The 54,971-nt window shown below is 54.7% G+C and overlaps 2 protein-coding genes and 1 long non-coding RNA gene across 4 annotated transcripts; 2 read left to right on the forward strand and 1 right to left on the reverse strand.

The window, feature by feature from the left end:
* Nucleotides 1–8,517: 8,517 nt before the first annotated feature.
* On the forward strand, nt 8,518–23,292 carry RTN4RL2 (reticulon 4 receptor like 2). Its single transcript, XM_070428033.1, has 3 exons — nt 8,518–8,848; nt 13,652–14,133; nt 21,945–23,292. Exons 1-3 carry the CDS (start codon nt 8,818–8,820, stop codon nt 22,692–22,694), a joined length of 1,263 nt encoding a protein of 420 aa, XP_070284134.1. The 5' UTR covers nt 8,518–8,817; the 3' UTR covers nt 22,695–23,292.
* Nucleotides 23,293–28,834: 5,542 nt separating this feature from the next.
* Nucleotides 28,835–53,400, reverse strand: SLC43A1 (solute carrier family 43 member 1). Of its 2 annotated transcripts, none has more exons than XM_070428029.1 (15): nt 53,238–53,400; nt 51,773–51,939; nt 43,352–43,529; nt 43,188–43,243; nt 42,982–43,058; nt 40,292–40,384; nt 38,513–38,646; nt 37,451–37,617; nt 36,251–36,397; nt 36,123–36,158; nt 35,761–35,899; nt 33,735–33,876; nt 33,385–33,458; nt 31,651–31,774; nt 28,835–30,472 (listed from the first exon to the last, which is right to left on the reverse strand). In XM_070428029.1, the coding sequence occupies exons 2-15, from the start codon at nt 51,924–51,926 to the stop codon at nt 30,326–30,328; spliced, it is 1,668 nt and encodes a 555-aa protein (XP_070284130.1). In that variant the 5' UTR covers nt 51,927–51,939; nt 53,238–53,400; the 3' UTR covers nt 28,835–30,325. The 2 variants fall into 2 exon arrangements, with proteins under 2 accessions (XP_070284130.1, XP_070284129.1); XM_070428028.1 differs by lacking the exon at nt 53,238–53,400 and adding an exon at nt 52,945–53,004.
* On the forward strand, nt 52,892–54,178 carry LOC139018955 (uncharacterized). Its single transcript, XR_011472962.1, has 3 exons — nt 52,892–52,989; nt 53,269–53,496; nt 54,110–54,178. It is a non-coding gene; the product is annotated as an uncharacterized lncRNA (long non-coding RNA).
* The last annotated feature ends 793 nt before the right edge of the window (nt 54,179–54,971 follow it).

The raw sequence follows: 54,971 nt of genomic DNA on the forward strand, positions 1-54,971 counted from the left end.
TTACATACTATCACATTATTCTGCCTTTTGCTTAGTTACTAGTAACTCAGTATCGTTGAGATTATTCCATATAAGAACATACAGGACCTTCTTCATTCTTTCTGATGGCTGTGTATGTGGATGGGCTGAAATTCAAGTAACCAATCCCCTACTGACGATATTTAGGTTGTGTGTGCTACATCATACGCTACTACAAACAAGGCTGCATGACCACCAATCTACACATGCCTTTGTGCACAAGAGTAATCGCAGGATAATTCCCTAAAAAGTGAAGTGCGGGGTCAGTGAGCATGTGCATTTTAAAATTAATAGCTGTTGTCAAATTGTCTTTAAAGGGGTCATACCACCCACCTGGCGTGGCTCAGTGGTTGAGCATCAAGCTATGAACCAGGTGGTTATAGTTTGATTCCTAGTCAGGGCATATGCCTGGGTTATGGGCTCGATTCCCGGGGGGGGGGGGGCAGTGCAGGAGGCAGCAATCAATTATTCTCTTTCATCATTGATGTTTTTCTCTCTCACTCTCTCCTTTCCTCTCTGAAATCATAAAAATATATGTAAAAATAATAAAATAAGTGCCTCTTTTCCCCACACCCTGGAGAAGCAAGAAATTCATAGGCCCACTTTGGGAGGAGGGCATGTCAGCCTGTTTTAGAGCCCTGATCTTTAACAAGACCAAGGGAGGACTACAGTGGTAAGAGAAGAACACTGAGGTCCATCAGCTCTGTGACTTACCCACTGTGTGACTCCCGCAAATGCCTCAATCTCTATGGGCCTTGGTTTCCTAACATGTAAAGTGGAAATTAAAAATCATATCCAGTTCATAGGGTCATTACAAGGAGTCAATAATAAAGCTTCAGTTATGCCTATAGATAAGAGTACTGCATTGTGTACTCAAAAATCCGTTAAAAGGTAAATGTCATGTAAAGTGTCCTTACAACAGTAAAATAAAAAGAATTGTTTAATGTATATTCTTTGGCCCAGAGATGGGCCAATGGATGGGGGGAAAGCCAATAAAGGTAATGTATATGTAAAGCTTCTAAGATAGTGCCTGGCACACAGTAGGAACTTAATAAATAGGAAATAATTATTGTGGTGGGCAACCTTATGAATATGAGTGTCCTCTTTGTCTGCTAATGGCTTTGATCTGGATTTGGCTCAGAAGCCTTGGGGAGGCACTGCACCTGGGGACAGGAAGGACACGGGACTGAATGTACCCAGCTGGGAGGGGCTGGGAGAGCCCAGGGAGGGCTTCTAGCTGGGATGGGTTCAGGCCTCAGGAATGCCCAGGGGGTGTAAGACTGGAACCGAAGGTTGGGGCATAAAATGGTTCAAATTTTCCAAAAAGGAGTGTACAAGATGATCTTAGGTGATTTTTTATACTATTAATGTTTTTGTATTTTATCGTACTTTGGTAAACATAACACATTTAAGAGAGAATTCCAAGGCAATTCTTGCTCAAGATGATGCTAGAGAAGGTATTCAAATGTTTAAAGACGGCATTGATTTCAAGTTAAAGATTAAGTAAATCATAGCACATGGTGTGTGAGCCAAAGTTATCCCCGCAAATTGTGATGGTGACACATTAATAACTGAAGTTCATTGAACAATGACACACAAAGCCATGGAAATCAGCACAAGTTCTGGAGTCAGACGGCCTGCGGTTGAAGCCCAGCTCGGCCACTTACCGTGAACAGTTAGGCAGGTGGGCTAACCCAGAGGGATCTCAGATTCCTGATCTGCATGTAAAACGAATGTAATATTAGTTTTTACTCACAGGGTTGTCATGAAGAGCCAATGAAATCACATACATGACTCACCTCACTGCCTGGAAGGTAATGAACACTTAACAAATGCAATCATGGTAATTATTACAGTGACCGTAGGCTAAAGAGTTTTGACTGTATTCTACAAGCAGTGGAAGGGATTTTGTTTTTATAGTACTCATTCTGTCATGAAAATGACACTTTAACAACATGAACAAGGAAGATTCTTAAACAAAAAGGAGAATCAGTTGTTATTCTCCCAACTTTAAATAATTTTCATTTTTTGCATATTCTCCCCCAGACTTTGTCAACACAAGTACTTACTGTTCATGGTTGTAACCACAGTGTTCGTGCAAATTTTGGGTTCTGCTTTTTCTCAACAAATGTGCTGTTACACACAGTTTCCATGCTTCAGCATATTCCTCATAATGTCATTTTTGTGTCTGCATTTTTGCATTGGTTAGATTAGCCATCGTTTTCTTAACCGTCTCGCTGCCTGGAGAAGGGCAGCAGGGTCACCCCCGTGGCCCATCTGGAGCTTTTTCATGTTGACTTTCCTTAAGATAATTCCTGAAAGTTAAATTAATAGGACAAAAGGTAATATTTTCAAGGCTCTTATTACACTTTCCTAGATTCATTTTTTGTTGTTGGTGTTAAATCCTCACTCAAGGATAGAGGGAAAGACAGAGCGAAATACCGATGTGAGAGAAACACGTCAATTGGTTGCAGCTGATGCTCTATCCACTGAGCGAAACCGTGTAGGGCCACTTTCCTAGATTCTTTTCCAGAGTTTCGGGGGGGGGGGGGGGGGGGAGTGTCCAGTAAGTCAGCAACATTTGCCAGGTGCCTACTCTGGGCCAAGGCTGGGCCAGGTGCATGAAAAATCAAAGAGACTATCGACCCTGTACTCAGTGAAGTCACAATCTAGGGAGAAAAGGAGGCTCTCTTCTTTTGGAAGGGAACTCAAGCACATACAATGGGACCCAACTTTCTAACCCAGTGGTCGGCAAACTCATTAGTCAACAGAGCCAAATATCAACAGTACAACAATTGAAATTTCTTTTGAGAGCCACATTTTTTAAACTTAAACTATATAGGTAGGTACATTGTTATTAACTTAATTAGGGTACTCCTAAGCTGGCCTTTGCTAAAAACATCCTCAATCTGATTGAGGTACGTTCGCTGAGGTCAACCCCTTCCAACTCTCCCATCCACACTCTATACTTGTTTCGTCTATCTCCTTTCCGAAAACTGACTTCTGAGCACGGGCCACGAAGTTTCAATCACACTGTATGTGCGCACCCGCACGTGGTCTTTTGTGGAAGAGCCACACTCAAGGGGCCAACAGGCTGCATGTGGCTCGCGAGCTGCAGTTTGCAGACCACTGTTCTAACCAATAGACAGACCTCCAGGGAGTCAACATTCTGACTTGTGGCCAAAACTGTCATGGACTTTCATGGAAGAAGGAAATATTTACATAGACCTGGATTCAGAGCCTGACTTTTCAGTCATGTCCCCTTTGATTAAGTCATCTGAAGGGGGGTATTAATAGACCTTCCTCCACGGAGCTACTCTGGGGTGCAAATGGAGGTACTGGTACCAAGGGCTGAAAGGTTTCTCCCCATCCCACCAGTCCACAAGGTACCCCTCACCTCCTACTACACCAGCGTTGCTCCTTCGTATTCTTCAAAGACACCTGACAATGAAAAGCTAGGTTCAGTTTTAGAGATCTGACTCCTTGGAGTTCTATACAGAAATACAGCCACCTCCTCTTCTCTTAACAAACACATCTCCATTCCAAACAACAAGGGGTCTCATGGACATGCATGGGAGTATCCCACCCACATGTCCAAGCTTCAGCCACACCCTTTGGCCAGGGTGCACACACTGGCAGGAAGGTAGATGGGAGAAGATGTCCACACAGGTCCTGGAAGTAGACTTGGGCCATTTGAGCAAGAGAGTCCCATGTCCTGGCTACCCAAAGTGTGGTCTAGAAGGGAATACAGGCTTCCAGAGGGCACAACCCTCGGTCTCGGGGACTTTTCACTCCATGGAGGGAACGTTGGCTGGAGGGGAACCAGAGCAAAACCCTCTAAAGCATGGGACCCAGGCCAAGACCCTGCTTATCCAAATCTAAGCATAGTATGACCTTCCTGAGTTTGTTTCTCCATCTGTAAAAGGGGGTTATTAATAGACCTTCCTCCACAGAGCTACTCTATTAAATGAGTCAGTACACCTAAGTTCATGACATAAAGTAAGTGGTTAATAGAAGCCAGTTATATAATAAAGACTATAAATGGACAGAGACTCTAGAAACCAAGCAGGAAGAAGGAAACATCTCTGATACCCTTGACCTTTAAACTAATCTAGTTTAGGCTTTCTTCCCTGTTTTCAAAAGAACCTGGAAAGGAGCCACGTTCCCATCTGGCTGGGCAAAGTAGGCTGAGGAACCCACTGTGGGAAGGGTGACAAGTGCAGGCCCAGCCCCCTCCCGCCAGAGCATGTGGTCACCGACAAGCCCAGGGGCAGGCCTGCTGGCCACTGGGAGGGCTGTGGAACCCAGAGTGGGGTCTAGGAGATCTCTAGAAATTCTGACCTTCCCCTGGAACTCTCATCACACCCTCAGACCTGGGAATGAGATCCAGCTGAGACGCTCCACTTTCAGTAGTTTCCAATTCCAGAGCTACAGAGAAACAAGGATGTCGCAAAGTCATGGCTCTGAGACTTTCAAGAGCATTCAGTTTAATGTTCCTTTCGATGATGGGGAGCCTAAAGCCCCGAGAGGAGAGAGGTCTGTCCCAGGTTACCGGGCAATTCAGAGGCAGAGTCCAGGCTAGAACTCAAGGCTTCTACTTCAGGTGGAGATTGCTTTCATCACACTGAGCAGCCTGGTCTGAGCCAGGGGAAGGTGGAGAAGTGGAGGTTAACATGGGGTCAGACACACGGAGGGTAGGAGATTTTAACTAGGAACAGACTCCCTGACCCAGCTCTGCCACTCACGACTATGAGTCCTCAGGTTATGACTGTGCTTTCTGCCCCTAGACTGCAACATCTATTTCTTGGGTGCTGTTAGACTGAAGGAAAAAATTAATACTATTATTATTAGTGCTTATTGACACAGGGTCAGGTACTCTGTTAGGTTCTCTCCTGGTTTATCTCATTGAATCCTTAAGCAACCCTATGAGATAGTATTGCCTGCCTCCCATTTTCTGGGTGAGAAAATTGGGCCTCAGAAGAGTTAAACACCTTGCCCAAGGTCATCTAGCTAGTGAGCGGCACAGCCAAGACATGAACCCATCGAAGCCTGTGCTCTTGACTATTGAGCCACCCCCCTCCCCTCGTGCAGTAACTCCCAAGAGACCTACACAAGGAGGTTGCCAAATAGGTGGAGAAAAGGACCAGGGGAGTTCTGTGGACTCACTTGGTGGGTTCCCCCAGTTGGAAGAGAGGCCTAGGGTGTCACACAGAGTAGGTGGTGCTGTTGATAAGGGGAGACTCAGAGGAAGTGGAGACTTCTCTAGTTTGTGCCAATATGCTGCTTCTTCTACACGACTTCCCTTTCCACTGTTCTCCACACAGCAGGTCATCCCCCTTTCCCAGGGAAAATCTATCCATCAGCCATTTCTGGAGATCCTTGGCTTCCTGTGGGGCTGCAGATCCATCGATAGCCACCAGAGGGCGGGCCAGCTCTATGGCCAACTCTAAGGACCTAGTACTCCCCAGGGTCCAGCCAAGTGTCCAGCCAGGGCTGCACCTAGTTGTGCCTTGGCACAGCCCTCCATTACACTTTGCCATCGGCTTTCTCCCTCCGTTCTCAAAACATCTAGTTGCAGAAGTTCAACTCACCTGGAAACCAGGTGTCTGGTTCCACAGGAATAAAGATCTTATGAGTCACCAGCCAAAAGGCAATGGCCACAGGCTCCACCACAGTCTCTGGCCAGATCCCGTTTTACTAAGCACTTTCTCACACCTGAGTGACTGGAGATTTATCAAAGCCTCATGAGTGAGTGACATGTTCACACTGAACAGATGAGGAAACGGAGGCACCAGGAAGGGGAGTGACTTGCTTAGGGTCACCTGGAGACCTCCGGTCTTCGCACTCCAGAAAAAGCTGGTTCCAATTCCCTGCCTGTCTGGAAGGGGGGGGGGGGGGGGGGGAAGGGCTGCAAAAGTGGGTAGGGAGAAGAACAAGGGGTCCCATGTTCTACCAGGAAGACCAAATGCGTGTGGTATTTCCTGTGGACAGACCAGCCAGCGACCCACCCACCCACCACCATCCCTCCCCGCGTAAACATTGAGCACCTGCGGAGGGCACCAAGGTGAATGACAGGAGTCCCCTGCCCTCAAAAAGCTGGCGGTCTCGGGCGAGGAAAGTGGTGAGTCAGCAGATAGTTACAGGAAACCGATGCCTGTATGAAGGGATACGAGCAGAGGGGTTCATACACGTCAGGAGCATACCCAAGATGGGGGTGTCCCCTGGGGCTCCGAGGCCTGAAGAAGAGACCTAGAGCCAAGGACTCCAGGCAGATGCACCCCTTTCCCTGAAGCTCACCCCGGGATGGGGGCTCCCCTCCCAGCTTCGGATGCCTGCTTGTGTTGGGAACCCGGGGTCCCCCCCGCCAACACCCCTCCCAGAAGAGCGCGGGCCCCGGGAGCCGATGACAGCACACCTGAGTCAGCCCGCCGCCCACCCACCCCTGAGCGTCTGTCTACGCATCTTGTGATATTTCGCTCCCCGGGAGCCAGCCCCACTGAGCTCCGGAGGCAGCTCGGCAAACAAACCCAACGACAGATTGTGCCGCGGCTCATTCCGGGGAAGGACGCCAAATCCCACCCTGCTACCCCCAACACTCCCTCCCCGCCGCCCCCTCCAGGGCCTCCTCCCCGGGCGCGGGCCCTCCCCCGCTGGGCGGGTCCGGGGAAATGCGGGCCCTGTTCCATCTAGAGATGGGAGGGGGAGCGGAGCCCCACAGGCGCCCCTTTCCGCTCCTACAGACCCGACCGAGAGAAGCGGGAGAGGAAATCAGGTGCCCAGAGGGCCTGGTAGCCCAGGAAGAGCAGAGGACGGGACCAGCAGGGGGCGCCCGAGCTCAAGGTGCAAGTGGGCCGGGAGCCCGCTAATGAAATGAGGTGGGAAAGGTGATAGAGGCAGCGAAAGAGACACACCAGGCCCAGAGATGGAGACACGGGAGCCACAAGGACCGGAGGGAAGCGACAGAGCCACGGAGAGACACGAGAGAGACAGAAGACAGCGAGTGGCATAAAGGGAGGAAATGGCAGGGAGGGCGGGCAGAACGGAGAGACGGAGACCATAAGCTATGAATAAGGGGGCGGGCGGCGAGCGGGGAGAAAAATCGAATGAGAACGAGGGAAGAATGAGACTGTGGATGGAACAGAAAATGAATGGAACACTAGACCAGCATTTATACAGCGCCGACTGTTTGCCAAGCGCTGCGTAGAACTGAGACAGGAGAGGAGGAGCCAGAGAGAGGCTGCGAGGCAAGGGGTTCCTTTTCTTTGCTCCCGGGAGGGGCCGTCGGGGTTCCCGCGCTTCCGTGGGCGCGGCGGGGCTGCACGCAGATGGTTCTGGCGCTGGCCTTCCTAGCCACTCCAGCTGCCCCCAACCCAGGGCCGCGCCTGTTGGCCACGGTCCCCGAAGCGACTCCCTCAAAGCCCCCGCGCCTGTCCCGCACCGAGATGGCCTCCAAGGGCCGGATGCCGGGCCTGCTGGGCCGGGTCAGGGCCAGGATGTTTGGCATCGCCGCCTTTGTCAGGAAACGGTCGGCTGGCATCTCCCCGAACGCTGCCACGAGGGGCGCGAGGGGCCCGCGTGAGATCAGAACGCACCTCTCCTTAAAGGAAAGAAGCAACTCGCGTGGAGCCGTCGCTCCCATTCCCACCCTTGAGCCCTCTCCTGAGCGCACGCGGGAGATGGGATATCCCGTTTAGGACACAGCAAACATACACATACAAATGCGCCTCCATGCGCACCCACATTGGCACCCGCTCGCAAATGCATCAGACACGCGGACACATGTACCCTGGCCACCCATCTCCAAGCTCGCTCGGCCAAACTCACACAGCCTCACGTGTCCCACCAGCACGGACACGCGGGCGGGCACCAGTGGCTCACCCGCTGGCACACTCGCGTGCTCCGCTCTTCCCTGGGCCCACAGGAAAGGCAGCGTGTGCGCACTCAGATCACACCTGCACAGGCGTCCTTGAGCGCGCGTGCACGCGCCTATGCACAAACTTGCCTGCACTATTGTTACATAGTCTCACGCTGGGGGCTGGGAGTCCAGGAAAGGAAGGGGAAAGTGGAGCTTGGAGCGCTCCCGGGGGAGAGAAATGTTGAGGTCTGAGCCTTGGCACCAGGGACGCCACGAGGAGGTGGGGAGGGTGACCCAGGAGCCCACCTCCTCCGGAAAACTTGTGGGGGGGGGGGGAACTGGACAAGTCCATGAGGTTCCACACACTAATGCGCCCCCCCCCCCGCTCCGACCCCCGGGATTTTTCTGGAAGCGAGGCGCCGCGAAGGCTATGGAACATAGTCCTCCGTGTCCCCCAAGGAGGGGCGGGGTCCGGGATGGAGGGGACTAGAGAGCCGCTCCCGCCTCCTAGTGGCCAGGAAAGGGTTACGTCGGCCAGCTAGGAAGCGAGGGAGGAGCCAGCGAGTGCGGGAAGGAGTGGGGGTGGTTGGGAAAAGCATCCTCGCTATCCCCACTCTCCCTCGGCTCGCAGCCGGGGCGCACGGACTGACGGACTCGCGCGCCGCCTGCGCCGCTGGGGAGCACCCTCACCGGGCTTCGACGGCTAGCTCCAGCCCTCCCCACCCCGTCGCGCCCCGCCCCGTCCCGTCGGGGCCGATGGCTCCTCCCGAGGCCCGCAGCCCGGGGGGCGCAGGGTAGAGCGCCGCGGCCCGGCCTCACTGCCCGGGGACTCCCGGGCCCCCGGAGCCCCGCGGAGTCCCCGCTGTCCGTCTGGCGGGCTCAGGGAGCGAGCGGGAGAGCCCCCCACCACCACCGCCGCCCCCTCTCCGCAGCGTCGAGACAAGATGCTGCCCGGGCTCGGGCGCCTGCTGCAAGGTAGGGATCCCTGCCCGCCGGAGGGCGGAGGACGTCCAGGGGAGGGGAGCGGGCGCCCCCGCCCACAGGGCTGAGGTGGGGCAGTGGCCGGGTGTGGGGGTAGCCCGGCGAGGGGACAGCCTTAGCCCGGCCCCGCCCCCAGGGCTGCCGGCCGGAGGAGCGCACCCGATCGGAGCCTGCGGGGATGTGTGGGGAGCCGGTGACCGTGGGGGGACGCAGGGGCCGGGCGGGCCGGCCCGGAGGGGGAGGGAGGCTCAGGTTCCGCTGTCCCGGCTCCACCTGCTCCCGGGGACGCGGAGGACTCGGGCCGGCTGGGGAAGCGCCGACTCAGCGACTCCTGAGCCCGGTGCCTCAGCACTTTCCTGTCACCTGAGAGGACAGGGCTGTGGGCAGGGGGCTGCCTGTGAGCACAGGGCGCAGGGGGGGAATCCGAATGCGCCCCGGGTAGGACAGATGGTGGGCGCTGGGAATATATAGTTCCACGGATTGATTGGCAGCCCAGGGTGTGGGCCAGAGACTGGGGGTGGGGTGGGGAAGGGGTCGGGGGGAGGCGGATAGAAGGGGGCCGTCACGACGGGAGAAAGTGGTTAAGGAAGGAGGGAGGCTGGGAGGAGGAGAAGGAGGAATAGAGGTTAGAAGGGACAAGCGTGGAGGGAAGTGGGACCCAGGTTAGGACCGAGGAAGAAGGAAGGAGAAGGTAGACCAGGTCAGGGGAGGGGGTGAACAGAAAACTAGGGACAAGCACCCAGAATCTGGGGAGAGGGTCCTGGGAAAGAGCCGGGGACCCTGGAGACTGCAAGGAGAGGGGAGTGGGAAGACCAGAAACCAGAGGAGGACGGGGATGGTGGATAGAGACGGCGTCTCGGGTATAGGGAAGAGGACCGAGGATGAGCGCTGGGGTTGGGGATGGGTAACCATGGATGAGAGAGGGCTGGGAGTGGATGCCAGGGTGGGGATGGGGGCCGGAAAGGAAGGAAGGGGAGGAGGAAGAGAAAGGGGTGGAAGGGAGGGACGGGGTGGGGGTGGGGGGTGTTGCCAGGGATGAGACAAAGAGGCTTCTGGTAACCACTTCCACGTGGGAAGCCCTCCATTCCCAGAGCGCCTGCCCCTCACATCCCTTCTTTCAGGGAGTGGGGGGGGGGGGGGTCGGAGCTCAGGGCTTTGAGGGGTGGCCGTGGGGGAAGAGGGGGGGACATTTGCATGGAGTGGCAGCCTCAGAGGGTGGGCACCCTGGCTGGCTCCACGCTGCCGTTTATATCTCCGGACCTCACGTCGGATCCTGCCGCCGCCACGGTGACTGCTTATTTTGGGGTGTCACATTCTGGCAGAGTGAGAAGTGGTTTGCAGCAGCCTAAACCTCCCAGGCAGCGTCAGTGCCTCCCCAGGCCCCTGCGTCACCGGCACTGCCGCCACCTCCATCCCGCTCCTGGCTCCCACCTCCCAGCCCCTGCCCCCTCAGCATCTGCCCCAGGCCCCAGCCTTTTCCCAGCCTTTTCTGCGTGGAGCTGTTGGTTCTCATCTGGGACCCTGGGTCCCTCCTTCAGAGTCAGGGGCCTTGACTTCCCAGGCCACTCACTCTGCACCGGCCTCTCTGCCCTGTGGGTTGGTGCCCTAGCTCCTGCCTCTACCCCGGGTCCATCTGCTTCCTTTCACTGGGGCCTCTGAGCCTAAGGGAGGCTCCAGGGGTGAGCACTGTGTTTCTGAGCCTTGGTTCTCCCGGGTGATGGCCCAGATTCCTTGACAGTGGTCCCTCAATGAATGGATACTTCTTGGCTCTGGGCACTTCAGCCTTCTGGGATCGATACCATGTTCTGGCCTCTCTCCATCCCTCCTTTGGTCAGTTCTGGCCCTATCTTCTGGGCACTGGTCATCTCTCCTTGACTCCCAACAGCTTCCCCGCTAGAGCAGCCCTGACCTGGAGCCCAGGAGAGGAAGGTTGCAGAGAGAGCTTGATTCTCTCTTTGCCTCGACCCTGAACAGCCCAACAGACCCAGCATCAGGGCTGGCCCAGCCCTGTGCACCTGGGCGCAACTTTTGTCCTCCCTTTCTCTCAAGGGCCGCGTCTCTCGCACTCAGAGCAGTTTCCTTGGGTGATGTGAAGTCTCCCTTTGGACGTGCGCTTGTCCATTCCGGGTCCGCCTGTACCAGCTGCGTGGCCTGAGGCAATTCATTCCGTGTTTCTGAGCCTCCCACCTCTCTTCTGCAGACTGGGGCCATTGTATGGATCTCGCAGGACTTACGTTGTATTCTACGCGCATAAAGACATGTACAAATAGTGTCTGGCACACAGTAGGTGCTTAGTAACAGATGGTTTCTGCCTGTCTCTGCTCTACACTCCCCTGCAACATTAGCCATTACCTGCAGACTTTAGAATAAAGGAGAAAAGAGAGGAAGGGGTGAGCAGAGAGGGTGGGGACACTTAGAAGGGGCTTTCCTCGGCCCGTAGAGGAGGGGGGAGATGACATGAGGCTTCGAGAAAGGAATTGGAGGCAGACCGTCAGAGATTGGGTCAGAAACTGAGCCTTCCCCTCTCTAGCCGTCAATGGTGTTGCCTGGGCAGTAAGAGCTTTGCTCTGATGGCCGCTGAGGTGCCCACTTCCAGCTCTGATGCCCTGTGCATCTTGCCCCAGTCTTTGCCAGGGATTCACAAACTGAGGGCTGGGAGTGGGACTGTGGTCCTGGAGAGAGAGGAGGCCACAGGCCTGGAGAGAAGGACTGAGGGGGAAGAGCCCTGAGAAGCAGGGATGGGGAGGGGACTGTGGTGAGAAGGAAAAGGGCAGGGACAGGAGGGCAGAGGAGGAAGAGAAAGGCACAGCTCCCCAGCTCCCTGCCCCCCCCCCCCCCTCAGCCCAGGAGCACTCCAGCCAGGCCTGGGGGCAGAGAAACCAGTGCCTCCCACCTCCCCCTCCTCCTGGCCTCCAGTGAGAGCTGCAGCCTGAATTATGGATGAGGCTCCTTGGGTTACAGCTGCTTTGCATGGCGGCGATGGCCAGAAATGGCAACAGAGTCACTGTTACGCAGCAGCTGTCATGGAGGGGCCCTGCTCAGGCTTGGGGAGGTGGGCCTTAATGGGAGAGACATGGGGACACGGGGGAGGGGTGGGGAAAGAAGGGAGGAGCCCCTTATGTGGGCAAGGGGTGGCCAGGGAGATGTGGGGAGAGGGATGCTGGCTCCCCCAAGCTGCTGAGCTCAGCCTCCTGCTGGGAGAGACCCTGGTGCCACACAGTGGCCCCTGACTCTGCAGCGCTCCGGATTGCACATCCTTCCCTCGTCTCTCCAGGGGTACCAGTCAGCCCTAGAGGCCGGGGGAGAGCAGTCCTCCCTAGGGCTGGCAGCCTTCAGGGCCCACACTCTTGCGAGCTTGTGGATAAGGGGTAGGATTAAGGGATCAGAGCAGGATTTGGCTTTCTCTGGTGTCAAGTCCTTGGGGAAGCGAGCTCAAAGGGTGACTCTGCCAGGAAGGGAAGTGCCCTAGCCAAGCATGAGGAGATTCCTTTCTGGTCCTTGCCCTGCCAACCACTTTGCTGTGTGACCTTGGGCAAGTCGCTTGCCCTCTCTGAACCCCAGTTGTGACTAAAGTAGAACAAGAGCTTGAACCAGATGGACTGGAGAACCTTCCCAGCTCTGACATCTCCCGTGCTAGCCCCAAATCTCAGCCCTGCTGAAACCCACTGAGGTTCCCAGCCCGCTCCCACATCCCACCCCTGCCAGGTTCTGATGAGGGGTGAGAGACATGCTCCTCCACCCCACGTGGCTCTGAAACACTCGGGAGAAAGTGATCGTGAACTGCCGCACGGGGGAGGGGTGCGAAGGGCCGAGAAACGCGGAGGTGGTGTGAACGAATAGCGCAGCAGCGCTGTGTCACTGAATATTACATCACACCCAGCCTACACACGCATGGGGCCGGCACTCACACACGCGTGGGGACAGCCAGCACATGCAGGGAGGATGGGGGATGCTCATGGTGAGGCCCCAAATTGAGGAGCCGGAGCACCACATCGGCATGGGGTTCCCCACCCCTGCCTGTGTGTCCCCCATGGGAGGAAGCTCACGGGACAGCCGTAATGTCTACGCCACTCAAACACACCGGCTGTGCAGCTCTGCGTGTAGTGTGCACTGGGCTCAGACACAGACATTCACGCGCAGCGCCAGGCATCACGTACAGTCATGCCCCCCTCGGTCTTCCCCAGGGTCTCTGAACCCCGGGGAGCCCTGGAAATAGGACCTGGGTCCGAGGCCCACTCTTCCTCCCCTCGGCCTTTGATTCGCAAGAGATCTCAATTTAGCCCCAACCGGTCTCAAATGGGGGCGATTCTGCTCCCCAGGAGACATTTGGTAATGTCTGGAGACATTTTGGTTGTCATAATCAGGGGGAAGGTGTTACTGGCATCGAGTGGGTAGAGGACAGGGATGCTGCTAAACACCCTAAATAGGACACCGTATAGGGCTGTCCCCCACAACAAAGAGCAATCGGCTCAACTTTCCATACGAAGGTTCAGAGGCCTGACAGTTAACACGGTCAAACCCACCATAGTGACAACAAGAACGGAAAAGACCACCACTCTGAAACAGCCTGCGGCACAGCAGTGCTTTCCACAGTGTCCTCCCGGCATTTCTTTCTTTATTTTTATTTTTTTAATATACCAGGGGTCTCAAAAGGTGGAAGTGGCCGGGGCCTCTTGCATCCAGAACCCTCCCACCCAGGAGCCAGGCTCCTGGCCATTAGGGGTGGGTGGGCAGGCCCCTGGCGGGCGCTCCTGCCCTTGCAGCCTGCCCAGAAAGGCCTGCCCCCTGTCCCCACAGGTCCCGCCTCAGCCTGCCTGCTGCTGCTGCTCCTGGCCCTGCCCCCAGCGGCCCCCAGCTGCCCCATGCTCTGTACCTGCTACTCGTCCCCGCCCACCGTGAGCTGCCAGGCCAACAACTTCTCCTCCGTGCCGCTGTCCCTGCCGCCCAGCACCCAGCGCCTCTTCCTCCAGAACAACCTCATCCGCACGCTGCGGCCGGGCACCTTCGGGCCCAACCTGCTCACGCTGTGGCTCTTCTCCAACAACCTCTCCACCATCTACCCGGGCACCTTCCGTCACCTGCAAGCCCTGGAGGAGCTGGACCTCGGTGACAACCGGCACCTGCGCTCCCTGGAGCCCGACACCTTCCAGGGCCTGGAGCGGCTGCAGTCGCTGCACCTGTACCGCTGCCAGCTCAGCAGCCTGCCCGCCAACATCTTCCGCGGCCTGGTCAGCCTGCAGTACCTCTACCTCCAGGAGAACAGCCTGCTCCACCTCCAGGTGAGCCACCCACCCATGCGCAGGCCCCTGCACACACTCCCCTGCTTCCCCCTCGCTCCTCTGCCCCTGTGTGTGTCCCTCTGCTCTCCCCAGCCCGCCCTTCCTGCCTCAGCATCTCAGCATCCCTCTCCATGTCTGCCCCTTTTCTAAGTGCGTCCCTCTCACTTTCTCCAGGGGCTTTTCTCCATTTGGTCTGTCTGTCTGTCTATGCCTGTTTGGTTCCCTTGCTGCCCCTCTCTCTCACTCCCTTATCCTCCACCCCCCACCCCCACCCCACTGTGTGTCCCCTTCTGCCTCTGCCTGTCTTGTCTGTCTACCCCTCTCAGCCTCTCTCACTGACTTGCCTTCCCCATCTGTCCTCTGGTCTTCTGTCTCCATTCACACGCCCACTCCACACGCACCCCATGTCTGGTTGATGTGCGTGTCTCTCTGTGATCTCTCCTTTTCCCCTCGTTTGCCTTCGGGGGCTCTGTCTCTCCCCAGGCACCAGGCCTGAAGGCCTCTGTGACTGCTTTCTCCCCACCCCACCCCCTCCCACTGCCACTGGTGTCCCAGAGAAGGCCCCCCTCTCTCCAGCACACTGGCTAATGCGACAAGGGGAAACCCTACCCTTTCTAGATCCCCATCCCCAACCTGCTGTCTCACTGAAAGGGAAGAAGGGGGAAAAAAAAAAAAGGTAAAGAGCTGTTAAGTAGCTGGAAGATGGATGCTCTGAAAACGGAAGGAATAACAGTAATTGCTATTTATTGTTATTATTATTGATCTAAATATTGTTTATTGTTGTTATTAAGCTGACTGTCTGACAGTCAAATCCTCCCATTCTATTTCCCCAGGAAACAATAACACACCCTCCAAACCACCCTCCCTGGGCTCCACAGCCTCAGGCTGGAAGGGGGCTGGAATATCCAAACCCTCCCTCCCCCCACATAGATGGAAGGCATGCCTCCTCCCAGCGGGCTGGTGCTGATTTGAAAATCAGGTCAGGGTTTATGCTGATAAAGGTAGTAACAATGGCAATAATAACTTAACAAACATGCATTGTGCACCCACTATGTGCAAGGTGCTGAGAATACAGCAGTTAACCAAACAGACAAAACCCCCTGCCTTCGCCGAGATAGCACTCTAGGTGGTGGAGAGAGATGGAAGTGAAACACGGTAGCCCCCCTCTCATCTATGGGAGATCCCGTCCAAGACCCCAGGGATGCCTGAAATCTCGGACAGTACGGAACCTTGTATATACTACGTACATACACACCTATGATACAGTTAGTTTATAAACTAGGCACAAAAAGAGATTAACAATAATAACTAATAATAAAATAGAACAAGTATAACAACATACTGTAACAAAAGTTACGCGGATGGCTTTGGGGCCATAATTAAGTGAAACAAGGGGACGTAAACACAGGCACTGTGGGACCACGGCACTTGATCTGACACCCGAGGCGGCTACTACTAGTAAGTGTCTAACAGGCAGGTAGCGTATACATCCTGAAGTCCCGTCATCCCTGGGCAAAGGGATGACTCGCATCTGGCTGGGATGGCTTCGAGATTTCTCCACGCTAAATAGACCAGCACACAATTTAAAACTTACCAATTGTTTATTTCTGGAATTTCCTATTTAATATTTTTGGACCATGGTTAACTGCAGGTAACTGAAACCATGGAAAGCAAAACCGTGAAGGGGAGCGGGGGACTGCTGCACAGAGTACGTTGGAAAAAGATGTCGTGTTATTATGATTGCACCAATAATGATAGTAGTACCCACTACCACTTAGTGGACACACTATGCTGAGGCCTTTATGGGTGCTGGGCGCCTATGCTAAGGCCTCTATAGGTATCAACTCTGCCACTTACAAGTGTGTGACATTTTCAATCCCCCTGGGCCTCAGTTTTTCCATTTGTAAGTTAGGGGTAGCACCAGCCCATCTCCTAGGGATTTCATAAGTGTAAGTGCATGAATAATTTGTAGAGCGCTTAGAATAGTGTTTGGCATGCGATACGCACTATATAAATGCTTGTTAAAATACTATTTTAAAAGAGGCAAGCCTCATTTCACATTGATCTCAGTGAAATGGCCCATCTTGGACCTCATCCTGGAGATCTGGGTCAACTTCAAGGGTGATGCCCAGGCCATGGGTGGATCCTAGAAAACTCCCTCTTTTCTTTCCTTCCTAAATTTGCCCAGCACCTCACAGTGTCCAAAGCACGGTCAGCCACCTCACCTCATTTCCACAGCCCTGTCAGGAGATGCTTACACCTCCCCACAGATGAGGAAACTGAAGCCCAGGGTCCCAAAAGTTTGTAGATATAAGGCCTCTTCACATGAAGTCTCTTAAACCATTGCCGACATGACTGGAGGCTCCCATGTTCTCAGCAGCACGTTTAACCTCACAAAAGCCTGGCAATAGAGACAGTTAGGGACAGTAGGGACACGAAATGAAGTTCCTGAGGCCCTCAAACCAGGCAGAGCTGGTGGTACGAGAACCTGCGTGGGCTGATGACATTTCAGGCCATTTTCATCATTCAGAACTCTCCACTAGGGTCTGTCTGGGTGGAGGGGGGTGGTACCCTGAAGTACAGCAGCATGGGCTCATTTTTGAAGGCTCTCACCTTGGAGTCTACCAGATGTAGGTTCAAATCCTGGCTCCTATATGACTTTGGACAAATTATTAAGGATCTTCCCATCTCCATGTCCTCATCTGTAGCACGGCCACCTCAATAGGGTTAGCACAGGGCCACACTCAGGTGCTGCCACTGACACCTGACCTCCTCAGCATTTATCAGTGGCTCACGGTGAGACAGCTAGGGTCAGAGGGCCTAAGTTGGAATCCCTGCTCTGTTGTTTCCTGACTTATTTAACTTAAGGCATGATGCCTCTCCTCTCTGAACCTCAGTGTCCTCATCTTTAAAGTGGAAATAATAAAAGCCATCCTTTCCACAAAGAACAGCTGTGCAGAGTAAATGAGTTGTGTAGATATAGCACACAGTTCAGTGCTGAATAAATCCTGTCATTAGAACCTGATCCTCCACTGACTCCAAAATGGGAAGTTAGTTCTATACACCCCTGGCATGAATGGCATGGCATCTGCACACCAGGCCCCTTATAGAGAAAGGAAGAGAGGAAGGAAAGAAGGGAGGGAGGGAGGGAGCGAGGGAGGGAGGGAGGGAGGGAGGAAGGGAGGAAGGAAGGAAGGAAGGAAAGAAGGAAGGAAGGAAGGAAGGAAGGAAGGAAGGAAGGAAGGGAAGGAAAGGAAGGGTCAGCCTCTGCCTGTGAACTGCCTGGAGGAACTAGGCTGGGAGATGCCACCGGTGGGGGAGGAAACGTGGGCTGGGGTGATGTCCACAGAATGCAGGTGTGCCCCAAGATAGGGCTGGGCCTCCCCAAGAGGGGAGCTTTGGAGGAGGCAAGAGGACCACGGCTTTTAATGATGAGGAAGGTGGAAATGGAAATGGGGTGGGCTGGAGGTTCTCACAGACTGTCTTCTGTGCGCCAGGTCCTGTGCCAGGTGAGTTCATTCATCAACAGATGTGTAGTGAGTACCTACTGCATGCCAGGCAGTGTTCTGGGTGCCAGGGACTCAGGGGCGAACAAAAACAATCTCTCTGCTCTCCTGGAGTGTATTTCCTACTCAAATGGAACCAGAACCTTTCACTCATTCCAGCAGCCTGCATGGTGCATAAGAGCAGTCTTTGTACTCAGGCACATCTGAGTCTGAATGGCAGCCCCACCTCCAGTTTGGTCTGTGGCTTTGGGCAAGTTACTTCACCGCTTTAAGCCTGAATGGCCCCATCTGTAACATGGGGAAATGCCCTGTGCCTCAGGGGTTTATTGTGAGGGTTCAAGGAGATGCTACTTGAAGAGGGCTCAGCAATGTGTCTCATTCAGAGTAAGTGTAACCGGACAACCAGTGGGTCCAGGCCACCTGTCACTACGTGAGCCAATTAAGCAGGGACAGGGTTGAATCGTTTAGGAGCAGTTATTCCAATAATGCTGGCGGTATGGGAGAGCAGCAGGTCATCCACAAAAATCTGCGCTCCCCTCCCCACAAGCCATCTGCTTATATTGGGTAGAAGGGCAAAGATTATGTGGGAAAGTAAGAATTACAGGCGTGGGAAAGTAGGCACGGGATAATGGTTACAGGTTACAGGCCATGTGGGCTTGGACAGGGGGGTGGGGGGATTGTAAAGGGCAGGCACCTCCAGGACTAGATTGTTCCAGCCATGAGGTTGTAGGCAGCTCTTGGGAGAGGAGGATGGACTTCATCCCAATGTTAGTTCCCATGTCCCAGGGTGTACAACCGTCAGCCAGGTGAGAATGTGCTTTCTCTAATCAGAACAGAACAATCACGGTTAACAGAGCATGATTAATATTTCTCATAATTATAGCTAGTCCCCAATATTCTATTTCTGCCCCTAACATAAGCACCATTTCCCCCCATTTAACAGCTGAGGACACTGAGGCTCAATGAAGTTAAGGCATCAGCCCAAGGTCACCCAACTACTAGCAAAGGGCTCAGCCTAGAATTGGCCCAGGTCTGTCTGACTCAAGTGTAGCCGTTCAGAACCCTGTCTCCAGAGTTCATGTCCGCATTCTACTACATATTAGAAATAGTAGAACTGCCCTCTCCCAGCCTCCCTTTCCTAATCTCTGAAAGGGGAGATGATAACATCTGCTTCATAGGGCTGTGATGATCAGGTTGCTACAGGAGACGTGTGTAGCACAGAGCTTGGCCCATAGTGAAAGCTCAGTAAGTCATCTGCTTGCCTATGCTGACGCAGACCATGACAATGACACCAGGCATAGGTTGGTGATCTCTGTGAGTGGGGGGAGGGGGACTGGCACAGAGGAGGCACTCAATACAGCTTTGTTGAATGAATGAGGTACATTCCGGGATTCACTCACTCATAAATATCAGATGAGGATGGATCTTAATGATCAACTATCTCAAGTCCCTTGTTTCACAGATTAAAAACAAAACAACACTGAGACTCAGAGAGGTTCCTGGAGCTGCCCAAGGTCACACAGCTCAGCCACTGGTGCCAAAGACTGGAGCTTGGGAGGGTTGGAAGGAGGCAAGGTTAAGAACAGGATGCTGTCCGGAGAAGGGGGGCAGGGATGCTGCCGTTGAGATTCCATATGGATGTGGAGAGCTGTAAACTGGCTGGGGGAGGTGAGGGAAATGTGGTTTTGGAAATGGAAGAAGATGACTTTAGCAGCCACTCTCAGCCCAGAGGGAGGGGGCGATAGGGAGGGTGGTGGGGGAGGGCGAGGGCTGTGAAAGTCAAGAGCTTATTAATGCACAGAGAAGGTTTTAACAGTGGAGAGAGGACTGGATTTGAGAGCTGCAGCCCAGGAAGTGGCAGCGGGATTTGGCAACAGCTTGGATGGGGGAGGGGAAATGGACCCCCAAGCTGAGAGGAAAGGGGCAGAACTTTTGCAGAGGGAAAAGGGGGAAGGAGAGGAGGGTAGAATCAAGGAATTTTGTAGCCCAAAAATCGGGGCTGTGGGCCAAAGGCGCCTCAATTCCTTAGGGGCTCTGAACCTTTGATCTTCTCTTCCTAACCCTCCCAAGCCAAACTCCATTACCTGTGCATCCTCATCCTCACCCCACCCCCACTAATCCTCTCACAGGTATCTCTGAGGGTGTCCCACTCTTAATGACACCCATAAAAAAGAGAAACCCTGGCTAGGTGTTTGAGTAGAAGGGACTCAGAGCCCACTCTCAGGGTGGACCGGAAAGAGGACAAGGGTACCAAGCTAAATTGGGCCGCAGAGGTCCAGGGAGCCCGCCAGAGACCTGAGCTGAGCATGGGGGTGGCACAGGGAGTGGAGAATGCTGGTGTCAGAGGCAGCAGAGAAGGTTGAGGGGGACGGATCTCAATGTGGCCAAGAGGAGGGTTCTTGGCAGGCTCAGTTCCTGTAGCGGAGAGGGCGGAAGCCAGATGGGAGGGGGCGAGAACACGCAGGAGCACAGGAAGGTGGAGGCTGTGGGTGTGGGCTGGGAGTCAATGCCCTGCCCCCACCTGAGAGCCTTTGACCAGACTCCTGGGTGGGGTAGGGGGGTCATCCCCCCAGACAGGGAAGGGTGGGAGAGCCACAGTCAGGAAACAGGTCCCCCCAGGGTGCGCTGGCTTGAGCATAGAGGATGCCTGTGTCCCTAAGAACCAGACCTCCTGGGCCCGCTGACCACAGGGATGTCCTGCATCACTGACGGAGGGCCTCAGTCCTGGGGCTCTGGTCCCCTCTGGCAAACTCTCCATCTCTCTGGGCCTCAGTGCTCTTCTCTGTAAAAAGTGGGCTGGGCTGGTGGACCCTGGAGCTGATCATCACCTTAGTGAGCTGGTTAAAATGCAGAATCCAGCCCCTGGGCCCTCCCACCCATGGAGCATATCCACTCCCCCACGCCCACACCCCCCTTCATTCGGAACCACAGTCCAAGATGAGCATGGCCTGATTTGGGCGCTGCCCAGCCCCAGACAAGTGGGACAGCCCTTCTAAGGGGGCAGTGATGTAGGACATCAGGCAGCAGCCTTCTTTCCTCTCCCTGGCTGGCTTTGGGGGTGGGGGAGAGCTGACACCTGGTCCTCTTAATATCTTAGCCTAATAGCAGGACTCTTGGACCCCGGAGAGCTCCCCAGTTATCTAACTGAGCCCCTAGTGTAATAACCATCATTTTTCGAGGGTGGTGGAGGTCCCCACCAGGTCCTTACGGCATGATCTCATCTACCCTTCCCCCAGCCTCTGAGTATGGGGGTATTCTCCAAGCTATACAGACTGAGGGAACAAGAGGCTGTAAGAGGCTAAATAATTTGCCCAAAGTAACGCAGCTGGGAAGAGGGCAAGCTGAATGGGCACCAGGGGCTGTGACTCCTGAGCCTGTGGGCGTCATCATTGGACTGGATACCAGTGTGCCAGGCACTGTGCCCAGCACTTCACCATCTGATCTTTATGGATCATCTTCTTTAATCCTCAGAACAAGCCCATGAGGAGGTACACTCATCCCCATTTCATCAATGAGGCAACAGGCTTAGAGAGATTACTGGCTTGGCCAAGTTAAGGATAATGGCCAACTCCTTGAATGCCTCCCACATGGAAACCTTGTTCTAACCACCTTAACACGCGCTGCTTCATTTAATCTCCACACCTTACAGATGAAGAAACGGAGGCACAGAGATACTGTGACTTGCCCAAGGTGGCACAGCCAGCTATGATAGATCCAGGGTTTGACGTCAGGCTCCTCCACGCTGAACGAGTATCTTCTTCTCCGAGTGTGGTCCCCAGACCAGCAGAGGCAGCCCCTCCTGGGAACTTGTAGACAGGCAGATTCTCGGGCCCCACCTGCTACATCACAAACTCTGAGGGCAGCGCTTCGGGATCCCCGGGGATTCTGATGGTCCCTAAAGTTTAAGAACAACTGGCCTCAATTACATCACCTTTTCCACAGTAACCTCTAACTACGTTAGAGGAGGCAGGATTCAAACCCAGGATTCCAAAAGGAAAAGCCAAGTTGGCCCTAGCTGGTTTGGCTCAGTGGATAGAGCATCTGCCTGCGGACGGAAGGGTCCAGAGTTCTATTCCAGTCAAGGGCACACGCCCGGGTTGCGGGCTCCAGCCCCAGTAGGGGGCGTGCAGGAGGCAGCCAATCAATGATTGTCTCTTATCACTGATGTTTCTATCTCTCCCTTTCTCTCTGAAGTCAATCAATGTATATTTAAAAAGCAAAAGGAAAGTCAAATTGTTTCCCACAGCGCTCCCCTTCCTTCCCCACCTGTCTCAGGACCTCTCTCTTCTCCACCCCTCCTTCCAGGATGACCTGTTCGCGGACCTGGCCAACCTGAGCCACCTCTTCCTGCACGGGAACCGCCTGCGGCTGCTGACGGAGCACGTGTTCCGCGGCCTGGGCGGCCTGGACCGGCTGCTGCTGCACGGGAACCGGCTGCAGGGCGTGCACCGCGCGGCCTTCCGCGGCCTCAGCCGCCTCACCATCCTCTACCTGTTCAACAACAGCCTGGCCTCGCTGCCCGGCGAGGCGCTGGCCGACCTGCCGGCGCTCGAGTTCCTGCGGCTCAACGCCAACCCCTGGGCGTGCGACTGCCGCGCGCGGCCGCTCTGGGCCTGGTTCCAGCGCGCGCGCGTGTCCAGCTCCGACGTGACGTGCGCCACCCCCCCGGAGCGCCAGGGCCGGGACCTGCGCGCGCTCCGCGAGGCCGACTTCCAGGCCTGCCCGCCCGCGGCGCCCACGCGGCCCGGCAGCCGCGCCCGCGGCAACAGCTCCTCCAACCACCTGTACGGGGTGGCCGAGGCCGGGGCGCCCCCCGCCGACCCCTCCACCCTCTATCGAGACCTGCCCGCCGAAGACCCGCGGGGGCGCCTGGGAGGGGACGCGCCCACCGAGGACGACTACTGGGGCGGCTACGGGGGCGAGGACCAGCGTGGGGAGCAGACGTGCCCGGGCGCAGCCTGCCAGGTGGCCCCGGACTCCCGCGGCCCCGCGCTCTCGGCCGGGCTCCCCACCCCTCTGCTTTGCGTCCTGCTCCTGGCGCCCCACCACCTCTGACTGCGGTGCTGGGACTGCAGAGGCCGGGCTGGCCCTCAGCCCCCAGCCCCCAGCTGCAGCTCGGGGGCCCAATCCCCGCCCCTGGCCTTGCTGCCTCCCTTTCCCCTCCCTGCTCCGCCCTCCCCTGGACCAGGCCGCCTCTCCCTGCCTCCTGGGATGCTGGCTTAAGACTATCCCAAGGGGCTGTGTCTGGTGGCTCAGCCCCATTCTCCCCAACTCTGGCCATGAACTCGGTCCCATCCCACCGTGGGGTGGGGCATCCCAGGCCGGCGCTGACCCTTCTCGCAATGCCCACCGCGGACTCGGACTCGAGAAGAACTTTGTCTGCAGAGCATCTTCCACCAGCAGAGCCTTCAGAAGCTCCGGAAGGGAGCCCACCCAGGAGCCCTGCGGGGGGATGCCCAGGGGGGGCAGGCTGACCCTGGGCCCCTGCTTCTCTAGCCCCTCTCAGTCTCCCGACACGGGAGGAGTACTTTTCTCCTACGTCTACCCGGGACACTTTTTAGGGTGCCTGGAGAGATCTTTCCTCTCCACCGTGGCCCCTGTGTGGTGAAGATCAACAGAAGTTGTTTGGGGGGGAAATTTATTAAAAATTCTATTATTTTATCTCCTCTGTAAGGTTTGTTGGCTCGGGACCTCAAAAGTGGGAGGAGGGTGAGGAACCACCAGGATTTCAGGGCCAGGAGGATTAGAGAAAGGGGGTGGGGGGGGGGCATTGTGCCCTTGAAGAGCTTCTTGTTCCCCCTGGGAGAAGAGGCTGCACCTGAGGAGGAGGGGTGTGGCCTGGAGTCCCAGGCAGGCCAAGATGGGGCTGACAGCACCTCGGCTCCTCTTTGTCCAGAAGTGGCTCCAGCCGACCCTGACTTGTGTGGTGCCCAGGGAGCTAAGCCTGGGCAAGGCCTCCAGCCTGGCTGGCTCCCTCCCAGTTCCCACCTTCTTGCAAGGAGGAATCATAGCCATCCATGATCACAGCCAGCCCAAACACGACTTCGAGCAAATCCGAAAAAGACACCTTTTCTGCAGGGGAATCCAGCCCCACACCAGACCAAACACTCAGCAAGCAGAGCCTCAGGCTGGATTTCAGGTCCCACGTGCCCTCCACTGAGTGCCTGTGCTCAGTGCACAGCCTGCACACCGGTACACAGCCCTGCAGCCAGCCCGTCCCTGGCTCCTGCGATGGACCACGTCAGAGAACCAGTTCTCCAGGTCAGAGGGAAACCAAGGGGCTGGGTGACCAGAGAGACAAGAATCCTGTGTTGGGTGCCTTGCTGGCTTGAAGCATGCTCAGAAGCTTCATCTGCCCATGTGGGGAGGAGAGGCTGGAGTAAGGGAAGAGCCTGGGCTAAGAAGGACCTACGATGGAGTTAGGCATGTTAGGGGTGAGGCTCATCAGACAGAAGCATGAGGAGATGTCCGGTGGTTTAAATTTAGGGTTAAGAATCTAACTTGGGAGGTGGGAATGGAAAGAGGGGACCTGGATGCCAGCGTTCATGGAGGAAGAAAGCTGAGATTCTGTGACTCTGGCCAGGCAAGCCAGAAGGAAGATGAGATGAGATGCAGAAACAGGAAGGGCTCAACATCTAAGGCCTGAGACAGGTGGACTTTGGGAAAGGGTGTGGGACAGGGGTGGGGGTAATGAGAGCAACCAGCTAGTCAGGAAGCAGGGGGTCTCTGAGGCTGGGGTCTCACAGGGGCCTGTGTCAGGCTGGCTTTGCAGAGGCTAATGTTGGCGGGGGGGAGGACACAGCCAGCCAAGAGCTCTGATGGAGGAGGGGCTGCCGGGGCCTGGGCAGGGGGAGGGAGGATGCTGGTAAATCAGCAGCAGGCTGTCCAGGTCACGGAATTATCGTTGTGAAATATTCATGGGCCTTCGGTCCAGATGCTATTTCAGAACAGTGAAAGCAAGAGGAGTGTGTGAGCCTCAGGAAGAAGCCTACAGCGATGCCACTTTCCCCCACCCTCACCCCCGCCAGCCCAGACAGACCCACGGACGCCCATCACGTGCACTCCCACGCTCGCACGCTCTCTCACACACATTCCCACAGAGCCAAGCTATAGAACACGTGCAGGCATGCCAACACCCACGGGTCCCACAAAGGGCAGATGCACCCCCAACGCTGACATGCACACAGCCGCTTACACAGGACCCTACACAGAGCCACCCACAGAGATCTCACACACACACAGACCCCCAGCCTCTCCAAACCTCCCAGATTCACTACTTTCATACACCCTGAAATGGGAGGGACTATAACGGCCATCCAGTCCAATGCTCTGATGGGGAAACTGAGGCCCAGAGAGAAGGGACTTGTCCAAGACTGCCCAGCATAAAAGAAACAAAACTCATTCGCCTCCCCCATTCTGTGGGTGTACCCACACTCTGTGTTCTCCTGCCTTCCTGACACCCAGCCTAAATGTAGTTATCTCCTCCCTTCTCTAATCTCTTACATCTATCTACTCGCCCAGTCCCTCTCCAGCTCCAGTCCATCCCTTCCTTTCCATTCTCCCTCCACCTCCCTGCTTCATCTCTTCATTACCTCATGCCTAGAAATGCAGGAGAAAATAGCACCAACTCCTCTCCAGTTTTCCTACATTCAGTCTCTCTCTCCCTCCCACCAGCCTGCCATGGTGGCCAGATTCAGGCTCGCTGAAATGTGCATTATGTCCTTGTGTCACTCAGGAACCTACAATGACTCCCTATTACCTACAGGTTAAAGGTAAAACACCTTAGCAAAGCATCCAGGATCCTTCGGAGTCTGGTACCAACAGCCTTTCTAGTTTTGTCTCAGGGCCATGTCCCAAACCTCCACTCCAACTAGAATGATTGCATCATGTTGGCCATCAATGATTATGCGCTTGAAGCCTATAACTGACCTTGAACTCTCCCTTAGGTCCCTCAATCTTCCCCAAACTAGGAACCCTCTCTCACTCTCCTCAGGTACTGATTCCAAAGCCCTTTCCCAAGGCCAACGCTGCATCTCTCTAACCTTATCAGTAGGGATTCGTTTACTGTCCTTCAGAGCTGCAGGTACAGGCTCAGGCTCAGGCTCAGGCTGCCTCCAGGCAGATGGCTGCCTCCTGCTGGCCACTTGGTAATCACAGCCAGGCTTCAGGATCCTGAACTGAGAGTGAGCATCCGTCTATCTGGGGAGAGGAATAAAAGGCCGCCAGATGACAAGGTTTATAAGCCCTTAAGCCTCTCAGGTTCTTACACTGGGAGTGGGAGCAGGGTTCTCCGCGCTGCTTTCTGAGCTGCTGGCTCCCGAGTTTAGCTCCGTAATCCATAAGAGAACCCCCCTCCTGTGGAATACAAAGACTTGGGGCTCCCAGGACCCTGCTGAAGGGAAATTCGCCCACCAGGCTCTGAGAGACCACAATGCCAGGGACAGTCCAGGTGGCAGGCCCAAGGTCCAGCAGGGGTCAAGTTTCCACATGAATTTTTAATGCTTCCAGCCAGACCTGTCAGATGTTCCGAAACCTGAGCGTCTCCTTTCATCTCTGGACATGATGCCCTTCCCAATCCATTGCCCCTGGGGGAGGGGCAGGGAGGGCAGGTCTGGGACAGCTACCCAGCAGCCTCTGGAAACATGATTCTGGGCAAGCAGAAGGGTGAATAACCTAGTTATTCTCCCACTTACTGTGTGACCTTGGGGGAGTTACTTAACCACTCTGAACATCCCTTGTGTTTTCTGTTTTCTTTTTCTTCTTTATAATTTGTAACCTGGGAGCAATAGTGCCTGTCTAAATTGGGCTGCTGTGTTAAGTAAGTGCATAGCCCATGGAAAGGTGACCTACATGTTCGCTGTTATTATCTTTCCTCCTGCCTCCCTCCTTCTGTTTTTTTCCAACCCCAGGGTGCCTCTACCTCTTTCCTTTGGAGGTGGGGACTTGGGTTGGCTCTGCCATCCAAACTGCCCACCCCAGGACCCTTTGGCCTTGCTAGAAACTTTGGGTGAGGAGGAGGAAGGGAAGAGACGGGAGGCGAGGCTGGGGGAGAGAGAGGAAGATGGAGAAGCGAAGGGAGGGAAGCAGGCAGCAGACAGTGGAAGGGTAAGACCCTGCTCAGAGAAACAAGAGCTAGGAGTAGACTCTTTCTCTCTCCTCCTCTTTTTCCTCCTCCTCCTCCCTTCCTTCCCTCCTCCCTGGCAACTTCTCCACACCTGGTCCTATCATCCTGGGAGCAGAGATGGCCACCCTGAGCAGAGGTGAGGTCAGGAGCATGGAGGAAGGCCTGGGAGAGGCGGGCAGGGCTGTTGGAGTGAGTATGCCCAGTCTTTCCAGCCCACGGGTTCCCTGCACCATGTTTCTCAGGGCTTTGACATCACACTTGGGTCAGAAGCTGCTGAATGCAGATTCCTGAACCCCTCAGACCCCCAATCGGATCTCTAAGGGGCCCTGGAACCTGCATTCCAACACGCGGGGTGGGTTACGAAGCACTCTAAAGGTTGAGAAACGTTTCCTTCAATGTGGGTGGTCGGTGGGGGTGGGGGTGTAGACAGGAGAAAGTAAAGGAAGAACTGTTAGGTCCCGCCCCCTCCACGCAGACTTGATGGGAGTTACAGACAAGACTCCTGCTTGGAGAGGGTGATGCCAGCGATGGGGAGCAGAGGACACGGAGGCAGAGGAGGAACGGGGACTCGGGGAAGGCGACACCCAGAGTACGCAGCCACGGAGGAAACAGACTTGTGGGGGTCCGCCCCCCCACCCCGCCCCTCCTGACGATCTGAGGGACTGAACTTCTGGTCCGGGATGCGGGTACCCTGCAAGAGGAGCGCCAGGGAGGACACCTCCCAACTTCCAGGACCAGCGCCCTGGCAGAGGGGCGATGCGCACGGACACGTGGATACACACCCGCCACTCTCCGGCCGGAGCCCTCCACCCTCCGCTCGGAGCTGGCTCCGGTCCCGCGCCGGCTGACCTCCCTCCCCCTCCCCACACCCCTCCCCGCTCATCTGCATAAAGTTCCAATTAGCACTCCTTCCGACAGCTATTTAAGCTCCCCGAACACGCTCCGAGCTCCGGGGCCCTCTTCCCGCCGCCCCCTCGCCCCCCGGAGCGCGGCCCCGTTAACCGCACAACCCGGGCAGCTCCCAGAGGCCTTGGCCCCGCGGCCTGGCCAGCGCCGGGTTGGGGGGGAGGTGGGGCTCGGGGAGTCGGGGGCGCCCCCGGGGCGGGCGATGGCGCGGCAGGGTCTGTCGCAGGCCAGAGGCCGAGGCGCCCCGGAGAAAGACAGGCGCGGCCCCTCCCTCTTTCTGGGAAGAGATGGGGAGGGGGCCTCTCCTGGGAGACTCGGGGCGTCGAAATTCTTGGTTCCTCATCCGCCGGCCCCCGCACCCCTCCTCCTCCCGCCACGTACCCTCTCCCCTCCCCAGCCATCTGTTCCACTCGGCAGCGCAGCGACAAACACGGCTCCCGCTCGCTTCCGCCCCTGCCCAGCCCCCTCCCCAAGCTCCCCACCCGGTTGGCAGAGTGAGACGACACCCTCCCCCGGGGCCGAGGTTTCTGCGGGCACCGCCCACCCGGCCCGCGCCCCAGCCCGGCAGGGACCCGCGCCCAGGTCCCCTCCCTCGGTCTCCAGGGTCGGAGGGGCTGGAGGTCCCGCTGGAAAAGGTGGGGGCCGGGTAGGGCGTGGGGAGATCTCCAAGGAGGACCGAGCCAGCCAGGTTAGGGGCTGAAGGTCAAGACCCAGGGGACAGACTCCTGGGCAGCGCGTGCGTGTGCAAGGGCGCAGGTTCCCTTCCCGGCTCGCCTCCCCGGCCGCCCCTCCCCACGCGCCCGCACCTCGTCCCAGCCGCAGCCACGCAGCGCCGCCTGCTGGGCACACCGCGTACCCCGCGCACACGCTGGGCTCCGTGGCCGCCCTTACCCGGAATCCGTGGGATCCCACTGCCATTCACCACAGCGATCAACCTCCACCAGCCAACCAACACCAGCTCAGAAAGCCAAGGGCCGGACAGAAAGTGCAGTGACACCGGACAGGCACTCTGGCAACCCACCCAGCCCGTTGGTGGGTGCCATCCTGATTGGGTACTTTGCCAAAAGGGCAGTGCCAGAATCCAGGAGACTGGGCGCGGATCTGCTATGTGGCTTTGCCAAGTTTCCAGACCTCCCTGGGCATATTTTCTCATCTGTAAAATGGGTGGGTGAGTCTTTTTTATTAACGTCCAAAGAGAGTTTAAGACAAAGGGCCGGCTTATCTGTAATACTGTCTTCTCAGCTTTAACATTTGGTGGTTTTCCAAGCTTTTTTTTTTTTGAGGGGGGAAGGTAGGTAGGGCCTTTGAGGTCACTGTCAGCCCTGAGGACAGCTGAGAGCTGGGCTGAGGAGCGTGGCCCTCCCTTCTGCCCCTGGCTGCCCTGTGGTTGGGACTCCGCAGCCAGACTGCCCAGGTTCCAAGCTCAGCTCCACCGCCACCAGCTGTGTCCTCTGGTCTTGTGCCCTGAACTTTCAGCATGGCACTAAGGACCGCTGGGCTGCAGTTAGGATGAAATGAGATACCTGTGCAGATCAACAAACGATCGTGCCCCTTCCTGCCCCCTCCCTCCATTCTGTGACTTACTCTAGCCGCTAGGATTTATGTCCTAGGGACCCAAACAGGTATAGCAGAGGGATAAATAAATATATCTTCCTGGAATATCAAAGATGGTATCCTCCCTTGATGCAGGTAATTTTAAAGCCTCGCTTTAATGGTAAAAGTAAATATCAATATAGTATAATGTGAAGCTCAAAATTTGCATGACGTTTTAGGAAACTATTAAAAAGGCACTTTCAACAGGCCCCCAGGGATGGTTTGGTAGGAAAGTTTGAGAGTCATCCATTCTTTCTAAAGCATCCTGCCCTGACCCCCTATATGGAAAAAGGCCAGCCTCCCGGATGTACCCCAAACCCAGGAAGCGGGGGCAGGAGCAGAGAGAGAAGGGTCTGAATCCAGACTCTAAGGACAGGGCCTGGCCGAGAGCAGGGAGGTCAGCCAGCTAGCCAGAGGTGGACAGGGTGGCACTAAGGTGTTCTACTTCATGCCCAGCCAAACCTGGGTGAGGTGATGGGTGGGGGTGTGGGAAGACACAGGCACACACCAGCCAGTCTCTCACTTCCCTTTTTATTTCCTCTGAGATCTGCAAAAAGCAGCACCAGGGAGGGAACCCGCCCTCCAGCCCCTGAAACGGCCTTACCCCCCACACCCCACCCAGGACACAGCCAGCACCCCAGGCCCCTTTCCCCTAGGGGAAGGTTGGTTCACACACACACGTGCACATGTACACACTTCACACTTACATGTACACTCTGGGCATGACACAGCTGGGACTTGGGGGTAAGCTGTTTGCTGATCCCAAGCCCCCAGGAGGCCCCAGGAGGACGGAGGCCCAGAGAAAGGGGAGCCCCACACCCTGGTCTCCCCCAGTCCAGGAGAAAGAGGCCTCATCCTTCTAGCGCAGGGCCTGTCTTCAGTCAAGGGCACATTGCTTGGGGGGATTTTTTTTTGTTTCCTTTTAGCAAGTCCCTACAAAAATAGAACTTCTCCTGGTATTTATAAATCCACGGCCCCTGGCTCTGTGTGTGTTACAGGTAGAAGAGCCACACGAGGCATTCCCTTTGGTTGCTCATCCGGTCGGTCCGTTGTCTGCGGAGGTCTACGCAGTCACCTCGGAGTTGCTCAGCGCCTTCAGTGGGCCCTCCCAGTCGGTGGTGTGCACCCTCTGCAGCCGGGTTCGATAGTAGAAGAGGTAGGAAGGTAACAGGAATCCCAGGAGTGAGAAGAGCAGGAGGCCCAGGTTCACCTTGAGGGCAAAGAGAGAGCATCAAGCAGGTTCCGTTCTCCCTCTCTCCTCCAACAGGGAGGAGGAGGCCAGGATGACACATATAGCTAGACCTTCCTGTGTGCCAACATGCCTCGTTTAGTGGTGAGTGGCCTTGCAAAGTGGCAGAGCCTGGTTTGAACCCTGGCTGACGCCAGCGCCCACACTGGGGACACGGACAGAGGGGTCATTGCGGTGGTGAGAAGAGCCTCCCGGGGCAGTTAAAGGAGCTGGGCGGATGGAGGGGTCAGCGGCCAGCACAGTGGCCTCACACGGGCTTGGACTCGACTCGCTCTGCATCCTGCTCTGCATTGCTCTGGGCTCTCAGTGCCTCCCTCTCAGCGCCCTTCCGGTGAAGATGAAGCGATAAAGCACACGGTGTGCTTAGCACCCAGATGGCGAACCTATGACATGCGTGTCAGAGGTGACACACGAACTCATTTTTTTGGTTGGTTTTTCTTTGTTAAATGGCATTTAAATATAAAAATAAATATCAAAAATATAAGTCTTTGTTTTACTATGGTTGCAAATATCAAAAAATGTCTATATGTGACACGGTACCAGAGTTAAGTTAGGGTTTTTCAAAATGCTGACACGCCGAGCTCAAAAGGTTCGCCATCACTGGCCTAGAGAGTGCTCTGTGACTGGTAGTTGTCATGTCATCGTCTTTGTGGGAGAAGGGTTTATGGGAGTGAGTGGTGCACAGGGCAGGGAGATCAGCTTTCGGGGGCACATGTCGGTCTGATGTAAGGAAAAGCCTTCCCAACAGTCCCAGCGGCTGCTGCCGCGTGCAGGGCCGGTCACTGAGGGACCCCCTTTGTCAGGGCTGCTGGAGAGGGTCCCTGCCTTGGGTGGCCCTGGGTGGGATCCGTTCTGGGCCATTTCACATGTCACCAGGGAGCTTATTAAAAACAGACTCCTGGGCCCAGGCCAAGAGCTGCCGATTCATCAGGCGGGGGAATTTGTGTTCTTAACACTCTGCGAGGGGTTCTGACGGGCAGCCAGCTTGGGAACCCCCAGATTACAGACTTCCAAAGCGCCTCCTGGCCGCGATGAGAAGAGGGAAGGATTCTATCACATACCAGCTCCCCACCCCCAGCTCCTGGGCTGCACCCAGGAAGGGGGCTCCTGCTCCCTCCCCCATCTCCCCCAGTTCTCACCCAGAAGGGGTTTCCTTTCAAGGGTCCCACCATGGCCATGAAGAGCGGCTGCTGGAGCAGGGCAAACAGGGCACTGATGAGGGACTGCAGGCCTGTCAGCGTCCCAAAGTGGTTGGACGGGAACCTGTCAGGGAGAGGGGGCCAAGTGTGAAGGGCGTGTGGCCCTCTCCTGCCCGGCGCCCTGCCTGTCCCCTTCCCCAGACACCGCCCTCTGTTCGCCAGGCAGGGCAGAGCTTAAGAGTTCAAGCTCTTTGCGTGTGCTCTCCGGTCCCTGGCCCAGAGGGTGTATATGCCATGACTTCAGGGCCACCAAACTGGTTTCTGACACCTCCTCCTTGTGCAATTAACTCAACCTCTCTGAGCCTCACTTCCTCCCCTACACACAGGCCTAACCCTAGCCTCATGGAGCTGTCCATTTATGCTTTTAACAAACATTTATTGAGCTCCTCCTGTGTGCCAGGTGCCAGGCTAGGTGCGTGGATATTCAGCCATGAACTGAACCGACAAAGATTCCTGGAGGTGGCATTCGGGGGGGGCGGGTGGCAGTCACCCACTAAGTGAGATAAAGGCCCCATGTGCTAGCCGGTGATAAGAGCCAAGGGGAGAAGTTAAGCAGAGATGGGGAGGGTGTCGAGGGGTTGCCGTTGCAGATAGGATGGCCAAGGGAGGTGCCACTGAGGGCAGTGAGGTGAGACCTGGAGAAAGTGAGACAGCTGTGAGCCTTGGGGTTTATGAGGCACCAGGGTTGACGAGGCCATAGGTGGAGGCCAAGGAAGAGGGCAGAGAGGTCCCTGTACCAGGTCTTGTGGGGCAAAAGGCCTTTGGTGTTTTCTCTGAGTGAGACAAGATAAGAAGCCATGGAGTGCCACGAAGAGACTTATGTCCTAACAGGTGTCTCCAGTGCTTGCGTTATAAATAGCCCGAGGGACAGCGAGGGCAGCCAGGACGGGGTGCAGGGGTGGGGACGGTCAGAAGGGTTGGCTATGCAGCGGGCAGAATGGTGGCTACATTGGACGTGGGGGGAGAGAAGACGAAGAATCAAGAGCGACCCCACAGTTTTAACTTGAGCCAATGCAGGGGACGGAGCTGAGATGGCTGTCGTGAGGTTTCAGGTTAGGGGGTGCGGTCAAGTGTCCCCCAGTGTGTCCGCCATGAGCACATACTCAATAACGGTCCTGATTTCGTCAGCGCTACTGTAATATCCTATGTTCCTGCATCGCATACACAGGTAGAGTCACCCGGCAGCACCAGGCAGTGGGAGTCAGAAGAGAAAGAAGGGAACGGGCCGTTCAACAGGAAGCAGGGAAATTATAAGGCAAACAAGGTTGCGGTCTGGAAGTTTCTACAGGGCTGACACGGGGGGGAGAGAGGCCACTTGGGGGAGCCATTTCAGAGAGCAGACACAGGACCCACGTGTCACCCAACCAAGTATTGCAGCTTCCTCTAAGGGAGACTTCCTGACGGGGGACTTGTCCTGCAGTGGGGTGGGCTGTGTCTGAGGTAGTGAGCTCCCCGTCACTACAGGAGCTCGAGGGGGGAGTGCACCAGACGGCCTCCAAGATCCCCACCAATCCTCTCCATCCACCCCTCTTCGAACATGTCAGCATTCCAGGGAGGCTGGGGAGGGCTGGAAGGGGTGCCTTCAGGGGTGTCTGAGGCCCCCTGCTCTCGGCTCTGGGACCCTCTGCTTATGGGGGGAAGCTCAGCAAGGCAGGTGGGACCAGGTTGACTCACACTGCCGCGTAGAGGCCGCCGCAGGCCGAGTGGTAGAAACCTCGAACGATGGTGTGCAGGACAAAGGTCATGAACTGAAACCAAAAGGGAGAGGAAAGCGTTTAAGGGCTCGATGCAGGCAGGATGAAGGGTGGGTGGTGGGAAGAGGGAAACGGAGCCTCGCAGAGCCCACCTACACATGCCGACCCTCTCCCAGACCCAACCTGCTAGAAACACTCCCCGGAAACCCAGGCAATAGATCCAGAGGAGGACAACCACATTTCCTGGACAGCAGGCACCAAGGGAGCAGTCCAGAACGGTCCTTCGGAGGAGCCTGAGAGGCAGGGAGAGTGGGAGACGGAGGCAGGTACCTGGAGGTGTAAGTTGTTGATGAGGCAGGTGACGCCAAAAGCCACCAGCAGAAAGTTGGTCAGGGTGAAGGCGTTGATGGCGTTGGTGAGCTTCTGGATCTTGCGGTAGCGCGGTCGGACGGACTTGGTGGCAATCCCGTCCCTGCCGAGAACAGGGTCACTGGCCGCTGCCGCCGCTGCCTCTATCTCCCCGCAGCTCCCTGCTGCTCAGCCTGGCCCCTGCCCCTTCTGCTGTGGCTCCCCACCAACTACACCAGCATCACCGGGACCTCCTAAAATGCAGACCCCAGGGCCTCAGTCCAGACCTCAGACTCTCGGGAGTGAGGCCCAGGAATCTGCATTCAGACAGGGACCCCACGTATTTCACATGCACACTGACTGCTGAGACTCGAGGATGGGAAGGAAGGCGGAGGATGGGGAGCTCTCACACAGCCTCTCATCAGGGAAGTGTCTCTGCCCACCAGCCTGGACAAGCGTCCTGCCCAGCAGGCCCCGCTCTGCACAGGGTCAGGGCTCCAAGGCCGGCCCAGGGGAGAGGGCAGTAGGCTGGGATGAGGGCAGGCTGACATCGGTCCTAGACAGAAGGGCCCTGCTAATGGGCCCCGGCCCCCAGGGGCAGAGGGCAGAGGAGGAAGGCTGGTGCCAGGGCCGGGGGCACCGCTGGTGGGAAGGGAAGCCACTGATTGCTCCTTAGCTACCTTCTCTCCTCATCTCCCTCTCCCAACCTCACAGGTGACTATTGACTTAACACAAAGAGAACAGCAGTCGGACGTTGGACCCAGCGGCGGTCTCCGGCCAACAAGTGGCCCCGGTGACGCCCGCCTCCTGTATCCACACCCTATAGTCCTTCCACACTGCACAGTTACTCTGTATGACCAACAGAACGTGATGGGAGCGACGGTGTGGTTCTGAGATTATGCTACAGACACTGCAGCTTCTATCTTGGTCTCCCCCTTAGACCTTGCTCTGGGCAGCCAGCTGCCCCGTCCTGAGCAGCCCCGTGAAGAGGCCCGGGTGGGAAGGACCAAACCTCCTGCCAACAGCACGTGAGGAAGTGCAGGAGCAGATTGTCACCCCAGTCAGCACTTCGAGGACTACAGCCTGGCCGACAGCTTGACCGAAAGCTTATGAGAAAGGCCGCTACAGTCCGAATGTCCATGTCCCCCTCCTCCCACCCCCAATCCACATGTTGAAATCCTGGTGCCCAAGGAGATGGTGTGAGGAGGTGAGGCCTTTGGGAGGTGATTAGGTCCTGAGGGCAGAGGGGCAGAGACCTCATCTTAGGATTAGTGCCCCTAGGAAAGAGGCCCCACAGAGCTCCCTAGTTCCTCTGCCACGTGAGGACTCAGCGAGAAGTCTGTGACCCAGAAGAGGGGACTCACTCAGCCATGCTGGCACCCTGGTCTCAGCCTTCCAGCCTCCAGAGCTGAGAAATAAGTTTCTGGTTTTTATAAGCTGCCCAGCCTGTGGGACTTTGTCATAGCAGCCCAAACAGACTCAGACTCTGAGAACCACTCAGCTAAGTCATCCCTAGATTCCTGACTCTCAGAAACTGTATGAGATTGTTGTTCAAAGAAGCCAAGGTTGAAGATAATTTGTTATACAGCAATAGGTAACTAATGCACCCCCTCTATCTCGTGCTAGCCTTAAAAAGGGTACCCTTTATAACACACGTTCTGGAGCCTGCTACCAAAAGCTGTGTGATCTTGGGTAAGTTACTTAACCTTTCTGTGTCTTAGCTTCCTCATCTGTGAAATGAGGATAATGTACCTAGCTCAGAGAGCTGTTGCAAGATTAACTTAAGACAATGCAAGGTGCCTAGTGCACAGTTGGCTCTCGCTGTGAGCTATATTTATCAAGCAGGCCGTGTCCCCTCTTAGCCTCAGTTTCCTCATCTATAAAATGGGGAGGTACCTCTGCTCTCTCAGGGCTCTTGGGAGAATGAAATAAGATGCTGGATGTGAAAGCACATAGAAAATGGAAGCACCATCTGATTACTTGCTGTCACCCTCCCTGTGCTGGTCACCTGGCATCGTCGAGGGCCATGCCCTCAGTGGGGGTGTCCACACAGTCCTTGATCCGCCAGTCCATGAGGTAGCCAATGAGGGGGCAGGTGAGTAGACACAGCAGCTGCATGGCCCCAAAGACGGAGGAGTAGAACCCAACTGGGCAGGACGGGAAGGAAGCAGGGTCAGGCGCTGGCACAAGGGATGCCAGAAACACAGTGGGCACTACCCGCCCCCCCGCTTCCAGCAGAGAAGAGGGAATGCCAACATAGCCCTTCTCTGGCCCCACATTCTTAGATCTGACAGGGTGTGTCCAGGCTCCCTGCCAGGTGGGCAGTGGCAGGGTGGGTGCAGGCCAGGGTCTCAACTTTTGTCCCCCTACCTGTCTCTTCCGCTCTTTGCTTCAGGGAGACGGTCTCTGTTGGGGGTAGCAGGGGGAGAAGCCAGAGTAAGAGGAGCTCAACCAAGGTGACCCTCCTGTGCACCCCAGTGGGCTCAGCAGCACCTCACCATGCTCCTGGCCGCCGGTCACGATGAACTCCAGCATCTTGTTCATGGCGGCCATGTAGAAGATGACCCGCAGCTGGGTGATGCCCATGGTCAGGAGGCTCCACAGGAAAATGGGGGAGCAGAGGCTCTTGCGGAAGGGGACAGACTCTGGAGAGACAGCAGGGGGCGCCCCTGAGCCCCTGAGCTTCCATTTCCCTCAAAGTCCCGGCCCATGCAGTTCTAGCAAAGGCTCTGACACTATGTGCCTTTGGATAGAAGCCCGTTTCTTCAAAAACAAGGATTCAGACTCACTGACCTCCAAGGTCTTGCCCAGCTCTGTAACTATCTCAACAGCACATTTTCAGCGACCTCCAGGTGTAAAACCGTATGCTTGGTGTGGTAATTTCTCCAGCTCCTATGCATTAAACACTTACTAATTCGATTGTGCAACACCCCTACCGTTGCCACATATTACAGATGGGGATACCTAGGCTCAGGGAGGCCATAGACTTGCCTGAGCTCATGGGGCAAGCCACACTCAGCTCACACCCGTAACTCAGCCATGGGAGAACCAGCAATGGGAATACCACCCCAGGAACTGCACAGCGTTCCGCCTTTTACAAAGGGCTTCCGTGTCCACGGCTTCATTCAATCCTCACAACTAACTTCCCTGTGAGGTGGGTGCGATTAGTGCTAGTTTAAGAGATGAGGAGAGTGAGAGCAGGGTTAAGGGATCTACCGAAGTCACATGGCATGTAACGGGGGAGCCGGACTCAAACCCTGATTCCAAGGCTGGTGCTCTTGCCACTAACAGAGCTGACACCTTGGGAAGTGGTCCAGAAGGCGGGTTGCGGCTCTTCCTGCGGCCAGCAGGGGGCGCAAACCAGACAGGTGTTGGAGGGCCCAGCTCACCTGATGCAAGAAGCTCAGAGGTTGCAGGGAGCCCTGATGAAACCAGTTACCCCACAGGCCTGGAGTCTCTGCCCCATCCTCTCTCCGTTACCCCAGGAATCCAGCAGAGTACCCCCAGATCTGAACTTCCCAGAGTTCTGTGAGCCCAATTCCCGCTCCCCCTAGTCTGTAAATGGGGACTGCCCACCTACCTCATGTGGTGTGTGAGAACTGAAGAGGGGAGAGAGAAGCCCTTGGTGTGAGTGCTCACTAAGTGTGAGGACCCGCCTCCCCCAGCCCCCAAGGCTGTCACCCTGACCAAGTACTCACTCTCACGAGGGTTTCCTGAGGTGCCACGAGTGTCCTGGGAGAAGTCATCCTCCTCCATGCTGGGGGCCCTCTGGCTCAGCCGCTGGCCCACATTGACCACATGGGTGTAGAAGCGGTCACCTGTCACTTTGTGATCCAGGACCAGCCCAGTGAGCTTGATCTTCTTCCTGCCGGCAGCCAGGCCGGAGCAAGTAGTAACCAGCCCCGCAGAGCCCACCCTCAACAGCCTGCCTCTAGGGGGCTGTCCCAGCCATCCCTGGGGTGCTGAGCACCCCTTTGCCCAGAACTAAGGTGCCCCCTGATGAGCTCCCTCAGAGGTGTGCAGGGCTCACATCTGAGTCCCTCAGAGCCTGGCCCAGGGACCAGCTTAGCGCCCAATAAATGAAGGCTGGATGAGTCCTTTTCCACTGGGGTTGTTACCATGGAGGCAGCATTAAGAACTCAGACTGGAGTCAGAGAGCCTGGCTCACCCCCCTTTCAAAGGTACATAACCTTAGGAAAGTCACTTTGCTAACAGCAGACTCCACCGTCACTGGGCTGTTTGAGAATGGCATGCAGGCTAAGCCGTGCCTGGCATACAAGAGACGATAAAGACCAGGCACCCTCTGTGCTTGGTTGTGGAGCATCTCACACACACACACACACACACACACACACACATCCCCTGGGGAACTGACAGGGAGTTGGGAAAAGCTGGCATTCAGGCTGCCCCACAAAGGGTGGTATATTTGATTCCTTTCTATCCCCCTCCTGAGTCCCACTGGCTATTCCTGGGGTCCCTCCTACTCTGATCCTGTCCTCAAAACGCAGAAAGGATAATAACAATAGCAGTCCCCATGTTCTGACTGCCTGGTATGCGCGGGTCTATTCCAAACACCTGTGGGTGCAGGGTCAGGCCCATGGTAAGAATGAGAAAGCAGAGCTCGGGGAACGCAGGCCATTTGCAAACCCAGGTCTCTCTGACTTCACCGCTCGTTCTCCCCATCACACCACCGCTGCCCTGGCCTTCCTCTGCAGGAAGGAGGTCCCCCTCCACCCCAGCACCCCCACAGAGCCACTCACGTGTAGCTGCCTTCCTCGGGAGAGGGAAAGGCTTCGGTGGGCCAGTTGAGGGCACAGTTCAGGAAGATGAGGCAGGCCAGGCCCGACCAGGTGAACATGATGACCATGAAGGACACGCCTGCATCGTAGATCAGCTGTGGAAGGAGGAGCAGACCCGTGGGGAGGCTGCCGGGCTCCAGGCCCCCCTCTTCCAGCCCGAGGTAGAACCCGGGCCCCCAAGGCCTCAGAGGAGGTCTCTTCTCCCCCATTGCTTGTGTCCAATTTGCAGATAAGGAAAGCAAGGCCAGAAGTTAAGAGTCAGGCCCAAAATTCACCCCTCTTCTTCCTTTCTCGCTGCTTCACCCTGGAGTGGGGTGAAATAGTTCCCACAAAGTACTGAGGTTGCCAGCCACAGCTCAGAATTACTTTGAAATCTCAACTATTATCTTTAAAAGACACATTCATTTTGCCTATGACTCCATACATGTTTGTTTTACACAAAAATGTGATCTCATTTTATGTACAAAAGAGGAGAATTAAGGCTCTAGGTTTACTAGGCCTAGCCATGTTTATCCTGCCCCTGCCTGGCCTGTTCCCTGGGGTGGGGGGTGGGGGGAGAGACAAACCCAAGCTAACAAGCCTTATCTCACCTCTCACGGGTGCTGACACTGAGGGGGAGGGAGGTGTGTGCAGTACTCTGCCCAAGGCCTCCTAACCCAGGACAAACAGGTTCTGAATAGACTGGGAAGCCAGATACGTGAGATGGTGTCACTCCTCTGTCCTCTCAGCCACCCTCTGCCTGGGATGACCGATGTCCACCCTCCCCTCGGGCTCCTGCTCATAGCCCTGGTGCTGCCCAGGAAAACGGCTCCTGCTGGGGGCTCCGTGGGCCTTGGGCTCTTTCTTCCCTGAAGGCAGCACAGAGCTTCAAAGGGCCATGTCCCAAACAAGTGGGGATCAGATCTGGCTCCTCCAACCCCACTATCTGAGTTGGAAAGGGAGAAGCCCCACCTTCCATGCCTTCTGCTACCTGACCAACTGGCAGCCACCCCACCAATGCACGCTCTCAGACTCCTTTGGGGGTGCCGGGCAAGTGCCTTCTAAATTAACAAATTAACTGCTCCCCGTGGAATGTGAGGGGCATACTGTGGCCCAGTTGAAAAGGTGCTTTGTTACCATTTGATATCAGAGGAAGAAACAAGGCCCCAAACTTGCCCAGAACTAAACTCGGGCCTCTGGCTCTAGGTCCACTCGCTGACCTATCTAGGGTCTGGCCTGGCATGGACTAGCTTTGTGACCTTGAACTCAACACCCAGCCTTTCCAGAGCAGGGGAAGGAGATGTGGCTGGAAAGACTGCGTGAGGCCAGAGAACCAAAAGCCTCGAATGCATGGAAACAGGTTGGACTTGATTCATCAGGTGATGCAAAGTGTGTGAGTGAGTTCTCCATCTAAGATCCTTCCGTAGGTCATGTGAATGACAGATGCGAGAGGGAAATGGCCGGAGGCAGGAGACCAGCTGAGAAAGTCTGTTCTGGCCCAGGAGAGAGGGTGGAGGCCAGGGCCGGGACAACAGTAAAGGAAAGGAGGGGAGCAGAGAAATCAGACCCACTGGTGGGCAACAGCTCCTGGACTCTTCCCATGATGCCTCAGTGCTTTTCCCAGAGGTGGTGGGAACTGACTGGCAGGAATTGGGTCACCAGACACTAGCCACTACATAGATACCCAACCCCACCCAATTCTTACATCAAGGCAAAAAGAAAGCACAGTGGCCTCACTGTCCCCCCCAGGCAGTTCCAAACCTTGATTCCTGGAAACGTGATGGCAGAAGAGGCGTAGGAGCCGATCATGAGGGCCATGATGGTGGAGCGCAGGTTCCCAAACATGTTGGGCAGCTGAGGGAGGAGGACAAGGCCAGTGAGCAGGGGAGACCCTGACGCCCGCCCAGGCCTCCCCTTTCCCAGCCGCGCCTGTGAAACTTGGAAGCATCCAGCCCAGTGTCCTCACAGTGAGCTCCAAGAACACTAGCCCCATGAGACGCCACAGGCAAGTTACAAGGCAAATCAATGTTGGAAACTGCTCTACCCTCTCCTACAGACTCTCAAGGCACTTTAGAATCTAGAAGACTCCCAAAAGTGCCCTCGCAGAGAAATTTTGTCAATTTTGTTTAACCCCAGGGTTTCCCAAGTTCGTTGCTTATGGAGCCACTTTATCCTGTGATGCCTCTTAATAACCCATGAAATGAATGTTTAAGAAGCATCGATCTACTTTGTAAGGTATATAAATGTCAAATCACCACCCTAGCTGGTTTAACTCAGTAGATAGAGCACTGGCCTGCAGACTGAAGAGTCCCAGCTTTGATTTTGGTCAAGGGCATACAGCTCAGCTGCAGGCTCCTCCCCGGCCAGGGCCCTGGTCAAGGCTTGTGCAGGAGGCAACCAATGTTTTTCTCTCACATCAATATTTCTCTCTGTCTTTCCCTCTCTCTTTTACTCTCTCTAAAAATCAATGAAAAAATATCCTCGAGTGAGGATTTAAAAAATAATAAATGTCAAATCAGTACGTTGTACACCTTGAATGTAATGTATATCAACTGTAATTAGAAAATAAATTAATTTTTTTAAAAAAAAGAAAGAAACACTGACCTAGTGCAACTCCTTTGACAGATGAGAAAGTTGAGGCCCAGAGAGGGAAAGAAATGTACTCAAGTTCACAGAGCATGTGAGCGACTTTCTCCCTTGTCTGGCCATTCTAGTTCTATTTATTCCAAACCCCAAGGCTGTGGCCATGGTTGGCTCTGTCACGAGATGGTGCCCCTTAACCTTCCCGGTGGCCCCAGATGTCCCAGTTCCTGCTGAACCTCAAATAGCTCTGGAAAGGCAGGTGAGCCAGGACAAGCCTGGGATAGGCTAGGAGACGAGGGTGGGACAAAGGGAGGCCAGGTGTCCAGGAGGTGGCTCTGACGTGCACAGAGCTTCCCCCGGTAGAGAATTAACTGATTGTGTGTTCTGCTCGCTGGCCGAAGCCAGGCCCTCAGGGTAGGGCAAGGCAAAGTCATACCGCCCTCTGTGTACACTCTGGCCCCGCCATCCTCCCGGGTCAGTAGATCCCACAGCTGGGAGGGCCTTGGAGGCTTAAGCCCTCTCCAGCGGGGAAAACCAAAGCCCAGAGAGCTCCGGGAAGGAAGCCGGATAAACACAGGGAACCGAGTCCCCCCCCAACTTCCAAGCGGCTATGGAAGGGGGACAGAGCCAGGTTTCCCTGGCACCTGTATCTGCCAGGCACGCTGCCAAGGCCACAGGAAAGTGCCAGGAGCAGAACAGCCCGGCCTTTGACGCCGCCCCGCCACCCTGCCCCCAACTCAAGGGTCCCAGGGCGCTGTCTCCACCCTGCACCGCCGGCGCGAGGCCAGCTCCGCTAACCCCGGGCTGACGCCGGCAGCACTGGATGTCCTGGCGGAGCTGTCCTGGCCCGAGCCGAGCTGCCGAGGCCTGGGGGCGGGGCCGGGGCGGGGCTGGCGCCGGGCCCTGCCATTGGCTGGGGCTCACTGGGCAGGGCCGGGGAGGGGGGTGGGGGTGCTGCGATCCGCGGGCAGAGCCCCCCAAGCCTGACCCCTAGGCGGGCGGGGACAGGGTCCAAGGGCAGGCCCCCCCGCCACGCAGCCACGCCGGGCAGGGGAGAAGGGACTTCGGGCCCTGAGCCAAGATGCACGGCGGGGAGAAGGGGCCTGGGCGGCTGGGCGGGGACGAGGGATCTGCTTCCTTGGAGAGTTGTGCAATGTCCCAGGCTGGAATGAAGAAGGGCTGAGGGGAAATTCGGCCAAAAACACCCAGTTTGGTGGTCAGGCAACCCTCATCCGAAACAAACAACCAGCTCGAGCCAGAGGCCGGCCCAGCCAGAAACCGCTTCCCCCACCCCACACGCATGAGCCTTGAACCCTAGACTCACCCACAACACAAACATACACGCTTAAAGTCACACACACGCAAAGCACACACATGCATAAGAGATGGGCCCATGTGATAAAGCCATTTTTGTAGGTCAAGTGCCGTCAAGTGTTGGCAGGCTCACACGGTTCAATCCAATACACGCACACATACCTGTGCCTTCGCATGCCCTCCCCGGCAAACATACTGTCCCAAGCTGTCCCCTCCCTGTCACTATCACATTACCCACTTTTATTTTCTTTCCAGCACTTATGACTACAGATGTAATGTATTAGTTTACTTGTTTGGGGGTTGCCTGTCCCCCCAACCCCACAATGCAAGCTCCGGGAAGCTGAGGAAGTTCAGTTCTGTTTGTGCTGCAGCCCCAGTGCCTAGAACAGAGCTCAACAGACAGTGTGGGCTGAACACACACACACACACACACACACACACACACACACACTTCATCTGCATCCACTGGCCCCTCTCCACTCTCACCTTCACTCACTCCTACCCCCACCCACTCCTGGGTGCCCTGCTGACAAGCCAGGGCCTGTCATACTCACCGTGAGTGAAGAGAACGTTAGGCAGATTCCACCAAAGCCATTCAGGGACAGCGCCAGGAATATCAGTGGAGACAGAACTGGGGAGAGGCAAGGGGTGAGTAAGGGCACTGGGGAGCTGTGGGCGCCAAGGGCAGAAGCTGGGGTAACATCCACCTACACCCCGCTCATTCTTTCCTCGTGGGGGCACCAGAGGCCAGACCTCTCACCTTTGGTGTCCCGAGAGGCCAGGGCCATGAGGGTGCAGGATGCAGCAAAGCAGGTGCTGTGGAGGTTGGGGTGGAGAGTGGGACTGTGAACACTGAGCCTCATCTTCCCCTGCAGCACCAGTCCCTTCCCTCGAGTTCCCCCTGGCCTGGCATGGCCACCTCACCTGCCAACCAGCCGTGTGGGCCGGGGGCCAAAGCGGTCCATGAAGATCCCCAGTGGCAGGGTGGTGGCGCTGAGCACGAAGGAGCCGATGGTGAAGCCCAGGTTGAGCATCTCTTCCTGGCGGTCACAGCTGGGCCACTGGAGCTGTGCATCCTGGGTGATGTTAGTGGTGTTCTTAGCTGAGGAGGGGAAGGGAGGGCTCAGCATGTAACAGCAGGAGCAGCTGGGTGCAGGAGAGGGCGGCCTGGGATCAGGGGTCCTGTGCTCAAAACCCATGCCTCTGATTTGCTGCCAATCACGTGACTTTGGGGGTGGCCTAGAGTCCTTATCTACTCTGGTGGGGAAGGAGCCCCACAAATGTCAGCAGCTAGTATCTTACTCAGGGGGAGTCACACACCTAATCGGAGGCCTCTACTAGCTCACACATGATCACAGACATCAAAGTGTTCACCAGGTTTTAAGACTCACTCAATGTCTGAGCTTAGGGTGGGCAGACCCCCAACAGGAAGCACCTTCGAATCTGGGACAAAGTCAGTGAGTGATGCTTAGCTGAGGTAACAAGAATTCACTTAAAACCTGGATGAAGCTTTCCCCATAAATGACATTCTGATAAAAAAAATAATAATAATAATAGCTAATATTTATAGAACACTTTTATGTTCTAGGCATTGTTCTCGACAGTCACTGAATTAACTTACAACAGCCCCATGAGTCAGCTAATAAAGTATCTCTATTCTCCAGATGATAAAACTGAAGCACAGAATTAGGCCCATGGCACTGCCCTCCAACACCCTTTAGAAGTCCTCCAGGTAAACTGCCAACTTGGAGTTGTGACAAGTTCACGAAAAAGGCTTGTGGTGGGGGAAGGAGGGTGATTTCACTGCACTCAGTGCTCAGTGAGCCGTGAGGTGGCGGCTCCCCTGCCTATCCGTTACCTAGGCATCATTGCCAAGGGCAAACTCAGGGTGCACCCGGAAGGCAGACAGCCCAGGGTCTGAATTCCCACCACCATCCTTCCCACCGTGCAGGCTTAGACAAGAAACCTCCTCTTTGTGCCTCAGGCTCCTTGCCTGTGAAAGGGAGCAGAGAATGCCAAACCCACGGGGGCTCCTTAGGAGATTCCGCTGGAGAAGGTGAAAGGAGGCATAGCACAGGGCCTGGCCCAGAGAAGGTGCTCCTGAAATAGCTGATGAAGGGGAGACGATGCCCCCACGGGTCAGATGTGGTCAGCCACTTCTCTAGGTGCTGAGGGTCCCACAGAGAATAAGACAGGAAGCTCTCAGCTCTCATGGGGCTTCTATTAGATAGTAAACAAGTAGACGCTGATTTAAAACGGCAGGTGCTGTGATAGGATGATGTGATTAGTGCCTGAACGCTGGGGGCGGGGATGGGGGAGCACCTGCTCGCAACGGTGACAATGACCCAGATTTCAGGTATTTGAAGAGCTTGCAGGTGGCAGAAGGTGAAGTGATCTATGTGATAACAAGGAAGAACATAAACTATGTTCAGATCATGAGTGCTGGCTGACCAGGCGCGAAGCACCTGGGACCATGGTGAGTTTCCCATCGGTGAATACCAGCTGCTGAGGAAGCTGGGGAGGGTGCTTAGGCCCCTGGAAGAAGCAGTTAGAGGCTTAGACCACACAGCCTGTGGGGTTCAGACTGGCCCCTTGATTTCTTGATCTTTATGATCACTGTTCATTTCTCCACCAGGTTTGTCTGCGCCCGTTTATTCAGTCTACACTCACTTGTTGGACATCTACTGTATGCTGGACACTCTATTGGGACACTGGGTAAAGCAGGAAGAAATGCAAAGGTCATTTAGGCTAGAGGCTGCAAACAGGGGACCAGCAATGTCCCCCACACAAGTTTCACTTGGCCGGGAAATTTTAACTGGGTGCCAGTTTAAAATCAAGAGTTATTACATAAAAATCCAGAAGTCTGGCTTCTCTGTAAGAAGTCAGATCTGGCCACTGCTGGGGCCAGATGGGGGCCACCCCGCTTCACCAGAGCTTGCCCTCTCTAAGTCACCCAAGTCCTCGCTCACTTTTCGCTCTGACATTGGCCATCTTACTGCTGCCCCGCTTTGCCAATTATTAACTGGTTGGCCTCTGTTGGCATTTGAGGTTGCAGCCCCTGAACTAGATGCTGCCCCTGCTCCCAAGTCCTTGACAATCGAAAGACACATCTCTTACAAGCGGTCCCACTAGCTCTACATTAATTAATAGCGGCTTTGCGTGAGGCTTTTTCGTGTCGTATCTCATTTAACCCTCACAACAATGATCCCCATTTTATAGAGGATGAGGCTCTGTGAAGCAAAGCAGCTCACACCTCACAGCTTCTTACAGGCAGGCTCAGGTTCAAAGTCAAGACAACCTCTGGAGCCAACGCCTCTCCACTGCACCTTTCTGTCCTGAAGAGGGTGGCTTAGCTAGTGTCCCAAGCCAAAGCGCTGCTGCCAAGTAACTTCATCTTCTTACTCATGCAGAATCCCAGCCCTGTGGGTTGCTGATGGCTCCAGGTCAATTAATACATTCGTTTCTCCGGTTTATCCATCAGCCTCCTGTGAGTTTGACTAACATGAGCTAGTTCCTGAGACCTGATCACTTGATGTGGCTGGAGAAAGCCAGACTTCTGAAGCCAGAGGGAAGCAGGCCAAGATGCAAAGACCGCTCAGACCTCTCCCCAGGTCAACAAAACAGAAGGTTTTTGAAATCCAACCCAACTGCCCCATTTCATAGACAAGTCAGGTGAGGCATGGGGAGTGGGACAGGGAAAACATACTCATTAAGTTAGTGCTGGAGTTAGGCTTATTTTTTTTAATGTTTTAAATATATTTTTATTGATTTCAGAGAGGAAGAGAGCGATAGAAACATCAATGATGAGAGAGAATCATTGGTCGGCTGCCTCCTGCACGCCCCCCACTGGGGATCAAGCCCGCAACCAGGTCGTGTACCCTTGACTGGAATCGAACCTGAGACCCTTCAGTCCTCAGGCCAACACTCTATCCACTGAGCCAAATCGGCTAGGGCTGGAGTTAGGCTTAGAAACCATGGAAAACAATGTCTCCCCCGAGGTGGTATGCACAGCAGGTGGGGTTTAAGGGGCACATGGAATGGGTTTTATGTTTCATAGTTATTAGCTATATGAATGAGTAACAAAACACACACGTGTATTTATACATACAAATACACACATGTATGTATAGGAACATATATGTATGTATTAGAAACATGTGTACATATGAATATATTAGAAATGTGTATGATGTATATGTGCATGTAAGTAATATCAAACCCAAGATTCCAGGCACATTGCACTTTAAAATGAGGCTACCTTTTTTAAGTGGGTTGATTTAAAAGGAAGTACTAAGTAAATAACAGCACCTCTGGCACACAGAAATGGTAAAATTGTGAAGGTGAACTACAAGTGACCTGAAAAAAAAAGGGAAAACAGGATCAAGGTTAAACATTCTGCCTCTGGAGTCAAGAGCGTGGCTGAATGCTGGCTCCTCTAGCTGTGCTGCCGAGACCAAGGCTCTGTTATTCCCCCGGCGAAATGGGGGTAGTGGTGGCAGCACCTGAGGATGCTGCACACACAAACAGGCACAAAACGATCCCATTTTCTTTGTCTCCCCGACAGTGAGCACTTCCTCACCCCACTGCTTCACTTTCCTGCAGTTGACAGTCACTTTCACCAACACTCCCAGAGGACTGGGCTCTACCTGGCTGTCTTGTCTATACCTGAACTCTGGAAGGAGGACTCTAAGCTGAAGGAGGTCGGGGACAGCCATCTACACTATTTCCGTGAGGCCTAGGATAAAGGTTCCGGAGTCAGGTCTGGGGTTGAATCCTCACTGTGCTCCTTATTAGCTGTGTGACCTCACACAAGTTCCTTAGCATCTCTGGGCTTCAGCTTTCTCTTCTATAAATGGGGTTAAGAATACATCACATCATCCACCTACATCACAGATCTGTTGTGGGGACTAATGATCTAACTAGCAAATAGGAATTGCTTAATTAACTTAAGCCATTGTTTTATTTGGGCACTCATGTGGGATATACAGTAGTGTGTGATAAACTGAACTGTCCCTGTCTAATTCGGAGTCCTCTTTCTTTTATTTTTTACCCTCTCCTGAGGATATTTTTCCATTGATTTTTAGAGAGAGTGGGAGAGAGAGGGAAAGACAGAGAAATATCAATGTGAGAGAAGCACATCAATTGGTTGCCTCCTGCATGCCCCCCGACCAGGGCCTGGGCCAGGGAGGAGCCTGCAACCAAGGTCCATGCCCTTAACTGGAATCAAACCAGGGACCCTTCAGCCTGCAGGCCGACGCTGAGTCCTCTTTAGATGTGATGCCCTTCCAGGTGGGTCAGTCACCCACACAGGCGGTCCCTCAAGAGAGGGACAGCAGAAAGCACTGAGAAGACAGAGGGTGTGGCCAGGGAACCTCAAAGCCAACACTAATGAACGCCTCACATCATTGTACAGACTTAGAAGTGGAGATCCAGAGAGGGTAGGTGACTTGCCTAAGATCACATAGCAAATGCTGGCAAAGCTGGGTCCAGAACACAATAACAACCCCCACCAGTTATCTGAATTTTGAAATCTTGCTCTCATTTCATTTTCACAACAGCCCTGAAGTAAGGAGTATTGTTCTGTTTTTATAGATGGAGTAACTGAGATAGTAAGAAAGTTAAGTAACTGGCTCACATCAGCCGACCAGACCACAGCAGAGTTGGAAGTGATGCTGCCTGTCTGTTTCCACACACTATGGGGACACAGATTCCTGGGCTAATCCTATGTCCTTGGGACCCTGTAGAGAGGAAGTTGAGGCCACAGTAAATGGGGCTTTAAGAAACAGAAAGCTGGCATTTTTCATAGGGTGGCATGATTAGGCAGAATAGGGTAGAGCACCCCCAATCAGCCTGATGTCTCAAGGATTGAGGCTGGAGCCCCTTGAATGAAAGAGAGGTGAGGGTAGAGAGACATGTGCCCTGCTTTCCAAGAGTGGACAAATAAGGTCTGAGAACAGGAGAAGGGTTCACTTCGATCACCTCTAGTGATCCCAAACAACCAGCTCAGATGTAAACTCCTTCTGGGCAACTCAAAACACCAAGTGGATACCTCCCACCACATACAAAAATTAACTCCGAATGGACCAAAAATTGAAATGTAAGAGTAAAACTATAAAACTCTCAGGAGAAAATATAGGCATAAATCTTTGACATCTTAGATCTGGCAATGGTTTCTTAAACATGACACCAAATGACAAATGGCAAAAGAAAAAATGCATAGAGTGGACTTCGTCAAAATTGAAAACTTTTGTACTCCAAAGAGCATCATAAAAATGTGAAAAGACAACCCACAGTGGGAGAAAAAATTTGCAAGTCATTATCCTACAAAGGACTTGTATCAGGAATATAAAGAACTCTTACAAGTCAATAATAAAAGGGCAAATAATACAATTAAAAATTGAATAGATGTTTCTCCAAAGAAGGTATACCAATGGCTAAGAAGCCTATGAAAAGATTCCCAACATCATTAGCCATCAAAAGATGCAAGTCAAAATCACAGGAGGTAACACTTTATGACCACTAGAATGGCTATAATAACAAAGATGAGTAGTAACAAGTGTTGTCTAGGCTGTAGAGAAACTGAAACCCTCATACAACACTGGTAGGCATATAAACTGGTGTAGATACTTTGGAAAACAGTCTAGCAGTTCCTCAAAAGGTTAAACATAGAGTCACCCTATGGCCCAGCAATTGCACTCCTAGGCATATACCTAAGGGGAAGAGAAGCGTATGTCCACACAAAAACTTGTACACAAATAGGGTCATTATGTATAAAAGCCAAGAAAGTGGAAACAACGCACATAGCCATCAACTGATGAATGGGTAGAGTGCGGTAGATCCATACAATGGAGTATTAGTCACAATGGGAAGAAACCCAGTCCTGACCTGTGCTACTACTGAGATGAACCTTGAAGACATCATTCCAAGTGAAAAAAGCCTGTCACTGAAGACCACATATTATAAGGTGCCATTTATATGCAATGTTCAGGATATGCCAATCTATTATTGCCATAGGCAGACCTATGACAGAAAGTAAATGAGTAACTGGGGGTTGAGGGGGTTGAGGAGAGTGGGTACTGCTACTGGGCACAGGGTTACCTTCTGGTGTAAAGAAAAATGTTTTAAAATTGATTGTGATGATGGTTGCACAACTCTGAATAGACTACAAACCATTTAATTGTATACTTTATTTTTGGTTGTTGTTCTTTTTTCTTTGCAGACATTAGTACATTTATTCAACTGCAACTATTTCAAAGACCACTTCTTTATTTTTAATAGGTTTTTTAAATTTTATTTTTCAAGTTTTCAATTACAGTAGACATACAATATTATACTAGTTTCAGGTGTACAGCATAGTGATTAGACATTTATATTTCTTATGAAGTGATCAATCACATGATAAGTCTATTACCCCTATGACACCATAGTTATTACAATATTATTATTATTTGTTGTTGTTGTTAATCCTCATCTGAGGATATTTTTCCATTAATTTTTAGAGAGTGGAAGGGAAAGAGAGAGACAGAGAGAAACATCGATGTGAGAGAGACACATCGATTGGTTGCCTCCTGCACACATCCTGACCAGGGCCGAGGAACCTATAACCAAGGTACATGCCCTTGACCAGAATTGAAGCCAGGACCCTTCAGTCCGTGGGCCGACGCTTTATCCACTGAGCCAAACAGGCTAGGGCTATAATATTATTGACTATATTCCCTGTGCTGTAATTTACATCCCCGTAACTGTTACTAAATTGTATTATTTAAATGGGTGGATTGTAAGGTATGTGGCATATCTTACTAAAGCTCTTGTCACTTTTTTTAAACTCAGGTGGAAGGATGGGCAGCAAAAGAGAAGCAGGAGTTTGGGGGTAATGGAAATATTCTATTTTAAATATTGATCATGGTGATAGTTCCTGAAGTATACAAATTTGTCAAACCTCATCAAAATGTGTGACGTAAAGTAATCTTCAATAAAGTTGATTTCTAGGAAGAAGGCAGGAAGAAGCTACTGGATTGGCAGTGGCAGGCATCAAGGCCACGAGGACAAGTCCTCCCTAGTCTCCAGGGTAAACAACTCTAAGGGGATCTGGGTTCCCCACCTGCATTTGCAAATGGGGTTTCCCAAAACCCTGCTAGCTCTCTGCCTGGTTCTCTCAGCCACCCTGAACGCCTATCGCTTCATCCCAAGCCCGCTCCTCCTGCCTCCCCAGGCCAGCTGCCAACTCTAATCTCACCTCCTCCAGCACCAGCACCCTGTCATTGGGGCCATCCCTTGATGCCACCTGCTGCTTCCCTACAGATAACGGTGGCAGGGGCGGAGCAGCCTTTGGTGGAGCAGGTGCTACCCAGAGCAGAGATCAAGACCCTTCCAGCGCTACCCCCAAGGCCTCAGCTTTCTCCCACAACCAAGGTAGGTGCCCAGAGGGAGTTGATTTGAGGAGCCACGTAAAGTCAAGACACTAATATTTATCAAGCACCACTGACTCTCACAGCAACCCCATCGTCTCCTCATTTTGCGGACCAAGCAATTGAAGCTCAGTGCTTTAAGGAACTCACTGATGTCACCCACATGGTAAAAGTAGTAGAAACTGGAATTCAAACCCAAGCTGGTCTTCCCCCAGAAGCCTGTTCCACAACATGGAGGCTGGAGGAAGAATGAGAAGGGCCAAATCTCACGCCCATCCAGGTGCTTAGGCTGAGCTTGTTGGCAGAGCTCTCCTCCTCAGAAGAGGAGGATGCCCTTTCAGCAGACGGCCCAGAGCAGTTAAGGAATCTTAGAAATGGAATGTCAGAATTCCCACTCCCTCACGGGGGTCACACAGAGTCAAGGTTATTTTCATGGAAAATAGGAGCCATCCACAATGCCTGGCCTTAAAGGAAATAAGGCTTTTATTAACTTTGTACAAAAGGGTGACTGAAGACCTGGGGACTCAAGGTCCTGAAAAAGGACTGCAGGCTCTTTCTAGTCAATTATTATGTAGGCTCTCCTGTGCCTTATTCAGCCCGTCAGAAATCCCTCACCACTTAGCTGCAGCATTTCCCCTTCTAGAAGTCTCCATCATGCTCTAGACCTGGGGCTGCCAGAGGCTGAGGACTCTGCCAGTCAGTCCCAGGATGGGCATTCGGCATTCAGTGAAGACTGGATTAGATAAACTGGGTAGAGTGGGCAGAGTGCCGCCCATCCTCTAGTCTAGATGAAGTTTGAAGAGGTCTAGAAGCAGGCTGTCCAACTTCCTGCCCAGTGCTCTGGTTTAAGCAACCCTGCTTTCTGTCCACCCAACCGCCTGTCCTTCTCCAGTGTCCACCTCCCCCTCTGCTGCCCCTCTCCCCTTCTTGGGCATACCTGGGCACAAGCTGGAATAGAAGCCCTCGTTCTTGAGCATGATCAGCAAGGAGCCCCAGCCCAGGAGCACGGCAGAGAAGAAGAGATTCTCCACCACGGCCGTGCAGGCCATCCACCAGCGCCTCCGGTACGCCTGCTGCAGCGTGGGGGCCATGCTGGCCGAGAGCCTGCACAGGAACAGAGCGCTAAGCGAAGGGCCCCCCATCGGCCCCTGGTAAGGGTCCTGCATCCTGGTGGCTCCTGAGACCCCTAGACCCAGCCCCTGAGGGGGCCTTCATGGAGGCCCCATAGCTCCCTGGGCTTTTCAGAGGGTGCCGCGGAGCTGGCTCTGGGCGCGCTGGCAGTGCCAGGGGCGCACGCGGCACTGAGCTCCCGCCAGGCCGCTATCAGAGATGAGAAAGGTCCTGTCTGCGCGCACAGCTTGCTGGCGCGCCGCCAGGCTTTTCCACCCCAGGAGGGGACGCACTCCCAGGGCCAAACCTGCACTTCCCCAGGTCCCCAAAGGTCAGCAGGGGCAGAGCGCGCTCCGAAGCCACCAACGGCCAGCATCCGGCCTCCCGCGCCAGGAAGGACCCCCCAGAAGCAAGCGGGAGCAGGAAGGGGAAGTCTGAAGCTGGCCTAAGACACCCCCCTTCCTGTTGCCCCAAGAAGACCACTCCTCTCCTCTGGGGCTGGGCGACAGCTAGCCCTCCTCGACTTCGCAACAGGCCACCCGTGTCCCTACAGTTTCTCGGTCCCAGCCAACAGCTGCCACGTGGACCAAGACCCGGGGCGGGCACACTTGCGACCCCAGCGCCCTGGGCGCCCCTCACTCACTCCTTAGGGCACGGAGCACCTCGAGGTGCACCTCAGAGCCCGCCCTCCAGCTCCTGCCCGGGGAGGGGGCTCGGGCTCCGGCAGGAAGTCCGGTGGCCGCTGACTTTATAAGGGCAGTGGCGGCTGCTGGGCAGGCGGGCGGGCGGGCGGGCGGGCGGGTGTGTTTACCAGAGGGAGAGAAGGAGCCGAGCTCCCCCCGCCGAGGCGCGCGGCTGCCACCGCGGGAGGAGATGGGACTCGGGCGGCGCGGGGCGGAGGACGGCCAGGGGATGAGACCATGGAAAGCTGCGAGGAGCGGGGCAGCGAGGGCAAGGGGGGTGGGGAACACGAGTTGCCTCTCCGGGGAATCTCATTACCCTCATTGGAGAAGTGGCACTTTTTGGATTCCCGCGCTCCTGCAGGTCTGTTCAACCCCCAGAGAGTCGCTCTAGACAGAGGAAGTGCAGCCAGATGGGCCCAGAGGAAGAGGGGGCGGGAGGAGCAAAGGGGAGGGAGGGACGCGCTTGAAGAGACGGGACAGGGCGCCCAGGGACCCAAGGGATCGGGTAACGGGTTTTTCTTGGAGAGCCTGGGAGTGTCGGTGGCAGCCGGCCCGCACTCTCGGCGGACGGACTCGCGGCCGGGACCCCGAACCCCACCAGCTGCTCACCTTGGGTCGGGGGCAAATGCCCCTCCTGCAGCCGCGGACGCGTCTGGGAACGCAGCGCCTCGGCGGCGCGCACACTCGCGGTGCCCGTGTCCCGCGGGCCCAGCCCGGAGCTGCACGGGCGCTCGGCACTTCTCTGCGCGCCGGGTCCCCGCGGTCTCGGAGGTTCAGCCCGACTGCTCGGTGTGCTCGTCTCCCCGGCCCTCTCGGGACAAGTCAAGGAGCTGGGAACCCCCTGGACGACACGGGTCGGCGAAGCGAGGTGGGGAAGAAGTGGACCTATGGGGTTGATACTTGTATTTATACCCCTTCGGGGCTGCACCCTGAGGTAGGGGCGGGGGCTCCCTTCCCTTCCCCTCCTCCTAGGTCGAATTTCACGCACACGTGACTCGTGCTCTGGTCCCCTGCACACACCCCAGCACCTAAAATTTCCACCGTCACCTCCTCCCCTCTTCCTTGTCACCCCCACCCCCCAGGCCGATCCGGCAGCGCCCTCTCTATCCTTGATCAAAACAACCAGAGATTTGGCTGCAGCCGACAGATCGCGACTCTGGGCCCGCTTGGGTGGGGTTTTTAACTGTGCAGTTGGGAGTAATGTTTTTCGAGAGACAGAGTGACACAGGTTCCTTTGGAGTTAGACGGAGGTCTGAGTTTGGAAATTGGCCTGGGTTACCTTGGGCAACTTGCTTTACCTCTCTGAGCCTCAGTTTCCTTCTCTGTAAGTTTGAATTATGACATAGTAGTACCTGCCTATCTTTGGGGAAATGTTAGGTGGAATTGCGGGTTACCCGTATGGTAGAAAGCTCACTCCGCACAGTGCTTGGTACCTAGTAAGCACAATAAATTTTCATTGCTGTCACTATAATTTTTTTCAGAAGGCCTGATGATGGGATGCTTCCAGATACTTCTTAACTGATTGATCACTAGTAAATTTCTCAACTTTCTGGGCCTGTTTCCTCATCTGTCAAAGGGAAGGTGTCACTACTTGGGCTGGGGTGTGGATGGATGAAATGGCAAAGGCAAATCGATAGTTACACAGTGTATTGAAAGTAATATTGGTGGTAGTCACAAAGTTCTGTGGGCATGCGAGCAACTGTCCAGGAAGTTCCGAGAAGAAGTCAGACAAGAGGGCATCACGGAACAGCTGAGCCACCAAGTCAAGAGAGGAACTAAGATTTGCTGAGTGGCTACTATACCCTGGGCACTTCCCAAACAAAAATTTTCATTAAGTCCTTAAAACATCATGTTCTCATTTTACACCTCACAACTTCTCACAGATGGAGACTGGCGGCTGGCAGGTGGGACACCGTGGGTGCAGGCAGGTTGCAAACTCAGACCGGTCTGGCTTTTACGTGGTCCTTCTCACTCCTCCAGGTCGGGGGGGGGGGGGGGGGGGGGGGGGGACCGCAAGAGCAAAGGCCTCGCAGCAGAAAAGGCACCAGTTCTCTCTGACAAGAGCGCAGGGTCAGGCTCTCATGTTTTCACTTCTTAAAATTCACTACTGCTCCCAGAACTTCCAGATCAAGGTCAAGCTCCTTCGCTTAGCACAAGAGGCCCTAGAATAAGGGCTCTAACCCAGGGGTGGGCAAACTTTTTGACTCGAGGGCCACAGTGGGTTCTTAAACTGGACCGGAGGGCCGGAACAAAAAGCATGGATGGAGTGTTTGTGTGAACTAATATAAATTCAAAGTAAACATCGTTACATAAAAGGGTACGGTCTTTTTTTTTTTTTTTAGT

The sequence above is a fragment of the Myotis yumanensis genome, unplaced genomic scaffold, assembly GCF_028538775.1.
Source record: "Myotis yumanensis isolate MYYU_CA2020_CCGP unplaced genomic scaffold, mMyoYum1.0.hap1 SCAF_10, whole genome shotgun sequence".
Classification (NCBI taxonomy): Eukaryota; Metazoa; Chordata; class Mammalia; order Chiroptera; family Vespertilionidae; genus Myotis; species Myotis yumanensis.

Coding starts and splice junctions, on each gene's coding strand:
- RTN4RL2 (XM_070428033.1), top strand. CDS start 8,818: ATGCTGCCCGGGCTCGGGCGCCTGCTGCAAG. Junction 8,849..13,651: donor GCTCGGGCGCCTGCTGCAAG/GTAGGGATCCCT, acceptor CTGTCCCCACAG/GTCCCGCCTCAGCCTGCCTG. Junction 14,134..21,944: donor ACAGCCTGCTCCACCTCCAG/GTGAGCCACCCA, acceptor CCCTCCTTCCAG/GATGACCTGTTCGCGGACCT.
- SLC43A1 (XM_070428029.1), bottom strand. CDS start 51,926: ATGGCCCCCACGCTGCAGCAGGCGTACCGGAGGCGCTGGTGGATGGCC. Junction 43,530..51,772: donor CTATTCCAGCTTGTGCCCAG/GTATGCCCAAGA, acceptor TCCCCTCCTCAG/CTAAGAACACCACTAACATC. Junction 38,647..40,291: donor TCACGTTTCCAGGAATCAAG/GTTTGGAACTGC, acceptor CTCCTTCCACAG/CTGATCTACGATGCAGGCGT.